We start from the raw sequence: 72,089 nt of genomic DNA on the forward strand, positions 1-72,089 counted from the left end.
GTTTTTTTCCCTCCTATCAGATACCAAGCGTAATACTTACAGAAATTGGATACGGCTGGATAAATACGAAGTAATTTTTTTTGTAAATATATTTTTCATCGTCTTTCATCTTGCTGTGTATGAATTTGAGTTAATGTTCTTAACAGGATTTTAAGCTTTCGTGACTGCAGGAATCCATACTCTTTGGTTATTTCGGTAAAGTCACGTAGTTAGAAATAAAATGAAAATTAAACAAATCACGACGTTTCGATCGCAACAGAAGCGGTCATCATCAGCGCTTGTGTTGCGATCGAAACGTCGTGATTTGTTTTATTTTTATTGTATTTCTAATTACGTGACTTTACCGAAAGAACCAAAGAGTATGTTCTTAACAGGGTTTAGAAAGAGCAGCATTATGATATTATGGCGACATTTTTTTCCGTACAAAGTCAGTCTTCAACTATTTTCACTATATATATGTACAAATCGGCTCGCGTGCAGGTGCCAGACAATTACATCCAATTGGGCATATAAAGAATAAACATAAAGACAAAGATGCCCCATGTATCCTTTAAAAAAACTGTGGGGGAAAGTGCTATTGGCGAGCACCTATTAAGGCCGGCACGGCGCACGAGTGGGTGGTGTCACCATGACCAAGTCCGTCTGACTTTGTCTCCCGAATGACAATGTTTATACATTGCACCAGATACTCATTTGAGGCTGAGTCGACCTAGGGGAGGCCCAGAACCGATTCAGAAAATCACCAATGGCGTTGACTGTGACTGGGAATCGAAATCTCTTGGCAGGCTTCATACCACAGCGCTGCTAAACACTGCACCACAGCAGTGGTTAGAATATTAATACAACAGACAAAAATCCCCCGCCCGTATGGCCTGAACAGACTGTTGGGGCAAGTGCTGTTAGCGAGCACCTATGAAGGCCGGCACGGCACACGAGGGTGTGGGTGGCCAGCACCACGCCAGGTAGCCTGTGTCTCCCCAGTCGCGATGTTTACACACTGCTCCAGATACTGATTTCAGGCTGAGTTGACCTAGGGAAGGCACAGAACCGGTTCAGATATTAGTCACTGATTGTTGGCTGTGAGCGGGAATCGAACTCGGAGGGTGGGGGGGGTCAATGCGTGACGTCAGAAGGCACACTGCGTGACGCTTCAGCATACGGGTCACATGACAGATGTGACGTCACAGCTCACTTGCCGTGCAAAACATATGCATTATTGCGCCCCCCCCCCCCCCCAAAAAAAAATACTAAAGTCTATTTTTATAATTTTTGCATTGTGTACAGTCTGGAAAGTACCCACATGGCAAATTTCAAGTGTGTTGCATGTCGGGAAGTACGCTAAACATTTTGAACAGACACACATTCACAAATATCCTTTTTATATATAGAGATTCCCTTTTATTCCCTTTTATATATATATAGATATACACAGACGCAAGTATTGATTGTGCATTCCCCTGTTCTCCAAACGTTAACACTGCATCACAAAAGCCAGCAGCACTCTTGCTCTTTATTTCCATTCTTTAAGGGATGTTACACTTTCACCAATTTCCATTAATCCACGTATATTAGAACTGCTGAAGCAGCAATGATTTATACTGCTATGGATTTCTGTCTCTTCACGGCTAAAATACACAGTAGCAACGCAGAAACTTTCGCCGAGAAATTTTCAAACGCCACTTTAGACTTTTTTCCCCCCCCAAAAAAATTACATCTTTTCAACTTCAAAAAAAATGTCTTCTTTCAAAGTAAAAAAAAATTATTCCAGCAAACTGTCAACATGTCACAAAGACAACATGTGGGATTTTTGGCTCAACCTTTAAAAAAAAAAAGTGCATCGTATCGCAAAGGATACGGCCAAGAAAAGAACTCCGTTTCAAAAGCTACTGACAATACATTAAGACCGCCACTTCATTTCAGGGTGCCGAGCAATATGTGAATTTACATTTAGCAATATATCTGCTTCTATTTTTACCCGACTTGTTATGCACATGATATGCAGTAATTGTCGTAACAAACAAGGTTTTTGCTGAAATTGAATTAAATAATAGTTACTGCGAGTTATTGCGAGCGTTTTTGGTTGCTCAACAGATGGAAAAAAAAGATATAATAACAAAAAATCCATTACAATAATCTTGCAAAAAATTTTTATTAAAAAAATGGCACAGGTCACCAAACACAAATCTCTGAATGCCAATTAAATGTACTTGTTTTAAATCCGACTTTAAAAGCACATTTTAACTTAATGAAAAGCAACATCATTTGCAGATTATAGCCCAACATTCTACAAAACATAAATTTTTACAAAAGTAATTGGGGCTTGACTTGTCATGCACATGATATGCAGTAATTGTCGTAACAAACAAGGTTTTTGCTGAAATTGAATTAAATAATAGTTACTGCCAGTTATTGCGAGCGTTTTTGGTTGCTCAACAGATGGAAAAAAAAGATATAATAACAAAAAATCCATTACAATAATCTTGCAAAAAATATTTTCTAAAAAAAATGACACAGGTCACCAAACACAAATCTCTGAATGCCAATTAAATGTACTTGTTTTAAATCCGACTTTAAAAGCACATTTTAATTTAATGAAAAGCAACATCATTTGCAGATTATAACCCAACATTCTACAAAACATTAATTTTTACGAAAGTAATTGGGGCTTGAATGAACAGTTCAGGAGTTTCACATCACACTACCACCTCATGATGCCTATTATATAAATGCACTGTCTGCCGAAAAGATGGAATTAAGGATGTTAAGACGATTAAGGTATGTCAAGTGAGTGTCTGCATCATGGCACAATTATACGCTGCCTAATTATCTGTGCTTATGAGAATATTACTCTTGATGCTCACCGAGTCTCACTTCTTACTCGTGCTGCTGCTTCTCTCACCCTGTCTGACGCAAATTTCGATTTTAAGCTTTCGTGACTGCAGGGATTCATCTTCTTGGTTCTTTTGGTAAAGTCACGTAGAAGGAACATAATAAAATAATAAAAATAAAACATAATAAAATAATTCTCACGACGTTTCGGCCACAACGCAAGCAGCCGTCTTCAGGTGGAGAACAGGTCTGTCGAAAAGGCAGAGTCTGAAGACGGCTGCTTGCGTTGTGGCCGAAACGTCGTGAGAATTATTTTATTATGTTTTATTTTTTTATTTTATTATTTTCCTTCTACGTGACTTTACCGAAATAACCAAGAAGAAGCTGTCTGACGTAGTGAGAGAAGAACCACGCCGCTTTGAGCCTATTGATTAAAATTGCCTTAACATTCGCCTCCCCGTCTATCGCTACTGCCGTGGTTGCTGTTCCCGTGAGCGTCACCTCGTCGATTCCTTTACCCATATTGAGGACTTGGTCTCCAACAGACTCACTGTTTCATCTCATCGGTACAGTGTTCAACCACAACACTGCAGGTCACAACAACACCCTCACCTCACCCAGCCACCTACTCACTCGCCCACCACGTAATTCACTCACTCACCCACCCGCTCATTCATTCATTCACTCACTACACTGCAGGTCACAACAATACCCTCACCTCACCCATCCACCTACTCACTCGCCCACCCCGTCATTCACTCACCCACCCACCCGCTCATTCATTCATTCATTCACTCACCACACTGCAGGTAACAACACCGTCACCTTACCCACCTACTTACTCGCCCACCCCGTCATTCACTTACCCACCCGCTCATTCATTCATTCACTCACCACACTGCAGGTCACAACAACACCCTGACCTCACCCACCTACTCACTCGCCCACCCCGGCATTCAATCACCCACCCGCTCATTCATTCATTCACTCACCACACTGCAGGTCACAACAATACCCTCACCTCACCCACCTACTCACTCGCCCACCCCGTCATTCACTCACCCACCCACCCGCTCATTCATTCATTCACTCACCACACTGCAGGTAACAACACCCTCACCTCACCCACCTACTCACTCGCCCACCCCGTCATTCACTTACCCACCCGCTCATTCATTCATTCACTCACCACACTGCAGGTCACAACAACACCCTGACCTCACCCACCTACTCACTCGCCCACCCCGTCATTCAATCACCCACCCGCTCATTCATTCATTCATTCACTCACCACACTGCAGGTCACAACAATACCCTCACCTCACCCACCCACCTACTCACTCGCCCACCCCATCATTCAATCACCCACCCGCTCATTCATTCATTCACTCACCACACTGCAGGTCACAACAATACCCTCACCTCACCCACCTACTCACTCGCCCACCCCGTCATTCACTCACTCACCCGCTCATTCATTCATTCACTCACCACACTGCAGGTCACAACAACACCCTCACCTCACAACGTATCGAACCTCTGCGGTTTGAAAAAATACATCCCAACATGCCCCCCTTGTCATTCGAAATTAATATCACAATACATCTAATAGGACCAACTCCCAAAGTCAGACCCATGCTTTGCTGTTTGCCGCTGTTGCTAAAATGACAAAGTTGACCATTACTGCAGCAAAAATAACTTTGACAAAACAATAAACCCGACGACACAGAGTGAGCCACTTTCAAGTTTGACGTGAACACTTTATCGCTCACCTTTTTTCTGTTTATTGGCCATACATAGATTTTAGACGCGCGTGCATCTTTTTTTTGATTGAGTGTATCGATCATCTTGTTCTGAGGTGTATTGGGTAATGTTCAAAATAATTGAATTTGCAGCACCCTTACTTTCGAGAAATGCTTGCAATTTGACTTACAGATTAGTCACGAACGCGTGAATCACACTGCAAGGGAAATTGTTTGCTCGGACCAACTCAAACGCTGTCTGTGTAAACGATGAGTAATGTCCTTCAGAAACACGTGCGTTCCAGCGGGAAAGACGTTGCTTTGACTTAAAACTTTTGTGACTGCAAGAATTCACATTCTTGGTTCTTTCGGTAAAATCACGTAAATAGAAAATACAATTAAAATTGAAAATAAATAAAAAATAAAAGCAAAAAACCCACGACGTTACGATCGCAACACAAGCGATCTTCATCATTGATGGCAACACAAGCGTGGTGGTTTTTTTTTGCTTTTATTGCTTTTATTTTTAGTTTATATTTTAATTTTATTTTTAGTTTCTATCTACGTGATTTTATCGAAAGAACCAAGAATACAAAGACGTTGCTTGTGCTTCACTTAAAGTTAAATTTTTTTTACTATTTTTTGCAAACATGTGCACGCGTCTCAAATTAAACCAATTAAAGAAGGTGCCCTCCTCGAGGGTTGCCCTAAAGAGCCGCTCTGAGAACACGTGGGAGTACCCACACTTTACCCCACCACACGTGACCTACCCATCGACGAACTGTGGTGTACTTGTTTCTGCTGCTGCGGGGACACAGGCGAGAAAAGTGGGGGGCGGTTGTCCAAATTTCAATATTTCTTCAACTGCCGTCCGTACGTATGTCAGTTGAACTTCTTTCGCACCGTACGTAGCCAACAGTGCGAATCGGAGGTGCGGGGGAAGGACAACAAACTAAACAATGTATCAATCTTTGATTTGAAGCTTTCGTGACTGCAGGAATCCATACTCTTTGGTTCTTTCGGTAAAAATTATTTTATTTTCATACCTACGTGACTTTACCGATATAATTTTATTTTATTTTTTATAACAAATAAAATTATTTTATTTTTATAAAAAATAAATTATTTTATTTTATTTTTATAAAAATAAAATAATTTTATTTTATTAGAAATAAAATAAAAGTATTTTTATACCTACGTGAAAATAAAGTATTTTTTTTATACCTACGTGACTTTACCGAAAGAACCAAAGAGTATAAACAACGTATGTATGTTCAACTTTTTTCTCACCATACGTAGCCAACCGTGCGGGAAAAATTGCCGCACCGGGCCAGTGAACCGTGTTTCTCCCCATGACACCACGGCATCATCGCGACCAGAAATTACTGCCACAATCACTCCAAAAGCAGCGTGAACAAAACACTGAAATACATCACGTAAGGTAGAATGTCAAAGGTGAGGTCATAAATCCGGTGAGTTAGAAGGGTAAATAAATTGCACGTTCGTAGCTCGCAAATCACCACACACCAGGTAACCATTCCAGCCTATGTCATAAAATTCTGGCTTAAAGTCACAAAACTCCTTTACGTGACATCACCTCAACAGGAGTCGCGAGGCTATATAGTACTACCTCAAGCAATGCCTTGTTGCCCACGGTCTGCTGGGCAAATACTATGTGGCGTGGTCAGCTTGTACCAACCACACCCAGCAACCCTGAAGCCGCACTCCACAGCGATTTCATTACCGGGCACTCGCATCTCTTCCCTGAGTGTCACACCTCTTGGGAGACACTTGGGGAAAGATCTCTTGGACACAAAAAAACACACAAAAAAATCACATTTATGAGCCACTTTAGAGGCAGTCCCAGAACAAAAACTGCAGTGGAAATCAAGTCCGAACGGTTACATTTTAATTTATTGCAACTGCCACTAATGAACTCAATGAGAAGCCGTTTGGACAAAAAAAACACAAAAAAATCACATTTATGAGCCACTTTAGAGGCAATCCCAGAACAAAAACTGCAGTGGAAATCAAGTCCGAACGGTTACATTTTAATTTATTGCAACTGCCACTAATGAACTCAATGAGAAGCCGTTTGGACAAAAAAAAACACAAAAAAATCACATTTATGAGCCACTTTAGAGGCAATCCCAGAACAAAAACTGCAGTGGAAATCAAGTCCGAACGGTTACATTTTAATTTATTGCAACTGCCACTAATGAACTCAATGAGAAGCCGTTTGGACAAAAAAAAAACACAAAAAAATGACATTTATGAGCCACTTTAGAGGCAGTCCCAGAACAAAAACTGCAGTGGAAATCAAGTCCGAACGGTTACATTTTAATTTATTGCAACTGCCACTAATGAACTCAATGAGAAGCTGTTTGGACAAAAATAAAAACACAAAAAATCACATTTATGAGCCACTTTAGAGGCAGTCCCAGAACAAAACTGCAGTGGAAATCAAGTCCGAACGGTTACATTTTAATTTATTGCAACTGCCACTAATGAACTCAATGAGAAGCTGTTTGTTTGCATGAGTGCCACTAATCTGAACGGTGGCACAAGTGGTGAGCGGCGTCACGCTCTCTGAGGCCGGCATCTTGAGTGTGATTCTGGCCCGCGGCTAACCTCTCTGAACAGGTCCCGGGCGGCAGCACTCACATCGAACGGTACCGATCCTTCATTTACACACAAGGTGTTCGTCACAAATGAACCACAACACTAGATTTGAAGCTTTCGTGACTGCAAGGATTCATACTCTTAGTTCTTTCGGTAAAGTCACGTAGGTAAAAAATGAAATCAAAATTAATAAAAAATAAAAAACAATAAAATCACCACGTTTCAGAGGCAACACAAGCTTCCGTCTTCAGGTGAAACTGTCACAGCAAAATATCTGTATCAATTAATTAATCAATTATTAATTTTGATTTCATTTTTTACCTACGTGACTTTGCCGAAAGAACTAAGAGTATGAACCACAACACCTTGCTCATCTTTTTTAGGAGCATAAGCCATCGCGTCAACGGCGGTCATCCTCGCAGCGATGGCTTTTGGCGAACCATCGAACAAAGACGGTCACTTGTGCGCTTTCAAAAGCACTTCTGCGGCCGTCAGGAACGCTCTTCCTTCTGATATTAGCAAGCCACTGGAGCTATGCACCTTAAAACCTACGTTTAAAACTAATTTCTTTAGAAGTGCTTTGTGTGTTTAGCTTGTTGTCCTTCCCCCGCGATGAAGAGCTTTTTTTTTTACCTTAGTCAAGAATTACTGTGGGCCGATGAAAATCGCACCTCCGATTAACATGGTTGACTACGTACGGCGCGAAAGAAGTTCAACATGCATACGAAACCAGTGTAGTGAAGTACTTTCAATCAAGCCGCATGACCAACAAGGCATGGGGTAGCATTCATCCAGCAGTGGATTAAGCAAGGCCTACATATGGCTTTTCCTAGGAGAGAATTCAATGCCCTACAATGGAAAAGAAGAGAGCTGTCTCACAATCCTGTACTGCTTTTTCACGTAATATAATTCCAAAGTAATAAGTATTGTGAGTTTCATACATACTCAAGGAATTTAAGATTATTCTGGCGAACAAATGATATCATTAGGAGCACAACTTGTAAAGTTAAAACAGTTTCAAACAAAAGGTGTTAGTCTTCTGTGACCATTACAGGCGCCGCGGTGGCGAGATGTTAACTGCCCCACGTGGTATATCGGAGGTCGTGGGTTCAATCCTGACCCTTACGCCTATATACTTGGAATTTTAATTTTCTCCCTGTGGTCGTGTGGTTTTTTCTCCGGGTTCTCCGTCTTTTCCCTCCACGTAACAAGCCACTAATTTGAGCTATATTTTGTGACCAGGTCGCTCTTGAAAAAAAATCTCTTTAGCTCAGTGGGCCTTACCTGGTAACATAAAAAGAGTTTATTTTTTTGTTTTATTCGTCCCACCTCTTCGGTGCCGCTATCTATTATACGTCTTCCGCACCTCTCCCTCCGTGTCAAAATCAACTCAATGTTTATTTGTTGCACAGAAAAATCACCGTTTAGCCAGTTACCCAGCTATTTTCGGTGACAAACGGACCTTCACAGCCGCTAGCAACAGAGTTATCGTCGGGGTGGAGAGGAATCCAGCCAGCAGCCAGCCGGAGGGCTTGAGGCCTACACACAATGGGAATGCACACCGCTGGCTTTGTAGATGACCGCTTCTCCTACAAATGCTCACGTGAGCAGAGCAGCATTAGGAAAGATGCCCTGTGCCTGTGCCTTTAACATGCAGTGGCTGTGACCTGGTTAATGATTGCTAATGGAGATGCCAGTAATGTGTTAGTGTCCTCTCTGCAAGGGGCTTGTCCACCGTGCTCCATAAAGTCGTGTTGACAGCAACCGCAGAGTTATATGTACATATATATAAATACATATTTTACAGCTCTGTTTATTTGTTCGTTTGGTAACTGTGTGGACACACGGCTGAGTTCAGCTGAGGAGTAATCGGCTCGTTGTCACAGTCCACTGAGCAGTGACGGGAGGAGAGGCTCTTTAGATAGAGGGGGTGAGGTAACATTTCTCTCCTAGGTTGGTTGATTTTGGCTGTTTAAGTTTGTTGAATGCAAGTTACTGGCCACGCACTGCGACCACGAGAGAGAAAGCGCAGAACAACGGCGGCGTGGCGTACAAGGTGATAGTTGCTTTTGTGTGCTTCTGTGCGCGCCCCAATGAACAATAAAGGATGGGGAAAAAGAAGATGTCTACTTTTGGTAAGTTGTCCACCGACTGTCTTTATTCAATTACTCACCAATGTTCATCGCGCTGGGATGTATCGCATTGCTATTTAAACTAATTTCTTTCGAACTGCTTTTTTGTGTTTTGTTTGTTGTCCTTCGCCCGCACCTCCCGATCAGTACGGTTGGCTACGTACGGTGCGAAAGAAGTTCTATATAAATATGTAATTATAAACGTATCACTTATAACTCTCGCTTGTGGTGAGATGTTAACTACTGCACCCGGTATACAAGAGGTCGTGGGTTAGATCCCGACCCGAATGCCTCTATATTTGGAGTTTGGAAGTTCTCCCCGTTGTCGTGTGAATCTTTTTCCGAGTTCTCCAGTTTTTCACTCAATATTTAGAATCAACATTCGTTCATAGCATTTGGCTTCTATACATTTTCAAATGATGAGCCACTTCGTTGAGCTATCATTTGTGGCATGCAGGTCGCTTCTGAAAAAGAGCTGTATACCTCAGTGGGCGTTATATGGTTAAATAAAAAGAGTTTAGTTTTTAGTCTTAGCTTGTCAAAGCAAGATGCTTTCAGGTGTTAACGTTTTGTTTTTAACACTGGCTTAGCGAAATGTCTCCAATAGCAAGCGTCCAGCAACAAAGATCACTACGGAAGGTGCAATAGATACGAGTTGCAATACATGTCTTGAATTTGAGGAAAGCTATTATTGTTATTCTAAAAGTTTTGTTTTAACACTTGCTTAGCGAAATATCTCCAATAGCAAGCGTCCAGCAACAAAGATCACTACTGAAGGTGCAATAGATACGAGTTGCAATACATGTCTTGAATTTGAGGAAGGCTATTATTGTTATTGTAAAAGTTTTGAACAAGGTGACGATTGGAGGGAATTCCCAAGACGATCCGTGCGAGGGAAGTAGTCCAAGGAGGAGTTGTTTTGACCTGCATGTAACCACGATAGTAGTAGCGATTTAAGAGTGACAAGGAGGCGACTGTAAGTACAATATATGTACTTTATATGTACAGTACACATCTTCTTGGTTCTTTCGGTAAAGTCATGTAGAAGGGAAATAAAAAAATAATAAAAAAATAAAACAGAATAAAATAATTATCACGACGTTTCGGCCACAACGCAAGCAGCCGTTCTCAGGTGAAGAACAGGTCTGTCGGAAAGACAGCGTTTAACTTCTTACGCACTGTACATAGCCAATTGTGCTAGGGGGACGGACAACAATTAACACACAAAAAGCAGTTGTCAATAAATGATTGTTCAATCTAGATGATGATAATGATGATGATTATTTGAAAGTGCATAGCTCCACAGTGGCTTCCTCGTCGGAAGGAAAAGAGCGTTCCAGACGGCCACAGAAGCGCATCTTAAAGCGCGCGATGCGTTAGTCAGGAGCCGCTGCTGCTGCTGAGAGGGTGGCCGTGAAGTGGATTGTAATCAACGCAAAGTGGTGTCTGCAAAGCGCAACGTTGAGAAAAATCGCGTGTGCGGAATGCGTTCGAGGTAATCCATCGTGACCCATTGGACATCATTCAGCTTAAGTGGGTTTAGTACCCCGGGAACATTGCGTACATCTTACCGTACTTCGTGTGCATGGATATCGGCTGGTGCCATGGTAGGGTTGTGAAACCGCTCAGCCAGCGCTCGGGACCACGAGCAGAGTTGGACACCAGATGACATGGGTGGGCAGAAACTGTTCATGTTTGCTATCTGCTGGCCTGTATATGCATGTTTTGAGTGACGTTTGAAATGTCAAGCTTCACAGCGTGGTTCATTGTCGCTTATACTATGGTGGCCAATACGGCTTCATCCTATGCCTATATAGGATGCAGAGATGCGTTGCGTCTCTGTTTGCCCAATGTGTATGAAATGTATGCATTTTGCACTGAACACGTTGGCTTTGTGGGGGTTACTCTCCAACACACCGGTGTTGCTGTACTAGTAACGAATTGGCATGTTTTGTTTACGTGACAAACCTTACTAATAGGCTGTGTCGGGTGGTGGCGGGTTTAACGACACATTTATATTGACGCGATCTAACCCGAACAACTCTGTTATGCATGTTGCATTGAGACAAAGATGGGAATGCCGTGGGTAAATATTATTTAGTTGTTGAAGGTATAAATTGTAAAGGTGTATCCCTGCAGTTACTTTCTCATGCTGCTGCTGGCAGAAGGACCTCCAACAGAGGGAGCTCTAGAAGGTCCCTCTCGGGGGTGATTGGTTTTTATAAGAGGCGGAAGTACCCAAACTTTGCCCCATCGCACGTGACCTGCCAATTTACTTGCGGTGAACCGAGGTACACTGCTTGATTTAAGAACGTATTTTTTTTTACAAAATCCAGTGGTGTTTCATCATACTTCACCACCCTCTGGACCGGATCAGACGCTACTCGCCACTGGTCTGAGTGGTGGACGAGAATCCAACTCAGGTTTCCAGGTTCATAGTGCACTGGACATCACAGATTCATTTGTCACGCGCTATCTGTTCTGTAGCGAGTATTCGACATCATACATCACATTGAATGTGAATTTAACTACAAAATAAGGCCGCAATTTCCATTCATGACGGATTCATTACATCGTACCATGAGGCATGATAATTGTACGAATCATACATGATGATTATTATTAGCGCTAGCGTATCATACGCTCAATATTTGGGCTATAAAACACTGACATTTAGAAAATGCCTGAAATCTAATGTTGCGACACTGATATCTATCTGTCACGGAACAATGGCTTTCATTTTACGGAGCGGCTAAATTATCAAAAGATTAATGTGTTACCCGAACGAAAATATAGAGCGACGGCTTGATCGATTCCAGTGTCATTTTGTTAGATACGCGACATTTCTCGCATTTAACACGCGTGCCTGTGTCAAAAGAGCCGGCTTCAAAAATGGATCATGCTATTGATGTTGTACTCTGAAGCAAAAGCGGCCTACAATCGCAATCTGTTCGCACGGGCCGGCTGATGTAACTACTTTGGTCCACATGCGGGGCACATTGCAAAACCACAAGGTCATCAAATCATTGTTTCAGTGGGTACTCACTTCCCCTGCGTGTTTTTGAGGGGACATACTACAAATTATTATTGGTTCTTTCGGTAAAGTCACGTAGATAGGAAAAAAAATGGGGAATTTTTTTTTTTGGATTGAATATAAGAAAAAAAAACCCAACACGTTTCGATCACAACACAAGCGGTCTTCATCAGGCTGACAGACTGATGGTGCAAGCCTCCAAATGCAACTGCTTATCAGGGTTTCCAAAGTGAGTGGGCAGGGGACGAGAGCTGGGAGGAGGAGTAGGAGAGCTTGTGCAGCGCAAACAGCACGGGCGGGGTAGCCAGTGAGCCAATGCTGATGTAGGAGTAGACAATGGGGGGGCTGGGAGGAGAAGAGATGCACTATGCCCCCCTCCCCCCTCGTGTTCAGTCAGGTTTCCACTCCTTCTCCCTCCTGGCTCTCCTCCATTGGAATAAACTCCCACATCAAACGGGCAACTTCACTCACCATTTTCCATACTCTTTGGTTCTTTCGGTCACACAAGTGACCGTCTTTCAGACCATCTTCAGACGGTCACTTGTGTTGCGATCGAAACGTCGTGATCTATTATTTTTCCTACCTACATGACTTTACCGAAAGAACCAAAGAGTATGGATTCCTGCAGTCACGAAAGCTTCAAATCCAGATTTCACCATTTTCCGTTCCTCCCTTAAGACTCTTTTTTTTTCAATAACGTATTCCTCTACTACTTCCTGTTCCCGTCCTCAAAACCTTAACCATCCTTCCCCTTCCTAACCTCGGCCCTCCCTTCCACTATCATCACCCTTCCTTGCCATCTGTTCCCCTTCTCAACACTCAAATCCCATCCCTTTTCCCCATAAGCCAATAACTAATTTCGAATTTTTTTTTCTTGTTATAGCGCTTTCACAAAAGCACGATATACAATCCTAGATAAGAAAATATCTGCCAGCGTGCCAGTTAAAACAATGGTGCAAGTTTATTACAGTTTAAATATGAACTAAACTATTCACAACGCGCATCACGTAGAGATCTTGGAGTCCCATCTGTTTGCCAACGTCTTCATCGGTGGCATCATCTCAGGACGAATCGCACGTTAGCTTTCGCTGGTACTTAAGACAGAGTAGAATTGGAAGTGGTCATGTCGCTCAGAGGTCATGGTCCCGGCCGATTACCGCCGAGGTCCTGGGTTTGAATCCAGGCGACGGCTACCTGTCGTTAAACTGAGTTCTAAAGTGTACTGGTAGTGAGTTGATGCGCTCAGCCAGCTCACCAATAACTGCATCATTAAAACCATCGAGTTAAACTTGTTATTGACTTAAGTTGGCTACATTTCAATTCTGAGAATCGCCGTCATGCGATGGACTTTGCTGTCACGGGGATTGCCGTGCAGGCAAGAGGTGACTTCGAAATGATCTCAGAGGCGGCTCTGTGACATCCCCTTTTGTTGGGCCGTTCTCGAACACGAAGGTTGTGACTGCATTACGGGATATCCAAGTGGATACTTTGTCTCGTGATATGATGCAGAGAGCAAAACATATGTACAATGACAAAAACATGTACAACAACTTCTCTCGATGCTTGAACAGAGAGCTTCATACTCAACGATGGCTATGCTCTTTGTTTTTTTCGGTAAAGTCACGTGGGTTAAAAGAAAACAAATACATTACATCACGACGTTTCGGAGGCAACACAAGCTTCCGTCTTCAGGTGGAACCGTCACAGAAAAATTACTGTATTTGCTGTGAGGGTTCGACCTGAAGACGGAAGCTTGTGTTGCATCCGAAACGTCGTGATTTAATTTAGTTGTTTTCTTTTAACCTACGTGACTTTGCCGAACAAAGCAAAGAGTATGGATCCTTGCAGTCACGAAAACTTCAAATCTAGAATGGATGGCTATGTTCTACAGCAAATGTCTACTGTAATCAGTATATTTCAAACGATTGATGAAAGTAGATAACACAAAATATATAGGTATAGATTTTAATTGACAAAAAACCAAGCAACCATAGGAAACCTATTATGTTGCGATTTAATTTGCGGGTCATTTAATTTTGGGGGATTTTTAGCTGAATCATTGACATTTGGTGGCCTACCCTTGTGAACAAATTATATTGGTGTTAACCAAAAGTCTTACAGCATAGGGCATGCATTGGTAAACTCAGTGGACTTTGTGCAAAGTGGCTTAATGATGCACGTATTGACCACTGGATCGTCCATCCATCCATCCATCCTGCTCGCTTTAAAAAATAAAAGTGCAAAATAAGTGATCCAATCTAATGTTTTTAAACTTCTTCTAGATTGAAAGTTTTCGTGACTGCAAGGATCCATACTCTGGCTCTTTCGGTAAAGTCACGTCGGTGAAAAAAGAAAAAAAGAAAAAATAGAAATAAATAAATTAAATCACGACGTTTTGATTGCAACACAAGCAATCATCATCAAGTGTGACAACCACAGCAATAAATGTTACTGAAGTGCGAGAGATGCCGGAGTCAAGGGGTTTATACTGGGCAGGGTGGGGGGGAAGTGAGCCGGGCTGCAAGTAACATGATGCGGTGCCAAGAGGTGCGCGGAGGGGGAGAGGAGGGAGATCGACGCATCTACAACGATTGCCGCCAAAACAGATGATGGCACTCTCAACAAAATAGCCACACTGCTGAACTTAGTTTAAACTTAGTTTAAACTTAGTTTAAACTTAGTTTAAACTTAGTTTTAGTTCACGAGCCACAGTCGTAAAAAGTTCCCGCGCACAAGAGGTAATTTCAACCTTGGGACGACTTTGGTCTATGTTTATTTCTAGCTAGTTCAGGTGGGACAGCATTGTCCCGTGAGCATGTTTATTGTAGCGCCACTGTGACGAGATGTTAACTACCTCGCCTGGTATACAGGATGTCGTGGATTCAATCCCGACCCTGACGCCTGTGTGTTTGGAGTTTGCATGTTGTCCTCGTGCTCGCGTGGATTTATTTCTGGGTCCTCTGGTTTTTTTCTTTCCACAGATTAACATGTGTTTAGAGTTTTTGGCAGCTATAAAAAATAATTTGTGGCCAGATCGTTTCTGAAAAAGAGCTATATAGCTGAGTGGGTCGCTGCTGGTAAAATTTAATTTACTTAAAAAAATGATGTTTTCATTGTGTGGGCAAGGTGCAGGTGGCAAGGCGTCGAATGGAGCCAGCAAAACCGCATTTCTAACGGGGGAAGAACACGACAGCGACAATGAAGGTGACCTCGTGGTTTGACTCAATTAATCCGCAAAACGAGCCGTTTTCTCTCTTTGCGCGCGTGCGAAATCGCCGAGCCGTTGCGATCGCATTCTCGGTGGGCGCGTGCACTTCTCGTAGCCCTCCGCTGCACTTAGTCCGTGGACAGTCATCGACGACGCGCGATGAAGTTTGTACGGTGCCACAGCTGCAGTGTGGGTTGTCACGAAGAACCCAACGGTGGTGGAGGTTGGCCGTACAAAAGAACAATCTTGCCCGTTCAAGCCACTCAACGGTTTGTCAAATTATTCAGTATTTTCTTCATGCTACTCGGATGTGAAAACTTCTACTACATCCTTTAACAATCGTAATCATCAGCAGCCATGTTCAAACCACAGCTGGATGAAGGACTCCCCCAGCCATCGACGCCTCTAATGAGCTTGCGATCATGAGATTCGGTGGACTAGCAACCACACACGACCTGATTGTGTCCCTCCATTCCTCGGCTGCCACTCCGTGATAATTTCTGCGGCCGTCTGGAACGCTCTTCCTTCCCATATTAAGAAGCCATTGGAGGTGTGCATTTTTAAATATAAATAGCATTTTTGTTGTCCTCCCCTCGCGCCTCTGATTGGCATGGTTGGTTAATTACGGTGCGAAAGAAGTTCAGCATACATACATACATACACACATGCATACTTGGACAATCGTCCATCATCCCCTTTAGCGACGCGCGCTGCTCAAGCCTACTCAATTGTCTTAACAATATGACTGGTGTCATTACCTTGTATTCTCGAAACCACGTGTTCATATTTATGCCTGTCAATGTAATTCCAAGATATACGATTATATCCTCTATACCATGCTTTTAGGGCACCACAGTGGCGAGATGTTAACTACCTCGCCTGATGTACAGGAGGTCGTGGGTGTGATCCCGACCCTGATGCCTGCATATTTGGGGTTTGCATGTTCTCCCCGTGGTTCCGTGGAATTTTCTCCGGATCCTCTGGTTTTTCCCCTCCACATTTGGAAACATTCTTTAAAGAGTATTGGGTTGCTATACATTTCCACGTGATAAGCCACTTCGTGGAGCTATCATTTGTGGCCAGGATACGTGTATGGAGTGAGGGCACACTGACTTCCCCCACAAGGATTGTCCACCTCAGGGCCATCAACAAAGATTAGCAGTGCTACATGTGAGCATGGATTTTTTGTTAGCATTTATTTTGAGCCTTTTCACGAATGGCCTAATTTCATAAGCCATGTTATCTCACGTTTAATTCATGAATAATTCAGCATTTTCTAATTAGTGTTATTATATAGCTGTAATGCTATCAAATGTCATGAATGTATTATATGACCAATCCCTTTAGAAATGTATTGAGAGACTGCATCGCCCCATTTCCCAGATTTAATCAATTTCATAAACCATTTTCGTTGAGGCTAAGCCTATTGGTCAAAAACAAGTTAACATTACATCCAAATGGATTTCTTCTTTAATATCAGTAGATCGACATTTATTTATATTTTCCGATATCACGCCGTTAACATGACTTTTTTCCATATTGGATATCGACCAGCGTCTAGTCTATGATTAGAGAATTAATAAAGTTCATGAGTATTCGGCGTGATTTTTTTTATTACTGCTTTTTTGGAATCTTTATTTCGCACAATTACAAACAAATTTCCTCACGACTGCAGCTGCTGCATTACGGTTTAATTAGACCCGTAAAACAACACGTGGTATGCCCAAATAATCCACAAAACACGAGCAATGTTAATGAAGAAACACCTTCTCATGCGATAGCAGCTGGTGTAACAGCTGGTGCCCAAAACACGAGGTCATGAGTTCAAATCCCAGCCAAGGACAAACTCAGCTAAATGATGCGTAACCACGTGGACTGTGAGCTTCCGACCGTGGGCATTGGTCCTCAACCATTATTTATTCTGGTGTGGGGGCTCTCCCCATCAAGACCCCCCACGCTCCAACGCCCTCTCGAACGAGGTGACTAAGCCCACAACGGAGAGAGATCACGTGTCCACGCCCTCTCGTCACGCAGTGTTCAAGTTCATTTATTAGGTATAGCCCTGTGAGCCATTCGGCTCTTGAATCGGGTGCAACCGCAACAAACAAAAAACTAAAACATGAACAAAAAACATCTTAAAGTGAATATGTGACTGAGTGCAAACAGAAAATCCAAGAAAAGACAGCAAAATATTGCAGAAAAAACACCGTACACCAACGCTGTGTGCAAAAATTCCAGTGAGATGCAAGTCAAACAACCAACAACAACCCAAAGACAACTTAGATTAAGGCCATCAGTCTAACTCTGTACTACAGCAAACAAACATTGCTAAACCAATACACTTTTCGAAATCACCAAAATAAAGCCATGAAACCAATGAAACAGTGATCATAGGAACTGTGACGGAATTTTCACAATAAATGGCATAAACAACATGTACTACCAAAAACCCTGCAGCCATAGCTGGCTGCATGAGTCACTCCACAACAGCAGGAGCATCAATCGGAGTATTATAATTTTTCAATGCACCTTTAAGATCAGCTCGGCGTTTATTTTCGTGCTCCACCTCCGTGCGTTTAGTGACCGCAATGTGACGTTGACGTTGCCCGCGCGTGTTTAAAAAATGTTTGTCCCGGTTCACAGGTTGAGAACCACTCCATACAATGTGGAGGAAGCATCGATTATTAATTGGCATACTGGTGCCTGTCATAAAAATGGTGGAAATTATATCACAATTCCCAATGATGACATCGTTATCATTGTGGGTTTTTTTTTTGCACATGTCATAACAATTGTCTCAATGCACAACAGCGCTCGTTTATACACCAGCTGCTCTTTAACTGTGCTTTAAATGCTGTGATTCATCGCTCCTCACAAATAAGGGGGGTGGGGGGGGAAGGCAGCGATTCGGATTTTAAATTAAAAAAATTAAGGGCACACCTGCCCCAGGCCTACGCATTCACTCCATCGACCGTGGTTTATAAGGCAGTGTTAATGACTTCCGTTGCGTAATGGTTTTAGCACAATGCGCTTGCCATCCATAGGTCGCCGGTTTAATTAGATTTCCGTGGCTGCGGCAGTTGAATCATTGGTGCAAGAGGGTTACCGCACGGTTGGTCTATCGGCAGGTCGCGTGTGCGGTGGGGTAAAGCGTGGGGAACTCACACCTCTTCCAAGACATCGGGGACAGCATGGAAGAGTGGACCAAAGAAAGCAACTCTTGAAGGGGGCTCTCTAGAGCTTGCATGAGCAGTGGAGTTAGCCGCTTAGGGCGCCACGGTGGCGAGATGTTAACTACCTCGCCTGGGATGCAGGAGATCGTGGGTTCGATCGTGACCCTGAGGACTGCTGTATATTTGGAGTTTGCGTGTACTCCCCGTGGTCGTGTGTATTTTTCTCCGGGTCCTCCGGTTTTTCGCTCCACAATTAGAAACACGCGTTGATGATATTTGGCTGTTAGACATTTCCACGAGATAAGCCACTAAGTTGAGCTATCAATTTGTGGCCAGGTGGCTTATGAAAAAGAGCTATGAAGTCCAATAAAAAAAATAGTTTAGTAGTTTTTTTTGTGTGGAACAAAGGTCGTGGAATGTTTTTGGTTTTTTTTGTTCACCACTGCCCAAATGCGTGCAGCCCCTTAGCTTTGAATTGGCCGCACAGAGGTTAATGTTAACGGGCACTTGTTATTTTTCTGCACTGACACCATGTCCTACTGTGAGGCATCATCCAGTATATCACTGCCCCTATTCATTCACCAGGCTCGTAGAATTGGTGTACTGTGGAGACAGATCAAATTTTTTACACGCTTTTATTTAACTCACTCTGTATGTTGTTGTCGTTTTTGTTGTCGTTGTCGTTGTATCCTCAAATATTGTAACTCAATTTTAACCCACTTGCCAATGTGGTATCGACTGCGAACTTGGTATACTTATGTCATACTGATGACAATACTATATTCTATCATAAAAAGTAAAATAAAACATTTTAAACATTATTTTTTACATGTTATGTTTCGGCTTGGATCAAATTGCCCACGGTAAACTGACGTTGGCTGTAATTGACCACGATCCCTAACGTTATGGCAAGTTTTGGGGTCACTTCCTGGAGTCATAGAGTTCTTCCATTACTAGTACGGTAAATTTCATTAAAGCGGGTTTTAAAAAAAGTTTTTTTAAATGTTACTTATCTTCTCAAAGTATCTACACGTCTCCCACCAATCTCAATTTGCGTATTAAAGCTATTACCTCTCTCCTCTCTTTAAGATACAGAGCCACCGCATGCACAATATCCAATCAGTCATTGAGATAACACTAAGAGGGGCATTGAAATGCAGTGGTGGGTGTGGGTGGGGGGGTACCTGTAAACGGATCACCCTGCATTGCATTTGATTAAGTGTGCAATGACCCTAACATTATATGGGGAAAATTGGATCCAATTTACGACGATGGGGGTTTTTTTTTAAAGGAATGCATTGTGACCTCGTAAAAGCGGGGACCGCCTGTAAATGCTGATCTCTGCCGCCTACCACGGGAATTTGGAATAATCACGACCAGCTCAGCGGAAAGTACCGAGGTGCCTCACCATTGTTCCAACCTTTATTCACGTGAGCAAGGCGCGATGTTGTTTCGTTTGTTTAAGGCAACGTCTTGGCGAAGGGCAGTGCTGGGACGCTAACAGTTGTCCGTAAAGCACCCAAAAAAATCGCCCACGAAAAGCATCTCTATGCTGCTTCGTGCATAATCGTAGTTTGTTGAATAGTGAACAAAAGAACCACAAATATATATTTCGATTTAAAGCGTTCGTGACTGCAGGGATTCATCTTCTTGGTTCTTTCGGTAAAGTCACGTAGAAGGGAAATAATAAAATAAGAAAAATAAAACATAATAAAATACAATTATCACGACGTTTCGGCCACAATGACGGCTGCTTGCTTTGTGGCCGAAACATCCTGAGAATTGTATTTTATTATGTTTTATTTTTATTATTTTATTATTTCCCTTCTACGTGACTTTACCGAAAGAACCAAGAACAAAAATACATATTTTTTTAACGTGAACACCTTAACACTCACACGCGTATCGGGTTACTTATTGCCATTGTGTGCCATTCGCAGTCAATCTATGCTCTTTGCTTGCTCGCATGAAGGTAATTTCCACAACGTTGTTTTGGACACAGAAAGGGCTATGATTGGCAATCTAATAATGTGGCCCTATTCATGCGGTGAATGCCACGAGACGCACGAATCATCATCACCATCAGTTACGATTTGTGCACTGTTTGATGAAGGCTTCCCCAAGGTAGTCACGGTCTTATAATGCAACGATCCGCGTGAAGACGAAATGAATTGGATGTTATACCTCCGTTGGCTGCAACTTCTTCATTAGCCTTGACAACCAGCGATCATTCCTTTGAGCGAAATGACCTGCCAAAGCCAATATGTGTAATCACTCCCAGGGTTTCCATAAATGTCTTTGCTTGTTCTGAATGGACAATAACATAATCAGACGGGGTAAATCACAGACAAACCAGAAACACATTAATCCATGCGAGGCATGCTGTGTGCAGAACAATACTCTCCTGATGGAGACATCTCTGCATTCAAACAGTAAACAATTTCAGAAGCGTCTCCCGGCTCAAACGAATGCCGGTGCTTTGGCCATCCTGAGACCTGCAGTGGAAATTGTACATTTCTATGACGGGGCCAGGTTATTAAAAAAAGAAAGGCACTGTTCATTTGTCAAAATTATGATGATGACAATAATAATCATAATGATAATTTCAGGCTTTTGTCAATCCACTGCTGGATGAAGGCCTCCCTGCGCCTTGTCAATCATGTTGATCATTAAAAAAACATGGTAATTAACCAAAAAAAGAAGCAAATAACTAACATTAAATTGGCGTGCTATTTTTAACAGTTGTCATTTTTTTCAAACTAGTTTAATTCTATTAGGTGTCGGCATTTGTTCACACGTCTGTGTAAATTGATGCAAGTAAATTATTATACAAGTAACCAACAGCCTGGTCTATATGAGCATGGTTTCCGAAACTTTTGTTCGAGGTGATACACTATTTTATTTTACCTGGTAAGGCCCACTGAGCTATGTAGCTCTTTTTCAGAAGAGACCTGGCCACGAATGAAAGTTCAACGAAGTGGCTTATCGTATTTAAATTTATATCAGCCAAATACCCTAATCCCATGTTTCTAAATGTGGAGAAAAAAACTGAAGGACCTGGAGAAAAATCCACGTGACCACGGGGAGAACATGCAAACACCAAATATACAGCAGACATCAGGCTCGGGATTGAACCCACGACCGCCTCTGTAGCTCAGTGGGCCTTACCTGGTAAAATAAAAAAAAATGTGTTTTAGTTTAGAATTGTTTTTTTTTATACACGCATAATCATTTAGTTATTTTTATAAAACCGGAACAAGGTCTTTCCCGGTGTCAAAAAACGTGTTTGGTTTGGGTATTCTTATTCTTCTTCTTCTTTTCTCAGCAGAGACAGAGCTGAGGGCACTGAGACAGAGCAGGAGGGCGCTGGAAGGAGCGCACCGAAGTTACGCTCGCGACAGTGAAGTTGCGATCAGCAGGCAGCAGTGAGTATCATCGTTGCAAACAGCCAAGCGAAAGCTTAAGCAGTGTGCTTTCGCTAAGTTGTCCCCACCAGAAGAAGGACGCTTGTGTTTTGCCCCCGAAACGTCGTGATTTAATTTATTTAAATGTTTTACCTACAAGACTTTACCTAAAAAACCAAAGAAGACAAAAACTACACTGTGTGTGAAGTGACTGCCACTCATTATTGGAACATGGATCAGAGGTCGCAACCGAGTACCCGGTTGCGACCTCTGATACCCGTATCCTACCCGATACCCGGCTACCCCGTACCCGGCCGGGTATGGGTAGCCGTTTGCCACCCTGGTGCGGCCGGGTACGGGTACGGGTAGGCCGTGAGTCACTGGTGAGTAACCGTTTGTCACTCATTTCGGGTAGGGTACGGGTAGGGAACGGGTACCCGTACCCGGCCAGGTATGGGTACGGGTACCCATTTGCGACCCTGGTGCGGCCGGATACGGGTACGGAATCAAAACCCGTTTGCGACCTCTGACGTGGATGTTCCACCACTGAGTCGAGACCACCAATATTCCGCGTAAACAAATGCATTCCATTTATTATTTGAGCAGAGTCCTTTGTTGCTTGAATAGTTTTTTTGTGCAACATAAATGATTAATAGGTTGCCACGGAAGTAACCTTGGTAAATCTATCGTGAAAACAAAACTGAAACTGACATTCAGGCCTTTGTTAATCTCCTGCTGGATGAAGGCCTCCCCAATACTGTGTTGCCATGGTACCGTTCAGCCGAGCTTAATAGCTCATCGGATTCCTCCAGTAGAAATACATATTCTGATTCGAGTTCAAATACCACTCGCAAAAGACAGGTTCGTTGTGCATTGCATGTCACCATTCACTTTAATACGCCACTGTCTGGTTTCAGCTGTTATTGTACATTTCGATTTAAAGCTTTCGTGACTGCAGGGATTCATTTTCTTGTTTATTTCGGTAAAGTCACGTGACTTTACCGAAAGAACCAAGAAGATGTTATTGTACACTTTGCATCACGATGCAACTGAAGAAAAATTACGTAAAACAATAGGCCATCGTTGCCATTCATGATGGATGTATCACATCGTACCAGGAGCCTTGATAATTGTAGTTCAGAGTTCATCAGGAACTTAACTTAGGCCTTGGCCGCTAATCAAACTCATTTAGCCAACGCGTCAACACTACTCTCCGAAAAAGTGAAATAAAAAATAAAATGTATTTAGCGGATGCTGCTGTGGTGTTGTTATTATCAGACTGGACTCGAATCCCCGCGCCCCTCCCCGCCCGTCCTCTATACACCCAACAAAATAAAGTGGTTCCCCGAAAAGTGATGCCCATCTCATCAACTCCCGGAGCGATCATGAACTGAGGAGGCAACCCCTACCAAAGGAATTTGAATCCGGCAACCCTAAGATTGTCAGCCGCTCGCTGCACCACTATGCTGCGTGAGGTGGGGGGGGGGGGCACAATTAAAGGTACCTTGATATCATTTGAACCTCATTTGTAAAAAAAAGGTGTCAGTTTTGTTGTCAGATAGAAGGGTAAAAAAACAATTATCATATTTTTTACTGGCAAATGAGGTTCCAATGGTGTTAATGCTTACCCCGAGCTCTCATACTCTGATGGTGCATTGTCTTTGAGTTGTGCGCCTTTTGGCGTCATCTGGTCCAACCCATGTGAGACTAGGCTCTAAGGAAAGCTGTCTCGGGTGTGAACCAATCAACTTCAAGGACAGTGCATACATTATCAGAGTTGTGTTTTTTGTTTGCATTATGACTGCAGGTATTGTGGTCTATGAAAACATGACTCCTTGTAAAAAAGGTGTCAGTTTTGTTGCCAGATAAAAGGGCAAAAAACCAATTATCGTACCTTGATATGTTTAATGATCCCAACCAAGTGTGTGCGTGTGTGCTGTGCGCGTGGGTTTGCTAACGCTTACGCTTGACTCGTGCGCAGGCAGCAGATCAGGCAGCTCGAGTTGGAGAGAGAGAACCTGAAGTTGGCGCTGGGCGTCGCGGAAGGGAGACAGTCGAAGGACCGCGCCACGTCCCTGCGGCGTGTCTCGCTGCTCCGCAAACAAGAAGACACGGAGGCTCTCATCGCTCAGGAGAAGGCCAGGCAGCAGCAGATTGACCGCCAAGTGAGTGGCATGACCCGCGTCGTTTTTGCCGTGTTGCGCTGGTTTGTGCTCAGCCCTTCGGATTTTGGTAGCTGAGTAATTTTCCACTCGGACTGAAGAAGAAAAAAGTGAAAAACACGGCACCACCTTTCACCCAGGCAACTCGAGAGCACGTGCTTAGTGTTTCTAACCTAATATTAAAACTAAAAATTAGAGAAATGTATCAGTTATGAGACAAACAGCATATATGATATTAAAAATAATAATAAAAATCTCATCAATGGTCCACTTACTATTCGGGACACTGTTCCAGTGCCCAGCCAGGCTATTAATATTTAATTTAAAACTCCGTGAGCACCGACTGAACGCTATGATAAAAACATATTCGCCATTTAAAAGCAGCAATTGAACACCATCGATCTGGGTGAGAGTACGGATCCCAGCAGGTGCAATGTGCCCTTTGAAATGGGGAATTTTGCTTCCCAAAAGTAAATCCATTGATCGGTGTCAATCAATGGCTTCCGCTGGAGGTGAAAGACCTGTTGAGAGTAATTACCCTTTGCGTGGGAAACCTGTGTTATTAAATAACAAGGAAAAAAGTCTGCGTCCTCCATATGCAATCATCCAACAGGAAGTGCTCACCACAATTGGTGAGCCTTGAGCCAGAGGCGGACACTTTCCACATTCCCAAGATGGGATGACATTAGCCAATTTTATCCATAAATTGATGACCACTGTTGACTTGCCACAAAGGTGGGTACAGGGACACCTCTACTTACGAACATTCGACTTACAACTTTCAGAGATACGAACAAACCCGTCCGTATGTCAAGTTGCCTGTTCGGAACGAGAGTCGTAAGTTCAACCACCGCACAATAGATGGCGGTGGTGGCATCTATATCTGCAGAACGTGAAGAACCAGTGGCATCTATATCTGCAGAACGTGAAGAACCAGTGGCATCTATATCTGCAGAACGTGAAGAACCAGTGGCATCTACAGGAGATGATACAACTTTTAAAGCCATTCCCCGTGTTTAGTGTACACGCCGTACAACATATTCGGAATCAACAGGGGTAAAGTTGGACTTACGAACAAATCGACTTACGAACAGACCTCTGGAACCTAACTAATGTGTAAGTCGACGAGTCCCTGTACTTATTTGATCAGCTGCAGGGATATGATCGACCGAGTTGACCCCCCCCCCCCACCTGCCTCCCCCACTGAGTATTTGAGCTCACGACCTTCTGATTACATTATCGAACACAATTTTTGTTCCTGAGTAGTAAGTCTTATTTCCTAATTGCTTATGCCTAAAAAGTATAGAAAATGGATATTATCCCCAATTAAAAAACGACCTTCAGCCAAACGCTATTTTAATAAAACACGAATCCAGAAGGCTCAGAGACAATGGATAACATTTTATTTCAATCAGTCTTTCGACATACTCAATTTCCTACTTAACATGACAATATATTTGTTTAAAGCTGTACAAACAAAAGGGCTATTGAATTCAATGGCAGTGTTTTGCTTTTATTCACATTGTAGTTTTAGTCATAATAGATGGTTCAATTTGAATGTGCAATGTAATCGAATGATGGTGTGTTGGCTCGGTCTGGGACTGTTGTTGTTGTTGTTGTTGATTTTCTACCGTGCCCTAGCTTCCATGTGGTGTTGACAAATCGGCAGGAAGTTATGTACCTGTACAATTTGTACTCCATTACTTAAATCGTATTTATTTCTTAATTTTTAGTAACTTGCTCACCTTTTTTCTATCTCATCCAGGAGAAATCCGATGCGCTACAAAGCTATTTTAGGGGCAGGTCAGAAAGTTACAACAGCAAACAATACACAAAAACACGACGAGAAGTGCAAAGTCTAGGAAAGGTAAGGAGGTCACTAAAAATAACTAACTACATAAAATAGATCAAATATATAAGTTGGTCCGGAAAAGAAAGGGGGTGAAACGTCAGACACCTCTGCCGAACAAATACAATCCCCGCGGCACATCGGGAGGCGATTCGCGCTCGCCTACGAATGTCCACGTTACAGCAGACGGTCTGCGTCTTGGCAACGGCCTGCCAGTAATTGTTGCTTTAATTGTCATATTTGAATTCAGCACGTAAAAATCCACAATGAGCAGCACATTTCAACTCTGATTGCAGACGACGTCTAAAATATTGTAGACCAGCGTAATCGCCGCGCGTGGTCGAAATGGAACGGTCGAGTTTGCGAATTTGCGGTGGCGCAAGGTGACGCCATTAACAGTTATTTTACTTCTTGGTTCTTTCGGTAAAGTCACGTAGAAGGGAAGTAATACAATAATAAAAATAAAACATAATGAAATAATTCTCACGACGTTTCTATTATGTTTCTATTATGTTTTTATTATGTTTTATTTTTATTATTGTATTACTTCCCTTCTACGTGACTTTACCGAAAGAACCAAGAAGATGAATCCCTGCAGTCACGAAAGCTTTAAATCGAAAAATGAACAGTTATTGTCACTCTTAATTTGCAATGTTTTGCACGGAGAGCGTCCCAGGAGCACGACAGAAGTTTCATTGTTTAGTTGTTATTTCGTTAAGAGGGGTTTATTAACGTTGTTCTCCCCTGGGGACAGCACCGCCACTGCTGTTCCCTCACTGTTCGCACACACACGCCCAATTAGTGCACATCTGTGTCTATGTCTGATGTCTAGAGCGGTGGTGTAGCGGTTAGCGCACTGCGCTACGAACCTGGCGACCGAGGTGCGATTCCCGCTCACGGCCAACACCAGTGACGATTATCTGAACCAATCCTGGGCCTCCACTAGGTCGACTCAGCCTTAAATGAGTATCTGGTGCGGTGTATGAACATCACCACTGTGGATACAAAGGCGGCCGGGCATGGTGCTGGCCACCCCCTCGTCTGCCGAGCCGGCCTTCACAGGTGCTCGCTAACAGCAATTGCCCCAGCAATATGTTGAGGCTAAACGGGGGATCTTTGTCTTTGTCTACACGTCCATGCACAGCTCGTTTGTCAGTCCACTGCTGGATAAGGGCCTGCCCATGCTGCGCTGGTCATGGGGACGTTGTTTGACCATACTTCACCACGCTGGTTAGTGTGTGTTGCCGAATACAGAGAGCGTAGACCTGGGAGCCTACAAGTACAGTACAACAATTGTTTTGCTGCACTTCCTGCAAAGTAGCCCCACACAGCAGCCTATAGCACCTGTTTCATGAGATAGAAATAAAAACAATGTACACTTGTTGTGGTCACCCATCTAAGCACTGTACATGCTGATGTGTGTTAAATGTCGTTAAAATAGCATTGTCAGTGCATCGCTGATCAGCCGCTTGACCCTGTGGCAGGGCGATTGACTCATATCATTCATCGGGTTGTGTGGATCCAATCATTCATCCCAGGTCAATTAAACTGGGCACCACTCTTCTTCTTGGTTCTTTCGGTAAAGTCACGTAGAAGGGAAATAATAAAATAATAATAATTCAACATAATAAAATAATCCTCACGACGTTTCGGCCACAACGCAAGCAGCCGTCCTCAGGTGAAGAATGAAAGACCACCAAGCCTGGAGCGCATATTTAAGCTGGGTTGGAGGGGGAAGAAGAGCGCCTTGATAAAAGAATTTGCATATCAATATGAATTTAGCATATTTATGGGAAAATGCGTAGGAGGTGGGCGGGGGGGGTTCAAAGTCATATTATGCCCGTGCATTATGCAGGATTAGCGGCATCAAAGGGAGGGGATGGGGGTAGCATTAACAAAGGGAAGGAATGTTAATAGTATGTAGCTGCAGTTACTAAACAACCACGTAAAAAACTAAAGTATAAACTACATAGTATCATCAGTATACTAAATATACTCTCCAATAAGCTGAGCACCACTCTGTTTGGAAGTGGACGGTGGTTGTGCTGTGGAAGGGGCTGGCCGCCGCCGCAGTGGGAATGTGGAATTTCCGCCCCTGGGTAGAGACCACGAACGGAGACGACAGCTGCTCCGAGATGGCTCTCACGTGGCGAGGTGTAGAGTAATACATCCATAGTTGTATTATAATCATCATACTTACCGCTTATGCAGTGCCTTTAATCATAACATCTCAAGGCACTTTATATCAATGACAATGGGGGGGGGGGGGGTGATAGGTAAGAAGTGGAAATGCTTTCTGAATAAGGAATGGGTTATAGACCGTCACTTGAAGAGCTCAGCCGAACCGGAATCTCTCCAGACGGTCCTCGGCAGATAATTCGACTGTTCAGGTGCCACGGAAGCAAAGGCCCGATCGCCCATGACGGATCTGAGCTTCCTTCTGGAGATGGGAGAGGAGATCTAGGTGCGCAGACCTCAGCGTTCGTGTTGGAACATAAGGGCGGCAGCCTCAACTCTAGAATGTATCCCTCGCGAAGTTGAGCTTCTTTCGCACCGTACGTAGCCAGCCATGCTCATCGGATGTGTGGGGAAGGACAACAAACTAGTTCTAAAGAAATTCGTTTTCAATCTAGATTTGAAAATGAATAGCTCCAGCAGCTTCTGAATATCGGAAGGAAGAACGTTCCAGACGGCCGCAGAACCACATCTGAAAGCGCGCAATGCGAGAATGACCAGAGTTTACGCTGATGGTTTAAGCTCCTTGACGAGATCAACAAGTTTCGATTTAAAGCTTTCGTGACTGCAGGGATTCATCTTCTTGTTTCTTTCGGTAAAGTCACGTAGAAGGGAAATAATAAAATAATAAAAATAAAACATAATAAATGCAAGCAGCCGTCCTCAGGTCATTCAGATGCTGTCTTTCTGACAGCCCTGTTCTTCACCTGAGGACGGCTGCTTGCGTTGTGGCCGAAACGTCGTGAGAATTGTATTTTATAAGTTTAATTTTAATTATTTTATTATTTCCCTTCTACGTGACTTTACCGAAAGAACCAAGAAGATGAGATCAACAAGGTATTGTGGTTCATTTGCGGTGAGCACTTTGTGTGTAATGAGTGCAGAATATACGAGGGCGCGAGATCATGCGTGCTTCGTGCTTTAAAACGACAGCAACCTAATACCTTACCCGCAAATGTGTGCCCTCCTTTCTAGATTAAAACAACGATGGAAGAAGTGCGCAAAGTGCAAAGGCCCACCGATGAAGAGGAGGACATGCCAAAGAAAATGCAAACTCTCACCTCACAGGTGGAAAAGGTACCCCGGGAATGTTATCATCCATCGTTTAAACGTCGCACAATCTCCGCCTACAACACCGAGACTTATTTATTTTATTGCCCTTAATTTGCCGGAATTGGTTTCCCAAAATAGTCAATTGGCACATAACCTCCAACTAAATATGTAGGCACGATGCACACTCGTGCATATGTAGAGATGTTAATAGAGCCACTATTGCGTGTGCACCATCTAGGGTCACAAGCCTGTAACTGTGTGTGTTGTGCCTCTCTCTGGCACCAGCGTGGGTATGACAGGGAAGCGGGCCCTAGATGGCAGGGTCCCGTTGACGGGCTGAGAGAGGGCACGTGACCGGCACGGCGTAGCGAGGGGGCCCAAAGGGGGCTTGAGGGACACGTGATGCTGGCTCCAGATCCTTCTGGAGAGATCCAGAAGGGGGCGTGGCAGGAGGTGGATCAAGGCCACGCTCGGCAGCACAAGAGGGAATGGCCCGAGAGCAATCGTTGCTGTCTTCTGGAATCAACTCGCCGTGCTACGATTTTCGTCGTCGGTCTTCGGTCGTCGCGCTCGGCATCGTGGGTCAGGCAGACGTTGCTGACCTGACCCGGTTATGTAGTGACCCCATTGGGGTCTAGTTAGCAACGTTGTACGTTTAGGGAGTTACCCTGTTGAGGTTGTTAAATAAACGTGGTGCCTCCGAATTCAAGTGCGTGCCTCCGTGGAACCCACTACACATACAAAGACGGTCACTGCATTGCGTGCCTTCAGATGCACTTCTGCGGTGGTCTGGAACGCTCTTCCTTCCAATATTAGGAAGCCATTGGAGCTATGCCCTTTTAAATATAAATTGAAAACTAGTTTTAATAGAACTGCTTTTTTTTATTAATTTGTTGTATTTCCCCCACAACTAGAATTAGCGCGGTTGTGAAAGAAGTTCAACATACAGACAAGAAAAATATCGGACATGATGCCTAATAAACTGTAAACGCATCAGAGAGCTCTGCAGCAGCACAACCGTACATATATTCACTTGCACAATTCTGTAAGTGCATATTTCACGGAACTTTGAAAAGGACACTTACACTGACATGGAAAATGCTTCCAATTCAAATCAGAGTTAAGGTTGACTCAACCTATCAATCTGTTGGGGTTGATAATAACAAAAATAGTACCACTTCTTGTCTTTTGTATCAATTCACGTCTGTGGAATTTTCAATGCCTCTGTGACTCAGGTGGTTGTTTCTCCTGTGCAGGCGGAGGGTAAGTTCAGCTCCTTGCTGACACACATCGCAGAGAGCCGCAAGGAGATCGAAACGATGAGATGGGAGAGGGACAGGTTTCACAAGGTCCTCCAGAAGCTGCAGAAGGCAGGTTTTGTGCGCCACACAAATGCAGCATAATATTATTCCATCATGGCCATAATCATCATCATGACCATCGTCATTATTGTCTTTATCATTATCATGGCCATAATTGTCATTTACATGGCCGCCATTATCATAATCATCCAATATATGGCCAATTCACAACACATCTCAATGTGCAACCTGAAAATAAATGTTTTGTGGAAGAAATATGATGAGCTCGCAATTTGCTAATTCATGGAGTGAAAAAAAAAATACAGCAAAAAATGTATTAAATATTTTAAAACATTAAAATAAGGAAGGCTTTTGAGACGACAAGTTTATATTACTAGGTTTAAAACAAATGAAATGGTAAAAATTAGTGTATAAACAATGAAGAAGTATCAACATATAATACTTTTAAATCTGAAAAGAGAAAAATAAAATGAGAAATTGGGTATAAAAATTTAAAATTAATGTGACTCAAGAAATTAATTTGAAACCCATCCCTAGACCTCACCTCTTTCCACTCATTGCTTCTTTGACCATCGAGATATCTCAATAAATAATCGCCACTTTTCTTGGCGTCGGCAGCCGATGTCCCAAATTAACGTGGTTTCCCTACACCTCTGCTTCAGAGGGAAGAAGCAGTGGCCCACACAAATTTTGGCAGGGTTTGCATTTCTGTAAATTACATTTTCAGCTGAAATTATTTCAACTTATCTTTCTGCACTGTGAAGCAAAATAAATGAACGGGTTTCTGACTATTGGTAGAAGCTATTCAATATTTATTGTTATCTAAATTTAATGCGTAGCGCCAGGGGCTATTTAACGAATACATAATATGGAGATTGTAATAGCAAAATGTAATGCTGAGTATTATATCAGCCCACAAAATAAAATTCATACACTGCTGTACTTGATTTTTTTTTTATATATATAATTCGCGAAAATGCCTCCCTTGGAAATAATACTTGTATATTGTAGAGTGTGTAAAATTAATGTTACAAAAGGATTGTTACTGCTACGGTTGCTTCACAGGAATTGGATGGGTTGAAGAGAGAGACATCAGCAAGGATGGATGCTGGCAAAGAAGTTTTCCAATCATGGTTTGATTTCAATATTTTCTTGGATCACTGAAATAATGCCGCAATAAATATTGCACCCACACACACACACATTGCGTGCTGTGACACAGTCAAGGGCAGTCGAATGAATCGGTTTATTTTTCCACGTACAGTACTTCAGAACGGCACATCGCACTATTTGACCAACTACTCTGTTTATGAACTTCTCAGTTCATGAAGCTGCCAAGTAAACACGTGACTTAGATTTGATCTCACAACCCAAAGATTGTGTGAGTCAAGTGCTCCAGTCACCACGCACTATTTGACCAAATAGTGTGACTCACACAATCTTTCGGTTGTGAGATCAAATTTAAGTCACGTGTTTACTCGGCAGCTTCATGAACTGAGAAGTTCCTAAACAGAGTGGTTCCTGAAGAAGCTCCCATCACGTTGAAGAACCACAATACCTCGCTGATCTCGTCAAGGAGGATAAACCATCATGCGAACTCTGGTCTTCCTCGCAGTAGCTTTTGGCTGGCCAGCAAACAAAGGCGGTCACCGCATCGCGAGCTTTCAGATGCGCTCCTACGGCCGTCTGGAACGCTCTTCCGTCCGATATTAGGAAGCCACTGAAGCTTTGCACTTTAAAAATCTAGATTGAAAAACTCACTTCTTTAAAATAGATTTTATATTTAATTTGTTGCCCTACCCCGTGCCTTCAATGTAGCACTGGCGTGAATTGCATTGGTGAACAGTTGGCAACTTTTTTTTATTTTATCACAGACCCAAAGGACCAATATGCACTATTCTAAGGTGTAACAGATAAGAGTAAATACGTTTCTTGAATCGGGCGAGGTTATTAGTACTCGAGCAAGGAGATTATGAGAGATAATCCCAAGGTTGAGCCGTGCGAGGGAAGAAGAAGAGGCAGAATTATTGGCACATTCAGTTTGGTGAGTGAGTGAGCGAGTAGGTGAGTGAATGAGTGAGTGAGAGGGTGAGTGGGCGAGTGGGCGAGTGAGAGGGTGGGGACCGGCAGTGCAGCGGTTAGCGCACAGCGATACAAGGCCGGCGACCCGAGTTCAATTCCCGCTCACGGCCAACGCCAGTGACGATTATCTGAACCGGTTCTGCGCCTTCCCTAGGTCGACTCAGCCTCCAATGAGTACCCGGGGTGATGTGTTCACATCACCACCGGTGAGACAAAGGCGGCCGAGCGTTGTTGCTGGCCAATCACCCCCTCGTGTGCCGTGCCAGCCTCCATAGGTGCTCGCTAACAGCACTTGCCCCAAAACTCTGTTAAGGCGATGGGAAGATCTTTGTCTTTGAATGATTGAGTAAGTGAGTGAGTAGATGGGTGGGTGGGTGAGGTGTGTTGTCGTGACTTGCAGATCGGTGGTTGAAACAGTGTGGATGAAACAAAACAGTCAGTCTGGATGAATGATTCCTCACCATTTGGTAGGGAAATCAACGAGGTGAAGTTCATGGGAGCAGCAACAACATGGGCAGTGATAAACGAGCGATAAGGAAGCGTATGTAAACAGAGAGCGCAGATACGGCGTGGTGGTTAAACCGCGGTGCGGATGGGATGACACAGTGAGTCTGGTGGAGACCACGTCCTCAACATGTGTGGAGGATTCGACGAGGTGAAGTTCACGGGAATGGTAACCACGATAGCGGGAGGAGGAGCGAGGGTAATAGGGCGCCACGGTGGCGAGATGTTAACTCGCTCGCCTGGGTACGCGCCAGGTCATGATGGCTTCGATCCCGATCCTGACGCCTGTATATTTGGAGTTTCTACGTTCTCCCTGTGGTCGCGTGGATGTTTTTTCTCCGAGTCCTCCAGTTTTTCCCTCCACATTTTAGAATCAACATACGTTTAGAGTATGTGGCCGCTATATATTTCCACTTGATTAACCGCTTTGTTGAGCTGCGATTTGGGGCGACCCAGGTCGCTTCTGTAAAAGAAATACACAGCTCTCAGTCGGGGCTGTACCTGGTAAAATTAAAGTAAAAGTTGAATGTTTTTTTAATAGCTAGCAGCGATAGACGAGTGATAGGGATGGCGACTGCAAAAGCAGTGTGGCCGAAACAATCGGACCGTTCCGCCAAAACCTAGCGGGCGCCCACTTCGCACGTCCCGGTAGCAGCAGCAGCAGTAGCAACAGCCAGTGGTGACGCAGGGCGCTGTCGCCTTGTGCAGGCGGGAGGCGACGGAGGAGCTGGATCGGCGCCGTCGGAGCGCCGCCGTCGAGAGGGAGCGCCGGGAGGGGCAGCAGCGCGAGCAGAGCCGGGGAGCCGACGCCGCGAGCCGTCTCGACGCCTTCCTCCTGGACAAGAACAAGAGGCGGCAGGCGGACGAGCTGTGGCTGCGCGCGCGCAGCAAGCGAGGTGCCTCCAACGTCCCGATCACGGGGCGCCTAAGTAGCGAGATGTTAACTACCTTGTCGGGTATACAGGAGGTCCATAATATAGGTTTTTGGGTCAGATCGCGTTATTTATAAATGTGTCGTAACCCTCCACCACCCGACACGGCCAAACAGTAAAAAAAAGTGTTACTTTTTCAAAGGACAAAATAATTCACATCTTTAGCCCACCGGTGTGCTGAAGAGAGAATCAACAGCATTTTTAAATTTGAGCACGACGTTTCGCTGATAATTACAATCAGCTTCATCGGGTGGTGGAGGGTTATGACATTTATAAATAACGCGATCTGACCCAAAAACCTATATTATGAATAATATTGGTCGCGAAAGCCTACGTGTTATACAGGAGGTCGCGGGTTCGATGCTGACCCCTAACACCTGTTGTATATTTGGAGTTTGCATCTCTGCCTCTCTCTCTCTTTCCATGGTCGAGTGGATTTTTTCTCCGGGTCCTCCATTTTTTTTTCCCTCCACGTGCGTTTAGAGTATATGGTTGCTATAAATGTCGACACGATAAAGCCACTTCGTTGGCCTATAATCTGTGGTCCAGGTCGCTTCTGGGCCTTACCTGGTAAAATAGAAAAAAATGCACTTTAATAGAAAACACTCACGTTACTTGTGTAATGCGGGCGTAAATGGGCGGGGCGGATATGACGATCCGAGAGGGAGGAGTCAGGGTGACGTGGGGGAGAAGTTATAGCGGGGAGACAGGAAGCTATCTGGGTCAGTCGGGGGAGTGAAGGGTGGTGAACACGTTGGGTGGTCGCCGTGCCTCAGCCTGGTGGCTGAGGGGCTCATGACGGCGCCAGCCAGCGGGGTGGAAGAGAGAGTGGAGGATTGAGGTAGGAAATGGCGAGATAGCCATAGAGGCCACGAAGGGCTGACATTGGGAGGTGGCGAGATCGCCACGCACGGAGGAACAGGGAGCAGAGATGGAGCTGCTGGGGGAGCAGCCAGAGGGCTGTACCAAGAGCCTGCAGCGGAGCTGCAGGAGCGTGGAAGGCTACGGGAGCGAAGGCAGATGTGGGGCTGCCAGGGAGAGAGTCTCAGGAGGAGTGCCGTGTGGGAAGGAGAACGCGAACCCCAAATAAAGGACACGGAGTCAGTAAGAAGTGTCTAAGTCCTTTTATTACACTTGTGACAGGAGAAGCTTCTCTCCACCGCGACCCTACCTCGACACGCGGGAGCCATAGAAGCCGCGACGATTTCTATCGTCCACGTCCCTGTTCTCACAATTAGCCCACGATTATCCACGGGTTTATTTTTAAATCCTTTATATTAAGTTCACTTGCTTGCTTGCTTGCGCGCTTACGACCGTGCAAATCTTTCGGTCGTTTTTAACCCACTTCCCGTGATTCAATCGAGCTGACATTTTGCACACATACTCGTTGTGCGTGACAATGTATTTTCCAAAATGTTCAACATTTTAGGGAAAAAAAATAATATTTAATTACCAATTGCTTAATGGTGGCAGGCAATCATCTGACCCATAGGTGGCAGCCATCTCAAGCCAGAGGACGAGAGGACTATAGCCGCCCGAAAACCGATGCCACGCATATAAAGGATTTATAGCGAAAAACTTTGTTTTTACGGGTTAATTTTTTGTTGCTTCTCTCTGGCTCTCTCCGTCAGATACGATGGAATAACCCCGTGGGTAATGAATGAGGCTTGCGAATACGCGCCTCTCCTGTACAAATAACACGCCAAGGGGGCAGCAGCGTGCGTGGATTGGAGTGGGCCGCTGATTCCTGTTTGCAGCCCAGCCTGGGGTCAACGTCGGCAGTTGAACAATCGTACTCGTAACGAAAACACGTCGCAAGTCTAGCTCGCAAAAAGCGACGTGTATCAATGAAGGGCATCATCCGGCCAATGAATGCAAGTGTGTATGTTTGTGTGTTGAACTTCTTTCGCACCGTACGTATCCAACCGTGCTCATCGGAGGTGCTGAGGAAGGGGAGCAAACTTGACACAAAATCAGTTCTCAAGAAATTAGTTTTCGAATGACGATTCTGTGAATAGGAACAAAGCAGAACTGATCATGTAACATCACGAGATGCCACCCACTTTCTCCGATCACTTTGTTTTACTTCTACTGCTCCGTAAGATGTTCCTCGTCATGCTGCGAATCTCTCCGCAGCGCGTGTTGTTCAGGACGCCGTCCGACGTTTCGCCGCCGTGTACCAGGAGCCTCCTTCAGGAACCGAATCATTCGGTCCTGGGGGAGCGAAACGTCGGGTTGTCTGTACCGAAAGGACACGTGATCACGACCCCGAGCACGAACGCGTTCCGATAACTGCCTGGGGTTGTTCATTTCCTTCGCTCGCAGAGAGCTCGCTGCAAAGGCAAAGGGCCGAGGGCTTCGAGACGCTGTGCGAGTACGAGGCGGCGGTGGCACAAGTCGGCAAAATCATCGCGGAGAGAGAGGCCCACGAGGACGTCGCAAAAACAGGTGGTGAGGCCAACGTGAAACTGGCCGGTGTGTCCGTGGACAAGCCGAGGGACGGCCCGTTTCCAGGTACGCGCACGTCGAAGCCGACCGCTAGGGAGTCGCAAGTGTTTTATGGCGCGCATGTGTCGGATAATTGCCACTGAGCTATCCAGCTCTTATTCAGAAGCGACCTGGCCATGAATAATAGCTCAATGAAATGGCTTATCGTGTGGAAATGTATAGCAGCCATGTACTTTAAACGCACGTTTCTAAATGTGGAGGGGAAAACCGGAGGACCCGGAGAAAAATCCATGTAACCACGGTAGAGAGAAAGGCAAACTCCAAATGAACAGCAGGCATCAGGGTCGGGATCGAACCCATGACCCTCCTGTACACCAGGCGAGATGGTTAACATCTCGCCACCGCGGCGCCGCAACACATCGCTGCTGCGCGTACACATCGCAGCCATTCCGCGCAAGGCAACGACAGCTCGCGAAGATGGAAAGGCGATCGCGCTTGTGCTCGACTCGTGGCCTGGGGCTGGGAAACCCACGCTGGGCCCTCGCAGACGGGGAGGATGCCTTCACGCGGAGCGTTGTTGCGTTGCGTCACGGTCGGTCTGCTTGCGACCGTCGGTCCCAGGCGGCGTCGCCGTCCGTCGTCGCGGCAGCGTGGCGCCGGTCCACGGTGGCCCCACGCCGGTTCGCCGCCGCGCCAGCGTCATGCTGACGGAGCCGGCCCAGGGCTCGACCCCGCTCAGCCTGGGCGAGGAAGCAAGAGGGCCCCCGGCGCGTGCCAGGCACCACCGCAATGGCAGGGCCTCCTGGAGCAACGATCTCCGCCTGAACGCGGACTTCATCCACGACACCTACGTGGACAGTAAGAGGCCCGCTTGCAGTGCTGGTTGTTATGCGTTTGTGTTTTTTTTTTCCACTGGTACAACCGAGCCGTGCTGGGGCCGTTCAGAGCCAGCCTGGTGTGGTTCAGGAGTCGCCAGGCTCGTGGTGAGTTTGTGGGAACGGAAGTGAGACACGGGGTAATTTGCAACTCTTTTGGAGTAGTCGAATTCCACAACGGGCGTTGGGATTGTAGTCATGGGTTATGAGTCGCTACCGCGTTCCACGACACAAACACTGCGATTGCATTGTCTGGTTTCACAAGTGTTAAAGACTCAATGCTGAATCAATAAAGTTTTAATTAGAAATCCTTCGTCTGCAAATGTTAAACTGCAATCCTGTATCTTTAGCCATTATTCCCTGGATGCCCGTTCTGTTTAGTGCCGCGTTCATCAAAATGTTTTTTTTCTTTCAGGAGAGAATGCCAACTTCGCTCTCTTCAACTACGTGACAGAACAGGAATGTGAAATTCGAAAACTTAAGGATGACATTGAAAAGGTTTGTATGGGAGAGGTTAAATATATATTATTAACACTAGCAAATTCTTAAGATTAAATACTCAGAATAACTGGCTTTAAAAGCTACTAAAATACTTTTTAAAACAAAATAACATGCTGTTTAATTAGCAATGTAGAAATGGATTTGTAATAAATAAAAATTGTCTACGATCATGATATACCTTCATCTATTTCATAAATATATAATTCTGTCATCCAAATAAATATTTGATTTCTAAGTATTGTTAACACTCTCTTAATACAGTTTAAAAGTGCAGAGTTTGGGTTTTATTTGGACGCAATTGCATAGTTCAGTTTGTGAGCGTAATTCAATTCTGAACTAAATTTGATTCCTTGAAACTGATTTGGGATGGCCATTCCACCTGATTCGTATAGATAAACATGCAACCCTGCAATTGCTCAATAACGGTGGACATTTGTGACGATGTGTGACGAGGGGAAGGGGGGGGGGGGTTTGAGAAAGGTGACGTCACATCAAAATGGGCAACTTTAAATAAATATAGATTTGTTATAACAACACTCCTACAACATCAGAGTGCAGCGCCACATTAAATACAATAGTTTAAAGCGATTTGAAGCATGTTTTATTTTCAAAATGGAAATATGTTTTAGGGGGGGGCAGAGCTTTGTGACGTCATATTTAAGGGGAGGTCTGACTTTTTGTGACGTCGTGTGACGAGGGGGGGGGGGAGGTCAAAAATCCCAAATCGCGTGACGTCATTTATGGACGGCCCCTCAACGTCACGCGTTTAGACTAGTTGGTTGCTCTAAATATCCGCGTCATAAGCCACTTCGTTGAGCTATCATTCGTGTGCAGGTCGCTTTTGGAAAAGAGCTGTATAGCTCAGTGGGCCTTACCTGGTAAAATAAAAACATCGTTTCGTTTTAGTTTAGTATCAGGAGATCAATTTGGCGACCTCCGACATGTCAGTCGTGTGCACAACCACAGCAGCATGGCAGCAGATGGGGGCCTACAATTGAATTACGCAAAGCCGCATCGGAACAAAGTTTATCAGCTACAGATTAACCGAGTTTATCATTATTACTAACACATTTACCTTCAATATGTGTAACCCATCTACTGATAATATGTATATCATATTTGTATTATTTGTCACAAACTACTACTTCTGCTCCATTAACTTCCATATGCGGGATCTTATTCGAGAAGTCTCTTGAAATAATGAAATATAATGGTAAATCAGGGGTGTGTGCTGAGCTATGAATCCAGCCACCTGAGTTCTATTTCCAGCTATGGCTAGCATCGGTGGTGAGTGAGATCAGAATTGGTCGTTCCCTGCCATCGTCCTCACGAACCTGTACTCACCAGTGTGGTGAAGTATGGTCAAAGACATTCGCGTGGATGGCCCAGCATGAGGAGGACATTTCTATCGGTGGATTGGGAATGGCTGGAATTTATTTCCAGTGCTATGTCGGCTCCTCCGATTAGCGCGGTTGACAAAGTACGGTGCGAAAGAAGTTCAACATTCATACAAAATTCGTATCCTAAATCTATCTCCGACTTCTTTTTCATGTATATACCAGATCGAAAAGCTGCAAAGAACCATTTAGCAGAAGATAAAGTGACATTACGCACACTTTGAATGCTCGTGCAGCAACCGTAATTATTATTCCACACAGGACTACACATTTCAGTCCACCATATCGACGGGCAGCTTCACACAGAGCACGCGGTACTGAAGAGTTCACCGCACACACCTATGCATTCACACCTCAATTGGCTCGCGGCTTGTAATTACTCGTGCTGGTAGGCAAGGCGTGCTGTGGGACGTTTGTTTTCCCAAACCCCGATCCCTCTCCTGCTGTTTCTCTGCATTCCTTGCTTCTCGTAGCCTGCCAAACCCATGCATTGGCATTCTATGCCATCCTCATTGCACCGCGTTTACAAGCGTGGCGACAGTGAAGCATTCAACGTGCAGTAATTAGGTTCCTAAATTGACGTATTAAATCAATCTTCATTTGAAGCTTTCGTGACTGCAGAAATCCATACTCGTTGCTTCTTTGGGTAAAGTCACGGAGGTAGAAAATAAAATAAAAATAATGTCGCTGGATTTTTTTGCCGTTATATATTTTTTGTAACTTTCAAGATGTGTATAAATGTTTCTCTGCGTGGATTTTTTTGCCGTTATATATTTTTTGTAACTTTCTAGATGTGTATAAATGTTTCTCTGCGTGGATTTATTTTCGCGGTTGTGCTGCTGGTGGAGCTCTCCGACGTGCTGCCTGCGAGTTGTACGATGTCGGACGTTTCACTCCACATGCTGGAACTGTCTTCCGGGCATCGTGGCAAACAACGCACGCAATGCACCGGAGCTATGAGAATGTTTTTATTTTATTGTTAACCCATGAGAAGTTCTAGAATGTTTCAAGAGGGTCCTCTATTAGAATGTTTTGCCAGTATTTACAATACATATGAATACACTTCGTTGATCTATGAAAGCCTCAGTTAACCGTGAAGACTCATTTTAAGGAGGATGTTGCGCTGGGATTTTGGAGATGAAACAATTCCATTTCGAGTTTTGGATATCAGGATATAATCACGCAAAGCTCCACACAGGTAGATCGATACTACTTGCTCAACTGCCATTTTCCCAAGGCACGTCAGCCCGGCGGGTTTGGGAGCTCCACAAATGTGTCTGATCCGCGAACCGTCGCCTCCGAAGCGCTCGACGCACGACGGGGCCTGGAGAAATCCCACACATATGAGAGCTTTTATAGCGGACAAAGAGATTCGCAACGTACATCTGCAATCTCTTCGATTGCAAGTAAAAAAAGAACAAAGTGGGTGATTGACGGTGCCATCTCTTTGTCATCAACAATTGCTTTTAGTTACTTGGTTGTACGCACGCATCAACGCCGCTCTGTAGCGTTGTGGGGGTCTGGCGGGAGCTGAGACCCCCCCCCCCCACCCCCCCAACATTCTAAACTCTTATGATCAAAGAGGGGGGCTCACATTATGAGTACAATATTTTTTCAATGTTTTCACGCAATTACAATTGATCCTACTCTTTGGTTATTTCGGTAAAGTCACGTATAAAGATAAAATAATAGATTAAATAATAGCATATGACGTTTCGATTGCAAAACAAGCAATCATCATCAGGTATAAATGAAATAGCAACAAAAATCTAACCAGAAAACTATAGACAGACATATAAGCAGACATATCACCAAGATACATAGAGAGAGAGTAACACAGACACAGAGAGGGAGATCGTCTCTGTGGCGAAGCCTTAAATAGACAGAGGGGGGGGGGCGGGGGCGGAGAGAGGGAGGGGTTAGAGAAAAACAATTTACATGTCAATGAGTGCGGCGACGCGTGGTCAATTACGCAAGCTTGAACATTAGGAAAGAGGGAGAAAGAACACACTAAATTAAATAACCTCGCAAAATATCTAAATGTTATGTAATACAACACAGAGAGTACAATTGATCTGCCACAGTGCCCTTCGTCTAGTTTGCGAGCTTCATGATGGTGATGTATGTGTAGTGCTCGACTTGACACGACAGCTTCTTGTCTTTCCTCTTTCACTTTATTTCGCGCATACCGATCAACACTCCTTCAGCTAACACCCATTAACATTTCTCCTCCGCGCTCTCCGCTCGCTCGCCGCGTTCCGCCGGCCTCACTCGCTCCCCATCACTCCTCCGTCGACTCTCCTCTCCGCTCTCTCCGCCGCAGTTCAGTCGCTCTTTATCGGCTCCACCGTCACACTCTGTCGTAACTACATCAGCTTCTCTTCCCACACTCCAGCCGCTTTCTACTGGCTTCGTCGTCTCACTGCTACCCTACACTTCTCCACTGCTACCCTACACTTCTCCACTGCTACCCTACACTTCTCCACTGCTACCCTACACTTCTCCACTGCTACCCTACACTTCTCCACTGCGACCCTACACTTCTCCACTGCTACCCTACACTTCTCCACTGCTACCTTACGCTTCTCCACTGCTACCCTACACTTCTCCACTGCTACCCTACACTTCTCCACTGCTACCCTACACTTCTCCACTGCTACCTTACGCTTCTCCACTGCTACCTTACGCTTCTCCACTGCTACCCTACACTTTTCCATTGCTACCCTACACTTCTCCACTGCTACCCTACACTTCTCCACTGCTACCTTACACTTCTCCACTGCTACCCTACACTTCTCCACTGCTACCCTACACTTCTCCACTGCTACCCTACACTTCTCCACTGCTACCCTACACTTCTCCACTGCTACCTTACGCTTCTCCACTGCTACCTTACGCTTCTCCACTGCTACCCTACACTTCTCCACTGCGACCCTACACTCTCCACTGCTACCCTACACTTCTCCACTGCTACCCTACACTTCTCCACTGCTACCCTACACTTCTCCACTGCGACCCTACACTTCTCCACTGCGACCCTACACTCTCCACTGCTACCCTACACTTCTCCACTGCGACCCTACACTTCTCCACTGCTACCCTACACTTCTCCACTGCTACCCTACACTTCTCCACTGCGACCCTACACTCTCCACTGCTACCCTACACTTCTCCACTGCGACCCTACACTTCTCCACTGCTACCCTACACTTCTCCACTGCTACCCTACACTTCTCCACTGCGACCCTACACTCTCCACTGCTACCCTACACTTTTCCATTGCTACCCTACACTTCTCCACTGCTACCCTACACTTCTCCACTGCGACCCTACACTCTCCACTGCTACCCTACACTTCTCCACTGCTACCCTACACTTCTCCACTGCTACCCTACACTTCTCCACTGCGACCCTACACTTCTCCACTGCGACCCTACACTCTCCACTGCTACCCTACACTTTTCCATTGCTACCCTACACTTCTCCACTGCTACCCTACGCTTCTCCACTGCGACCCTACACTCTCCACTGCTACCCTACACTTCTCCACTGCTACCCTACACTTCTCCACTGCGACCCTACACTCTCCACTGCTACCCTACACTTCTCCACTGCTACCCTACACTTCTCCACTGCTACCCTACACTTCTCCACTGCGACCCTACACTTCTCCACTGCGACCCTACACTCTCCACTGCTACCCTACACTTTTCCATTGCTACCCTACACTTCTCCACTGCGACCCTACACTCTCCACTGCTACCCTACACTTCTCCACTGCTACCCTACACTTCTCCACTGCTACCCTACACTTCTCCACTGCGACCCTACACTTCTCCACTGCGACCCTACACTCTCCACTGCTACCCTACACTTTTCCATTGCTACCCTACACTTCTCCACTGCTACCCTACACTTCTCCACTGCTACCCTACGCTTCTCCACTGCTACCCTACGCTTCTCCACTGCTACCCTACGCTTCTCCACTGCGACCCTACACTCTCCACTGCTACCCTACACTTCTCCACTGCTACCCTACACTTCTCCACTGCGACCCTACACTCTCCACTGCTACCCTACACTTCTCCACTGCTACCCTACACTTCTCCACTGCTACCCTACACTTCTCCACTGCGACCCTACACTTCTCCACTGCGACCCTACACTCTCCACTGCTACCCTACACTTTTCCATTGCTACCCTACACTTCTCCACTGCTACCCTACACTTCTCCACTGCTACCCTACACTTCTCCACTGCTACCCTACGCTTCTCCACTGCTACCCTACGCTTCTCCACTGCTACCCTACGCTTCTCCACTGCTACCCTACGCTTCTCCACTGCTACCCTACACTTCTCCACTGCTACCCTACACTTCTCCACTGCTACCCTACACTTCTCCACTGCTACCCTACGCTTCTCCACTGCTACCTTACGCTTCTCCACTGCTACCTTACGCTTCTCCACTGCTACCCTACACTTCTCCACTGCTACCCTACACTTCTCCACTGCTACCTTACGCTTCTCCACTGCTACCCTACACTTCTCCACTGCTACCCTACACTTCTCCACTGCTACCCTACACTTCTCCACTGCTACCCTACACTTCTCCACTGCTACCTTACGCTTCTCCACTGCTACCTTACGCTTCTCCACTGCTACCCTACACTTCTCCACTGCGACCCTACACTTCTCCACTGCTACCCTACACTTCTCCACTGCTACCCTACACTCCTCCACTGCTACCCTACACTTCTCCACTGCTACCCTACACTCCTCCACTGCTACCCTACACTTCTCCACTGCTACCTTACACTTCTCCACTGCTACCCTACACTTCTCCACTGCTACCCTACACTTCTCCACTGCTACCCTACACTTCTCCACTGCTACCCTACACTTCTCCACTGCTACCCTACACTTCTCCGCTGCTACCCTACACTTCTCCGCTGCTACCATAAACTTCTCCACTGCTACCCTACACTTCTCCACTGCTACCCTACACTTCTCCGCTGCTACCATAAACTTCTCCACTGCTACCCTACACTCTCCACTGCTACCCTACACTTCTCCACTGCTACCCTACACTTCTCCACTGCTACCCTACACTTCTCCACTGCTACCCTACACTTCTCCACTGCTACCATAAACTTCTCCACTGCTACCCTACACTCTCCACTGCTACCCTACACTTCTCCACTGCTACCCTACACTTCTCCACTGCTACCCTACACTTCTCCACTGCTACCCTACACTTCTCCACTGCTACCCTACACTCTCCACTGCTACCCTACACTTCTCCACTGCTACCCTACACTTCTCCACTGCTACCCTACACTCTCCACTGCTACCCTACACTCTCCACTGCTACCCTACACTTCTTTACTGCTATTAGCTCTGCTGCTTCGACTCCTACATCCTCTGTCTCCTCCCGGGCGCGAACTCCCGTCTCCTCCAAAAACCCCTCTCTTTATCCCCGAGCCAATTCATCTTCAATTCATCTTCAATTCATCTGGGGCATCCCACGCAACGCCACTCGCCCCCAGCCCGGGCTGGCACCTGACACGTTTTTTCCGACAATGCGGCGCCACTCAGCGACAACAACAACCTCTCGGCCAATCAGCGCCCTGCGTCCTTAATTACTCCCTGCCACCTGCTACCGTCGCGCGGCCCCACATCTCGACAACAACAACAACCAGCCAATCAGCGCCCCGTGTCCTTATTTGCTCCCTACTCGTCTCCAGCCCTCTTCTCACGCCAAGCAACAGCAACACCTCGATCTCGTCTGCTCCCACTGTACTCCCTGCGCGCGTACACCGACTTCAGCATGTGACGCGTACTTTCAGGCACTACATATGTGGTGTGTGTGTGTGGAACTTCTTTCGCACCGTACGTAGGCAACCGTGCAAATGGCAGGTACGGAGAGGTGGCGCCAAAGATAAAACAATTGAATTAAAGCTTTCGTGACTGCAGCTGTCTCCCCGACAGACCTGGTCTTTACCTGAGGACGGCTGCTTGCGTTGTGGCCGAAACGTCGTGAGAATTATTTTATTATGTTTTATTTTTTTTATTACTTCCCTTCTACGTGACTTTACCGAAAGAAACAAGAAGATAAAACAATTGATTGACAGTCGAAAATGTGTGAGTTATAATCATCGTTGAGGTTTGCTTTGACGCGACTATCTAGCACGGTGATGATGATGATGATCGACAAAGTGTCTGTGGAGAGGGGGCTTGGACAAAATGCAACATTTGGTACAATTGAGCGATGGGCATTTGAGCCTTGGCCTCACGTACACAGGGAGAGGGCGAGAGCCAGACTAGAAAGCACGGCAGACGGATTGTTACCCGTTTTTTTATTTAGCGGTTAACATTGATTGGTTTGAAGTTTGTTTAATATCGACAGTGCCATGCCCCACCCCCCACCCTCCAGCCACTCTGAGTTTATGTCTGCCATCCTCTTTAAAACAAGATCACGCCATGGGCTGGCACCAACTTACACTCGTAGTTAAAATATCAAGAAATTCACTCCCCGACAAACAAACAAAAATAACCCCAATCTGTCCAATAAATGAAAAGTAGGAGCTGTATTTATTTATTCCACTGCTATAGATAAAATATGAGTTGTCCGCTTAGGAATTTGACTGGCTCATATGCTCGATAGGGTGCGTGTGGGGAAATTAAACGTAATTGGCTTCCAAGTATTTTGATGTACATATAAAAAAGTGCTCATGCAGCAATTGCAAACATCTCCGGTTGCCTATTCATCACCCCCAGACGGGTGTTCTCATTTATTTTGTGGCTTTGAAAACTGGCGGCGATCGCTGTGTGGGGTGCAGAGGGTGGCGGATCTCCAATTAACTCGCGTTGCACAACGAAGCGCACCTCCAAAGGAGCACGTTTCACTACGTATGGTAAAGTTCAACATACGTACATGCAAGCGTCCGGAGCTCTGCCGAACTTACGATTGTGCCAATGTGCCCGCGTGTGTTTCAGCTCAGCGCTGACATGGAGCCACGCGGGGGTGGTCCAGAGGGGACCTCTGACGAAAGGGAGAAATCCGTGCGGGTGAACATTTGCAAGGTCACCTCTGAGAAGGAGATGAGCGAGAAGAAGCGGGCAGACGCCGAGAGAACGCTCGGCAAACTAAAGGAAGGTGAGACCTGCATTGGCGCTGTGCAGAGATGTTAACTGCCTCGCCAGGTATGCGGGAGGTCGTGGGTTCGATTCCAACCCTGACTCTATATTTGGAGTTTGCGTGTTTTTCTCCCTGAGATCACGTAGATTTTTCTCCGGGTCCTCCTGTTTTTACCTCCACGTTCAGAATCAACATGCGTTTAAAGTATTTGGCTGCTATAAATTCCCACGTGAACGGCCACTTAGTTGAGCTATCATTTGTGGCAAGGTCCCTTTTTAAAAAATAGCTATATAGCTCAGTGGCTCTTACCTGGTAAAATAAAAAAAGTTGATTAAGTCTAGTCTCGACATTCTCACCTCGAGTTTGTTCACAAGCTACAGATACAGCACAACACCTGCCAAATACGCTATTTGATTACCTGATGAGCAATTAGATAAAGATTCCAATGCAGCGCCCACTTGAAAAAAGGGTTCTTGAAACTCAATCAACATTTTCTGGATACATTTTTGACGTTATTTATAATGTGTCAATTGGGGTGAAACGTTTCGCGCACTTCACTACGGACTTGGTGACCCAATTTCAATTCCCAGCAGCAGTGGCAAGTGGTGTCTGGAACAGTCCTTGGTCCTCCCTTCACCAAGCTACACTGCCCAGCTTGGTGAAGTGAGGTCAAACAACTCCCAAAGACAGCATGGGGAGGCCTTCATGCAGCCGTTGATTGACAAAGGGCTGGCAATTTCTATTTCTACGAACATATATTTTGTAATTCACCTGGGCGGCACTTTAGTTAGAGCCATTGACTCATGATGGGAATTGTGTGAGTGAAAATGTCAATCAGCTTTTGACTCAACCCATCACCTCCCTGGGGAGATGATGGCTTGAGTCAATATATACCGGTCTCTGAGAAGTCAACCACATATCTCCTGTTGAGTGATTGACCTCTATTATTATTGGAATGTTCAAGTTACACCACTTGCTCAATACGACCGCCGAGACGACTGCAGCAACTCGCGTGAGAATTGGAAATATTTTAAAGTTTTAACTTTCTTTTTTAACACGTGGAACTCACTTAACTGACAGCGAGCGAGTCACCACCAGGAGGTTTCTTAAATATGTTCCCTAAAATAACGTTGAGGTGTGTCCATGCGTGCTGTGACCCACAATGGCCCGCAACAACACGTAATGAACGTGGACACCACATTGCCTTTTTGCCGTTGGCCAAGTCCCCATCATTAAATGGAGCACCCTTGTCAATAACATTTGATAATGCAGCAGTGCTCGTTTAACAAGCCTGCCGCATGCTGAACTGTCCCAGAAGGTGGAAACTAGTCCATAGTTTGCGTGCTTAAACAAACGCTGCTTGATCATATTTCCCTGTGAAGCTTATAGGTCAATGACTAAAAGTAATGTGTAATGTTTAGGTGGAGACGTCGAATGGAGGCCTTGATACGTATACATTGGTAAATTGCAGGATCGTTTTAGTGAGTGTGCGTGTTTGTTCTGTAGGAGTGTGGAATTTGCTCATGAAAATGGACTGCAACTTGGAAGAGCTCAAGCAAGGCTTGGCTTGGAAGGAAGGAGTCACAGACCAAAACATTGCCGCCTATCTTATCCTGATCAAGCAAGAAGCCTCGCGGCTTCTCTCTGCCCGTGATTACCTGCAGTCAAAGGTTGAAATTTTCCACCCGGAACGCGATTCTCTTCTTGCATGTAGCAATTCGTTCAGGAGCTAAATGCCAATATCGAGGTCTGCTCGCCACGAGATGGCTTCAGGAGAGAGTTCGTATAGTTTCGTGCTATTCATCAGACTACAATGGTTCCCTCTGCGGTCCATAGTTTGTGTTTCGTGGCCACAGTCGCACAGCTGTGGCTTGTCTCTAATGCTCAATTTATGAAGGAGATGTGCACATCGGCTCGTTCATGATGTTCTGATGCGGTTGATGTTAACCCAACTGTCTTTGAGGAATGTCAAAATAAGGAGGTGCGATGTTGGGATGTGGAATGAGGTTTTATTTTGGACGCCTGCCTTTCTCTACGCGCTTCATCAGCATTCTTCTGTATCTGGATGACGACCTGCGGTTTACCCATTTCTACTGCTGAGTGGACAGTGGCAGCGAGGGAGGGGGTGGGATTAGGCGAATAAAATAAAATAAAATAGTTGCCCAGTGTCTCCACTGCCGTGCTAGGAGATTGAACCTGCAACTTCTCGATTAAACTGAAAAAGTGTGTTTAGTTGTGCTGTCCTTCCCCCGCACCTCCGATCAGCATGATTGGCCACGTGCCGAGAGGTTTAACCTACATAAGCACGTACATAAAGTGGCACGAAGCTATTTGATTAGACCATCCAATGTGCTTTAAGCAACGAGAGGTGGAGTCAGCAGTGCTCGCAATGAAAATGATTCCACACGGTCATGAGTATTCATTCCAGCGTAGACAGCTAACGTTGCTAATTCGCCCGTAAAAGACGCATGGGGAAGCTGTTGAATTTGAACCGTCAGCTCGTGAAAGAAAAAAAGAAACTCGTGAAAAAAAGTACAGGCTACCCAGCACTTTCATGAAATGTTAGGTCCTAATTATGATGAGTGGCAATTAATTCATCATCACGGCTGGCACAATTGTGAATATTTGCACAACTTGGCTTGTGATGTCTGGCTGGGTGGTGCTGTGGTTGGAGCACCCAAATCACACTCAGGAGGATACACATTTATACTGTAGGCTTTCACGATAATTATATGTTTTTATATATATATATAAAACTTTGACGGCTGTTTTTGATGATGAATGTGTTCAGTTTTCTGTTCATTGTTATTGTGCACTAATTCCAACGCAGCAGTATTACCACAAGGCATTTCATTATTAATAAGAACGATACAAGATCATATTCAAGTTAGGCATCAGCTCAGTCCATAATCTCCCCAGGGTAATTAAAATAAGTACCAATTAGTTATCCTTGAGAAGGACACCTTGGAAATTTGGAATCCCCACACTCAGCCACAAATTAAGATGAATGGCATCATTTCGATTTAAAGCTTTCGTGACTGCAGGGATTCATCTTCTTGGTTCTTTCTGTGAAGTCACGTAGAATTGAAATAATAAAATAATAAAAATAAAACATAATAAAATAATTCTCACGACGTGTCGGCCACAACGCAAGCAACCGTCGTCAGGTGAAGAACAGGTCTGTCGATAAGACTTCAGACTCTGTCGTGAGAATTATTTTATTATGTTTTATTTTTTATTATTTTATTATTTCAATTCTACGTGACTTTACCGAAAGAACCAAGAAGATGAATGGCATCATATTGCGCTGATCATGAGCTATGCTATAAACTACTTTTATTTTACCAGGTAAGGCCCACTGAGCTGTATAGCTCTTTTTCTGAAGCGACCTGGCCACAAATTATAACTCAACGAAGTGGTTTATCACGTGTAAATGTATAGCAGCCAAATATTCTAAATGCGTGTTGATTATAAACGTGGAGGGAAAGACCAGAGGACCCAGAAAAATCCACACAGGGAGAGAGAGACATGCAAACTCTAAATATACAAACGTTAGGGTCGGTACCAGAACGCACGACCTCCTGTTGCCAGGCGAAGTAGTTAACATTTCGCCACCGTGGCGCCCATAAACGCACATCGTAGCTGAGTCAGGATTTACACGTCCCACTGAGTTAAAGCCAGGTTCGTAAGTAAGGGGATGTCACCACGGTGTTGAAACAATAGTGCAAGTTTCTTAAAACCAGCTGCGTCCTTCCACCAAGAAGTGCAAATGTGTGCGCCACTGTTAGTGAATCCGGCAGGCTGTGTGTGTTGGGGTAAATTGTGCGTCCTCCCACCCCTTCCGAGATGACTGATAATTCTGGAAGAGAAGGCCAAATACCCTCTGTAGAAGATTTATAGCGCTCCCTCTAGTGGTTGTCCTTCTGCCAGCAGGGACGTGAGTAAGGAATTGCAGGCTGCACCTGTACGTGCCATTTTTTTTTTACCTTACAAAAAACCACGTGGGGTAGGGGCCTTTAAATCGCCGTCAAAACATTTAGGTACAAAGCCCGGCCATCGATTTACGCGGCGGCTCATCATCCCTGCGAGATTGGTTACGAAAAAAAACAACAACAGAAAAACACTCGTCAAAAGTATTAGACAAACATGCCAATGCAGGCCCCTCTGGCCAGAGTGATAGTGAAGGACAAAAATACACTCTAAATAAGGGCTCGAGAGAGCTTTCTAAAACTCTCTCTAGTGGAGGCCCTTCCACCAGCAGTCGTGCGAGCAAACAATTGCAGGGTTGCACCAAGACCTTTGCCTGGTGTAGGTTATGGCTGAATGTGCGGCCTATTCAGAACAGAAATCCCCAGCAGCGTTCGGGCACCTAATCACGTTAATGCGGCGCTCCTCGGGGGAATGACTGTGGACGCGTCTGTTAAGCGACGTGGATTTGAAAGCGGCATCCTTGAGATGTTGGTTTTTAAGGTCACTATTGACATCGGTGCTCTTTTCAATTCGCCACGGAAAATACTGCTGTCGTCTTAACCGAACGTCCGCGCAGATAAAGGCAACGGAACCTTTGGGAAAATTGGACACAGACAACGCCAGGCCAGTCAAGAATTCGCTCTTGGATGTGTACACAATGGAACTCCCGAGCACAACGTAAGTGCATGATTGCCACACTCTGGGTTGATGTTACGCGTGGGTGGCAATTGCTCAAAATCCATCGGAAATTTCGCTCGAATTATTTTCCTTCTGCTTCTTTTCCCCATCTATCTCGTATACTGACCGAGTAATGTACTTTTTGTCAGCTCGGTATTGCAACAACAGAAATCCCCTTGTGATGTCGAGCCCCCAATACCTGTTCTGTGTCGTAATTGGTGAGGAGTCGGCCGTATGGCGAAGCCGGCTGATGCCCTTGGTCAGAGCACAGAGCCGGCAACCACTCAGATGTGGGTTTCAAACTCTGACAGCAGCCGGCTGTGATCGTGAAAACTGGGTTTTAAAGGGGCAAGTGATCTGATTGTTGTCAGTCGAATCGCCAATTACTGATCCTAATGGCGGTACCCCAGGGTACCAAATCATACAATATGGCCGAGGCAATGAAATATTTTATGGCTGGGACACTTTTTTTCCTAGGGGTGTACTTAAACTCCACGACTGGGGTACCAATCAATCCGAAATCGGTGCCACTCCGCGATGTCGAAACGCAGCGAGGACGATTGCGCCGAACCCCTGAACGCTCGCGGTACGCACCGTAGTGGTGGTGCATCGTGTACAGCTCGTCGAGATGAGTCGATTGCCGCGTCGCCGACCATCAACAGACTCAAATTGACTGCATCACGGACATTATGCGAGAGCCGGGGTACCGCCATGAGGTTCAACTATAGAATAATAAGCAACTATTATTCCAGTCTCTGTGGGCAAAAAGAAATATATCGAGACAATTCTAGATTTGAAGCTTTCGTGACTGCAATGATTCATATTCTTAGGTTTTTTCGGTAAAGTCACGTAGGTAAAAATCATTAAACGTCGTGATTTTTATTTTTATTTTATTTTACTTTTTAATGTTTTTTACCTACGTGACTTTATACCGAAAAAACCTAAGAATATATCGAGACAATTCAAGCTCGGAGAATCCTGATCAATTGTTACACGTTTAGTGGTCATGCTATCTGGACATTTATTGACAAGTTGTGGGACTTCGCTGACCGAAGGATTTGTTAAAGATTGCTCTCTGATGTGGCTTTTTTTTTTGGGGGGGGGGAGTCAAGGGGGGGGGAATAAAATGGTGATAAAAAATTGTACCGTGTCTCTTTTTACCAATTCATCCTCTAGCAAGTCATCACTGCGATGCAATCCTGTTAGACCGTTGCGAATCAGTTTGTGGCAGGTCTACGTGTTGTCAGCACTCTGAAGCATTTCCTGTATATTACACTGCCGCCTCTGTGATTCGATGAGCACTGGGATATGCACGGATATGTGAAAATAGTTCGGTATGTGAACTGGGGAGGGCAGGGGGGGAGAGCTTCAGGGCGGGGGGGGAGGCACATGGCAATATCTATACATACTGACAAACTAACGCCATTTCTTTAGAACATTTTTTTACGGTTAGTTTGCTGTCCTTCCCCAGCACCGCCGATGAGCACGGTTGGACACTACGGTGGGAAATAAGTTAAAAGTCAACGTAGATACGTGGACAAATAACTGCACTGGGTGTGGTCGATGTATTGGTCCGGGCGGATATGTGGCAGTCGGATATGCGATATTGTACAGTTTTTTTTGCACGCAAACACTCCGGTAACATGTGATTCATTCAGTATTCTTCTCTCCCCTCGGTTGCAGACTGGACTGGGACAGTGGGGAATCCAGTGAGGAAGGCTCAGATCTCAAGCCGCTTGAAGTAACGAAGCAATGATGATGCGTTTGCGTCATGTCCCAGCTCTCAAGATTCACAAGACATCACGGCGAATCGCATCCATGCCAACACAAATCTCTATAACTCACTTTGTCCAAATCCGTAAACTGTTGACAGCTGAACTCCAAAGTAATCTTTCGTGATGTTCCGCAGCCAGGAGGTGAACCTCTGTCACCCTCTACAGAGAGCCCTCCAGAGGCTCTTCTCGTGGGGACCCTTCTGCCAGCAGTGGCGTGAGAAAGCAGTTTCAGTGCAGCACCTTTTTACTTATCTTCGTAAAAAACCTCATCGAACCTGAAGACTTTTAATTTTTTGCAGAGGTGCCCACTTTGGGTGATATTTTATCCGAATCAGTTCAGCTGCGACTTATTAAACGGGGAGTGCAGAATGCAGAGAACACCGTTGCGTGGGAGGTAATACTACTGAAAGTCAGTCCAGTCGTCATTTGGACATCTCACCAGACACGATAAAATATGCATGGCCCAGTAACCTCACCACCACAATTGCTGGATTGCAGGCATGCGCCACCGTGCCACAGATATGCTGTGGATTTTGTGGAACACCCCGCCCCCCCGCCCTGCTAATAAATGATGATTCCACACGAGGCAGAGGATGACCAAGAAACAGATGAACCGATGGAGTGAAGCAGGACGCACGAAACGTCGTGATTTTTATTTTGTTTTATTTTACTTTTATTAATTTAATTTTTTTACCTACGTGACTTTACCGAAAAAACCTAAATCCTTGCAGTCACGAAAGCTTCAAATCTAGAATGAATGACATCGGTATGTGAGCGACGGATGGGACTTGATAATAATGATGACGATGATCATCACCATGTTTGCTGATCATCATCATGGACATATGCCCGCCGCTGCAAGAAGTTTCGTGGACATGATAGCCTCTGTAAATTGTCATAACGTGAAATATAACAATAGGCAGTACAGCAAGCAGGGTTCTAACCAATCACGACAGAGACTTAGGGGATCACCTCTTTGTAAATGTCGATTAGCTGTTCGAATTATGGGGCTTTTTTTTGTTTCGGGCGAGCTGTGAACATGATTTAGTCCAACAATGCTTAGCAGTCTTCTTGGTTCTTTCGGTAAAGTCACCAAGATGAATCCCTGCAGTCACGAAAGCTTTAAATAGAGACGATAATGTGTTTTTGTATACTGGATATATATTAGTATAAAACACGCACACGATGGTTTAAATGCACCTGTCAATTCACTGCTTGAGGCGCCACGGAGGCAAGATGTTAGCTACCTCGCCTGGTATGCAGGAGGTCCTGGGTTCGATCCCAGCCCTGACGCTTGCTGTATATTTGGAGGTTGCATGTTCTGCCCGTGGTCGCGTGGATATTTTCTTCCAGGTCCTCAGATTTCCGCTCCACGTTTATAAATGTTCACATGATGAGCCCCTTCATTGAGCTATCATTTGTGACGAGGTCGCGTCTGAAAAAGAGCACGGTTGGCTACGTACGGTGCGAAAGAAGTTCTACATACATATAGCTCAGTGGGAGCCTTACCTGGTAAAATAAAAATTAGTACATCGTAAAAATTAAATTAACATTGGGGCAATATGGGAGGGAGGGGGGTAAGCGTTGAGAGGATTGTTTATTTAATTACAGCCGAGCTCAGGCAATCAATCACTCCTGCAATCCATCACCACCCCACCTCGAGACACAAAGTGCTGACGCCAGTCCCAGCGCGCCCTGCGCGGCAGCTTGGCGTTCCCGCACGCGCGGGGAGGCAGCGTGTTGGCCACGTGGAGACCGTTGGTCCCGTAAGAGCCGATAGGTGAATAACTATAACGTAGAAGGGAAATAATAAAATAATAAAATAGTTATATTATGTTATTTTATAATGTTTTATTTTTATTACTTCCCTTCTACGTGACTTTACCGAAAGAACCAAGAAGATGAATCCCTGCAGTCACGAAAGCTTTAAATCGAAACTACAACGTAGTTTAATGTTGAGGTACGTGTGTGTGTCTTGTGTGTCGTGTTACCACCGTGATCTATGGTAGTGCGTAAATAGATTGCAAAAGTAAAAAAAAACATCGATTTAAAGCTTTCGTGACTGCAGGGATTAATCTTCTTGGTTCTTTCGGTAAAGTCACGTAGAATGGAAACAATAAAAATAATAAAATAAAACAATAAAATTATTCTCACGACGTTTCGGCCACAACGCAAGCAGCCGTCATCAGGTGAAGACCAGGTCTGTCTCCCCGACAGACCTGGTCTTCCCCGACAGACCTGGTCTTCACCTGATGACGGCTGCTTGCGTTGTGGCCGAAACGTCGTGAGAATAATTTTATTATGTTTTATTTTATTATTTTTTTGTTTCCATTCTCCGTGACTTTACCGAAAGAACCAAGAAGATAAAAAACATCGACACGAACATTTAAATTCGAGGATTCAATTCTCCAACACGACCACCTCCACAACCAACCACCATGTCCAATGTTCACGTTGTCTCAAAGTCCAGAATGAACGTCTACCCGTGCTGTTGATGCAGATGCGATCACAATTCAATTCATTCTCATAGATTGGTTGCAAGTGTGTTCATTTTTTTTAACAACAACATTTCTGATGCAGGAATATGTTTCTTCTTCTTCGTAAGGCTGATGTTGGTGTCGAGCCACAATTATACATTTACACTGAGGTGGTTGAGCCAGGTGATTGCGTCATGAGTAGCAGAGTGCATCGGTGTGATGATGCATCATTTGTATTCGCGCCTGCTGGTTATATATTCCACGATCTGCTCTGGGTGACCACAGACGCACACTGACCGGAGTGTTAATTAATGATCTATAATGAATGAGTACATTTGGATAATCGGTTCGGCCCCTCCCTCCCCACTACGTACTGTGGCCACCTGCGGAAAACACAAATTAAATTTCCCTTCGTATTACGATGAAATTTCCACCTAAGTTGTATTATGCAACCAAGCCCCGGCGCATCGAGTCTGAAGGCTGGAAGGTGATGGGGGTCTGTGGCCACGTGTGTGTGTGCGCTTGCTTGCTTGCTTGTGCGTCTGAGCGTATCCTCGTGTGTCGTGTGCGCATTTGTGTGTGAGATCATGCACGCAGAGGGGCCCTCTGTGACCGATATATCCCTGTTCACGGGTGAAATGATTCCGTCCTGGGTGAATTGACGATGCGTTACGCTCCACATATGTTGTGATTAAATTGCGGCACGGGTATTTTTTTTTTCAGTTCAAATTGCTTAAAAATATATAGCGGCTAAAAATGAGTACGTTTAAGTGAAATTCTTCTGCTTTAAAATAACGTCGTGTTTTATTTAAACATTTTCTTTGGTGGTAAATATAATCCAACACGTGGTGTGACTTTTTTATATAAATAAGATGTATTCATCCTTTAAATCGTCAGCTCCTTCGGCTTGTTTCGCGTTTAGAGAGAAAAACAACAACGTGGCTACAATTGAATTTATTTTATGAATAATAACAATTAAAATTAATAATGCACATTCTATCTTAGGATCCCAATGCGCAAGCCATTCCGTGGCATTCAGGATGGCAGCTGAGTCGAGCACTCCACTTGTTCCACCAGTATTGGGAAGCCATCCGAGATATGCGACCCGTTGGTTCACAGCAGAGGTCGCAACCGGGTACCCGATACCCGTACCCTACCCGATACCCGGCTACCCGTACCCGGCCGGGTACGGGTACCCGTTTGCGACCCTGGTGCGGCTGGGTACGGGTAGACCGTGAGTCACCGGTGAGTAACCGTTTGTCACTCATTTCCCAACGTCTTGTCTCTTCTCACAATTCAAGTTCCTAGAATCAACCCACCCACGCCTGCAACATGGCTTCATCCCAGAGGTCGCAATCAGGTACTCGATACCCGTACTCTACCCGTACCCGGCCGGGTACGGGTAGGGTACGGGTACGGCCGGGTACGGGTACCCGTTTGCGACCCTGGTGCGGCCGGGTACGGGTAAGGAATCAAAACCCGTTTGCGACCTCTGGTTCACAGTTTTGACGAGTCCTCGATCTACCATTCGTGGAGGAAAGAAATCCCCAGCACCTCCTCGGTCGTTCCCTGTGTTGCTGGCGCACGGTTGAGAGCGGTCCCCGCTGCCATCGGGGTGGCAGAGAGAAACCAGGGGGCTTCGGTGAGGTCCTTGTTTCGGGCGTCGCTGTTGACCTCACATATTCGCATCCTCGTCGACGTATATTCAATTTCAACACATTTGTTGAGCCGATGAATTGCGTGCTCAATTTTGTCAAGCAACAACTGAGTGACTACTGTGTGACGAACGGAGTTGTTTAGAAATGATTTTATCAATCGTGAAATGTGTACGGCGTTTTAATAGTCCTGTGTGTAATTTACGTCGGTCGAAAATAATCTAAATTCAAATGAACGTATTGTATTTCAAATCGGTGTTGAATAAACCAATCGGAAATCAAAGTGTCTCCCTCATCATATAAGAAGTGTGGCAGTGCTCATAGAGTCAATGGTGGAAATTGAATATTGCCATTACGGGGCAAGTATATCCAAAGGATGGGCAATTTATTATTATTACACGCTTTTTATTAACTCACTCTGTTGTTGTTGTTGTATCCTCATGTTGTAACTCAATTTTAACCCACTTCCCAATGTGGCATCGACTGCAAACTTGGTATACTCATGTCATACTGATGACAATACCATATTCTATCACTACAATTTTAATAAATATATTTTTTTACATTCTTTTTCATATGTTATGTTTCGGCTTGGGTCTAATTGTCCACGCTCAACTGACGTTGGCTGTAAATCACCACGGCCCCTTACGTTATGGCAAGCTTCGGGGCCACTTCCTGGAGTCGTGAAGTTCTTCCATTACTAGTACGGTACATTTCATTAAAGCGTGTTTTAAAAAAGTTTTTTTAAAACATTACTTATTTTATATGTATAGAGCGCCTTAGCTCAAGGCGCTTTACATAGTTTGAAAAGCAGAAACAACAATCGAGTGATGTCGATGGCAGAGGCGTGGAATGGCCTAGGAATGAATGACCGGAGCAGAGGGCACACGAGGATCACTAAAGAGCTCTATGGGAGCGACAGGGAGGAGTGGAGGGGCGAGGGGAGGGAAGAGGAAGAGCCGAAGAGGATATGGTAAACTAAATACGTGAATCTTCTTGGTTCTTTCGGTAAAGTCACGTAGAATGGAAATAATAAAATAATAAAAATTAAACATAATAAAATAATTCTCACGACTCTGTCTCCTCGACAGACCTGTTCTCCACCTGAGGACGGCTGCTTGCGTTGTGGCCGAAACGTCGTGAGAATTGTATTTTATTATGTTTTATTTTTATTATTTTATTATTTCCATTCTACGTGACTTTACCGAAAGAACCAAGAAGATGAATCCCTGCAGTCACGAAAGCTTTAAATGTCTTACTCATGCCAAGACTGGTGGAACAGCCTCCACGAGTGGGAAATGTAAAGAGCCCGTCCAGAGGGCATTTTATTATTTTGCAGAGACTCACTTCCTACTCGTAAGCTGGTTTTCCACACCATTGGAGCCTCCTTTGCCGGTAGCAAAATATGATTATTGTTTTTTAGCCTTTTATCTGGCAACACAACTGACACCTTTTTAAAATGCTTACCCCGAGCTCGCATACTCTGATGGTGCATTGTCTTTGAGTAGTGCGCCTTTTGCGTCATCTGGTCCAACATCATGTGAGACTAGGCTCTAAGAAAAGCTGTCTCAATCAATTTCAAGGACAGTGCATGCATTATCAGAGTTGTGTTTTTTGTTTTCATTCCGACTGCAGGTATTGTGGTCAATGCAAACATGACTCCTTGTAAAAAAAAGGTGTCAGTTTTGTTGCCAGATAAAATGGTTTTCCACAACAAATACAAAATGCCACTACTACTAATGTTCTCAAACTCATAATTAAAAGATTGGTTATGAAACGAATGCATTCAAACAAAGCCCATCGCTGTCCTATTCAAACGTGTACGGAGAAATACTCCTCATCTCCATCCGAGCCGTGAGGAGTGGTGGTGGCTCTCGGCATAAGAAGACTAAGCAAAAGTTGTGGGGCCCCAAGTAGAAGCAAGGAGCCCCCAGGATTCATGAAATAATGAGTTTACAAGAAATAAGCTGTCGCATTTAAATTGTAATAAATATATAATGATTTCAGGAGTGTTAAATCATTCTCGTCACAATAACAATAGCAAAAGTTATTGTTAATTAATTAATGCATTATCTTCATTATAATAATTATTATTATTTAGCCACAAACGTGATTTCCCAGCATAAATTTCTGTTGAGGGGTCTGTCTGGGCTAGCAACAACCACTTGCCCCCGAGCCAGCAGCGGCAATTTCCACATTCCTATGGTATATGCGAGTCTCTGCATAAAATGATGACGACCCGTGGCTTTCCAACAATGCATTGCATAGGCATCCGTGGTGATGATGATATTAATTTGATTCCCAGCTGTGAAGTAAACTTTCAAATTGAAAGCCAAAGCTTTAACTCAGAATCAGATTCTTTCAGAATCAGAATATTTATTGAGACTGCAGGAGAAATCCGAAGAGCTATGAAGCTCTTTTTGTTCGCAGATGTCCAGTACGGACGGGTAAGCTAGTTACAAAATGCACCATGACCACCATCCAGCAGGATGGACTACGATGCTTTAATTAGAGCGTTTAAACCTCCACAAGGGAGAGGCACAGAGGCTTCATAAATCCCGTCAACTTTCTCCAGTAAATTAATTTACACACAGAAATATTGTCGAAAAATGTACACCGTTCAGGAGGCATGTACAACTGCTTTGTATATATGTATGTTAAACTTCTTTCGCACCGTACGTAGCGAACCATGCTAATCAGAGGTGCGGGGGAAGCACAACAAACAAAATACAAAAAGCAGTTCTAAATAACTTAGTGTTAAATGTCGTTGCAAAAGTGCATAGCTCCGGTGGCTTCCTAATATCGGAAGGAGGAGCGTTCCAGACGGCCGCAGAAGTGCATCTGAAGGTACAATGGGTAGCCAAAAGCCGGTGCGAGGATGACGCGGATTTCGCGTGATGGTTCACGCTCCTTGACGTGATCGGCAAGCTCTAGTGTTTCATTTGTGGCAAAGCCCTTTGTGTGTATCGAGTGCTTTCTCGGTTAAAGTGAGATGGTAAAGGCAACTGCCCCCCCCCCCCCCCCCGTATCATGGAGTCGGTGCTCCGGGTTCAATTTAAGGTAAAGGTGCAGCCGTGAAATCGCTTCCTTGCGCCGCTGCTGTCGGAAGGGCTTCCCACCAGAGGGCGCTTGAGGGAGCCCCTTGAGAGCAGTGCTCTTCACTCGTTTTCAGAGGGGGACACTTTTTGCCGATATAAGACACGGTCAGTGCGAGGGCCGCCACGCAGCCTGTCCGGGGTCTTTTAACTATTTGTGTATTGGGAGTGTGGAGGGGTGGTTATTTGCATCTGTGGTTAAATCATGAGCCTGCGTGCTTATGAATTGCGTGAGTTATTTACTTACTTGCCTTTAGCTCTGTGCAGCGCCTTGCGACCTCTGGGTGAAAAGCGCTTTTATACGTGTAAATTATTAGCAGTGGCCCGCACGACGGAGGCCGCACGTAAGACCACCAGGGGCCGCCTGTAGCCCGCGGGCCACGCAATGAAGAACGCCGCTGTCTCTCTCTCGAGGGGGTATTTGGTGGGCAACATTTGCAAGCTGGCAAGATTTTATTGGAGGAGAGGTGGTGAGTAGCCACGCTTTACCCCACCACGAGTGAGCCGCTCGTCAACTGCTAACTCGTACACCCAATAGTGCTGCTCGGTGGACAGAGGCCGTGGGGTTTAAGAAACCAGGACCACTGTTACAGCCCAGAAAGCTGTGGATTGCAAGTCCAATGTGCGAACAGCATCCCCCCCCGGCCCCCTTCCCCGCATGCTGTCGGCGCATTTACACATTCCATTTAAATCAAATAAAAAGTGTCTCACGCTCAATCGTGCGTGGGGCAAGTGCGCTTTCCACCCATTGGCAGCTCTGAACAAGTGCCGGAAAATTCCACATTCCGATGGGAGCCAGTCTCTATAAAAAATGGTCATCTGCTAATATTCCATTTTTTATATATATATAAAACTACAAACGTTGGCCACCATGTGACGAACGTATGTATACATTCCTACACACGCACACAAAAATAAAACATCGACTGGACTTGCAATCCAGATGTCGCTGGCTGAAACAATGGAGTTACGCTTCCTAACCATCCGGCCCCATCGTCTCTGTCCACCCAGCAGTGTGAATAGTTACGCCGCATCTACATCCTCTGGTCGAGCACCAATTGGGTCGAGGCTCAAAAGAAAGCCGTCCCTGGTGAGGACTAATAAGTTTCAAGGACAATGCCAATATATTATCATAATATGTTTATTGTTTGCATTTTGACTGCAAGTATTGTGGTTAATGCAGACATGAATCCTCGTAAAAAAAAAGTTTAAGTTTTGTTGCCAGAAATAAGGGGAAAAACCTTTTTATTAGTTACGCCGCAGTTAGACGATCGGCAGTTCGTGTGTGCTGGGATTCAGTGTGGCTACTCCCACCTCAACCAAGGCACCTGGAACAGCGGTCAAAGGATTGAGCGAAATACCTTCTTGGGTGGAGGCCCTTCTGGTCAGCTGTGGCGTGAGCAGGCAATTGCAGGGCTGCGCCTTCACCCTTTGCATTATAAAAAAAATCACCTTGAGAGAGAAAAAAAAAGCGAATCATGCTTCCTCCTTAAAATAGATTCCACTCTCAGAAGATGACAATAAACAGCCACGCTCATGGAAGGAGGAAACAAACCTCGTCACCTGTCCCTACATAAAGTGTCTTGACCATTTGAGAGAAGGGCAATTAAATCAATGGGACGTCGTTTGATCCCAAGGTGGCTCCTGCCAAGTTATACCTCGACGCAGCTATCAGTTGTTGGCTCTGATAATGGAATCAATGAATTATCTTTGTAACCTTTGCCAGAAGCGCAACTGTATAAACCATCAAGAGGAATACAATGTACATCAATAAAACCATCTAAACGTTTCCTAGGCCTTTTGTGTAATTATTTTTCAGCTTATTTTTTTCAGGATTCTCCTGCCAAGTTTTCGCAGTAGAGGGGGCGGGGCAATGTTGTGTAGTGGCCCAACTGTCCTTAGAGACTAGGCTCTAAGGAAAGCTGTCTCGGGTGTGGACCAATCAATTTCAAGGACAGTGCATGCATTATCAGAGTTGTGTTTTTTTTGTTTGCATTCCGACTGAAGGTATTGTGATCAATGCAAAACATGACTCCTTGTAAAAAAAGGTGTCAGTTTTGTTGCCAGATAAAAGGGTAAAAAAACATTTATCATATTTTGCTACTGGCAAAGGAGATTCCAATGGTGTAAATGCTTACCCCGAGCTCTCATACTCTGATGGTGCATTGTCTTTGAGTTGTGCGCCTTTTGGCGTCATCTGGTCCAACACCATGTGAGACTCGGCTCTAAGGAAAGCTGTCTCGGGTATGGACCAATCAATTTCAAGGACAGTGCATGCATTATCAGAGTTGTGTTTTTTGTTTGCATTCCGACTGCAGGTATTTTGGTCAATGCAAACAGGACTCCTTATAAAAAAAAGTGTCAGTTTTGTTGCCAGATGAAAGGGAAAAAAACAATAATCATATTTTGCTACTGGCAAAGGAGGTGCCAAAAATCAGGGTTGTTTTGTTATGAGGTACAGATTGCAACCGCCGCGCCCTTGAAAGACAAAGTCAGAGCGACAACGTTGCCCTCGAATGTGCCAGTGTCACGAAGGTCCGAGATACAACAATTTGTGTGTGTGGCAGTGCATATCGGTCGGGTGCTAATGCAGACCATTAAGGCGTTGCAAACTCATGTTTATCTTTGAAATGTCACCAATTAAATAAAGCAGCACAAACTGGTAATTATGTGGGTCTTACGTGCAATTAAACATGACCTCTACCTTAGAGCTTAGAAATTAAACTTCGAAAATCGGTGGCCACAATTTGAATGAAGCTCATTACCAAATGTGCGTCCAAAGCCCTACAAATTATTGTAATCCTTAATTAAACTTTTCTTAACATTTACCAAAGCGGAATCTCTTAAGCCTCGACATATCTTTTCTCTTTGGTTGTTAATCTGGCGGCTAAATGCATCAGATTTTCCCACACACTCGATAATCCTAGTCTGCAAATGAGAACAATGAAAACATATCTACAACAAAGGGCTTTCTGTGATCACAGACGTTATGAAGTTACGACTTTCCAACTGCCACATGTATGGGAATAACTTGCGCATCTCCAGCTGAACTATCTGGCTTTTTTAGCGTGCGTGCGTGCGTGATGTTGTTCACACGAATGCCAAGAAATGCTTGATGGAATTCAAATTGACACGAAAAAACTCAACGCATTTCCGGACAATGGCTCTTCTTCATAGCACAATTGCCCCAGAAACATTGACCGTCATGTGCTTTCCTTTTGAACTGTGTTATTGACAAATGTTTTCAGTTAGTTTTTATTTTGTTATTTGTGCTTGAACACCACTTGCCAATGCAGCAGCAGCAGCAGGGGCGCCAAATAATCTCTTGAATTGAAATTGCGATGGAACGTAGCCCCGCGTGAGCTCCCTCCCTGAGCTGTACAAAGAAAGCAGCTTCGGCTGTGATGGGAAGTGCGCTTCATCTTCCCAGACGCAGTGTGACCAAATAACGAGAGTAGAGATAAAAAATAAATCCCCAACTGTTACAACGGCGGGGAAAGGAGACGCCCCCCACCAACCAACACAGTGGCTATGAGATGCTAACTACCTCGCCTTGTATACAGGAGGTCGTGGGTTCGATCCCGACCCTGACATCTGTATATTTTGAGTTTGTATATTCTCCCCGTGGTCACGTGGATTTATCTCCGGGTCCTCCGGGTTTTCTCTCCAAATTTAGAATCAACATGCGTTTAGGTCGCTTCTGAAAAAGAGCGATAGAGCTCAGAGGATCTTACTTGGTAAAATAAAATAAAATAGTTTCTAGTTTATACCCACCATGCAGAAGCAGTTATAAACGAGTTTATCCGTGGGTTGGTGATGGTGGTCTACAGGGTGACCCAAAAAAACGGGCCCCGTGCACACGGGGCCTATTAGAGTTGGAGCCCGTTTTTTTGGGTCACCCTGTATAACCCAGCTCTGTGGAAGCAGCAAGCTTCGAGGGACCGCACAAATATTGCCAAACTCCCCGTGAGTGTTGAGGTGGTGGGTATCATGGTTTACCGAAAGAACCAAAGAATAAGTCTACATTATAGACTGCCATTACGTTCACTCAGTTTAATAGCTATTGCTACGGTCTACATTATAGACTGCCAGTACACTCACCAAATTTAATAACCAGGCTACAGTCTACATTACAGACTGCCAGTACACTCACCCACATTAATAACCATTTCTACAGTCTACATTATAGACTGCTAGTATGCTCACTCAGTTTAATAACCAGGCTACAGTCTACATTATAGACTGCCAGTACACTCACCCACATTAATAACCATTGCTACAGTCTACATTATAGACTGCCAATACGCTCACCAGCTTAAAAACATTGACTACAGTCTACATTATAGACTGCCAGTATGCTCACCGAGGTTAAGAACCAGGCTACAGTCTACATTATAGACTGCCAGTACACTCACTTAGATTAAGAACCAGGCTACAGTCTACATGAGTGTTTTTTTAAATTAAAATTTGTATTCACTTTATTTTTATTTTAAAAAAATTCTATCTTTACCGAATGAACCAAAAAAATGGTTTCCATGGTGTAGTGGTTTTTCGTGCTGCGCTACGAACCTGGCCATCCAAGTTCGATTCCCCCTCACGACCAGTGACCATTGTCTGTACCGGTCTTGGACCTCCCCTAGGTCGACTCAGCCTCCAATGAGTACCTGGTGCGGTGTGTAAACATCGCTACTGGGGAAACAAAGGCTATCGTGTGCCGTGCCAGGCTCCATACGTGTCCACTAACAGCAATTGCCCCAACAGTCTGTTAAGGCTATACGGGGAATCTTTGTGTTCGTTTTTAGTACCAGAAAACAATACAGTAACAATGCGGACTTGAACAATTCTGTCTGTTTGTGGTAAAGTGTTTCCCCCTCGCACGCGTGGGTTTTCTCCTGGTGCCGAGGTTTCCTCCCACGTGTAAACACTGACGAATAACGACATCCATATGTAGAGGACTGCAGAACTCGGGCAATTGTTGTTTGCTGGCTAATCACGTGTCTGTTGTTTCCTCGCGCCTCTCGTGCCGTTCTCTCTCTACGAGAGTGAGCGAATACTCTGCGCGTTACACGTTCAAATTATGCATGCAATGTATAATAATCAACAACACTTTGTCAAGCCACTGCTAGATAAAGACCCCCCCCCCCCCACCGTGACGTTGCTTGTCCCGGGGGTTCATTGTCAATAACCTCATTATAAGGCCTACCTTGGCTCCTCCCACCCTCAACCAGTATATATACAAGGATTGTTTTCTTGGAATTTCTCTCACTTGATACAGCTATCGTGCTGTGACGGTTCCACATGAAGACGGAAGCTTGTGTTGCCTCCGAAACGTCGTGATTTTTATTTTTAGTTTATTTTTATTTTACTTTTATTAATTTTAATTTTTTACCTACGTGACTTTACCGAATAAACCTAAGAATATGAATCCTTGCAGTCACGAAAGCTTCAAATCTAGAACTCATGCTGGACGGTTGTTTTGGCTGGTGATGGGTGAGTGGGACTGGTTCAAATCACTCACCAGTAGGGTTGCTCACTCCATGGTCCAAATTAGTTTACGCAGAGTCCATCAACAGCCCACCCAGATAACACAATCTGTGTGCAAATAAACGCTCTTCTCACAACCCACTGTATAATGGAAATTGCTAGTTGATACACAAAGTATCCTCTCTATCCCCCATATTTTTCACCTATTTCTGACACCTGGTATCGTAGATTGCAGTGTAACGGGTGGCATTGTTTTCAGCATGTTTACTTGGAAGAAAAAAATCTAATTATTAATATCAGACAAGTTAAATTGACCTTCATGTGTTTGGAACATCACTGTCACGATTTTCTCTCTCTCTGTATGAGCCGTGTCCTCTCTCAAATACATCATGGCCTTGCTTCCATTAAGCTCTGGCCATGATATGTACTCAAGAACGTTGCATTCAATGCTCCCTCCCAGCTGCATCCAATTGTTAAAATTGTTGATTGTGTAATGCGGGCGTAAATGGGCGAGGCGGATATGATGATCCGAGGGGGAGGAGTCAGGGTCACGTGGGGGAGAAGTTATAGCGGGGAGACAGGAAGCTATCTGGGTCAGTCGGGGGAGTGAAGGGTGGTGAACACGTTGGGTGGTCGCCGTGCCTCAGCCTGGTGGCTGAGGGGCTCATGACGGCGCCAGCCAGCGGGGTGGAAGAGAGAGTGGAGGATTGAGGTAGGAAGTGGCGAGATAGCCACAGAGGCCACGAAGGGCTGAGGTAGGAAGTGGCGAGATAGCCACAGAGGCCACGAAGGGCTGAGGTAGGAGATGGCGAGATAGCCACAGAGGCCACGAAGGGCTGACGTTGGGAGGTGGCGAGATCGCCACGCACGGAGGGACAGGGTGCAGCGATGGAGCTGCTGTGAGAGCAGCCAGAGGGCTGCACCAAGAGCCTGCAGCGGAGCTGCAGGAGCGCGGAAGGCTACGGGAGCGAAGGCAGATGTGGAGCTGCCAGGCAGAGAGTCTCAGGAGGAGTGCCGTGAGGGAAGGAGAACGCGAACCCCAAATAAAGGACACGGAGTCAGAGAGAAGCGTCTGAGTCCTTTTATTACAATTGTACCAAATTGGCTGTATTCCCCACAGTCTTATACCTATAATTTTCCCAAAGCGCATTCATATGCAGCCTCATTTTCACTTTAGATTTGAAGCTTTTGTGACTGCAAGGATTCATACTCTTAGATTTTTTTTCGGTAAAGTCACGTAGGTGAAAATAAATAATAAAAATAAATAATAAAAATGAATAATACAAATAATAATAGAAATAAAATACGAAATCACGACGTTTTGGATGCAACACAAGTCTCTGTCATCAGATGGGACCGTCACAGCTAAATTTACTGTATCAAGTGAGGCAAAATTCCAAGAGACAAGCTCTTAAATACAAGTTAAGGGGGGAGGAAGGGGGAGGGGGTTATCTAAATGTGGAAGCCAATGAATGGAACGTGTTGGGGGGGGTGAGCGGGGCTAAAACAGAACAATAGGTGCACATGTTGATGTTTTACCCGGTGTTGGTAAACAATTCAAATACATTTCACGTCCGATAAATCCAACCGACCTGTTTCTAATTGTTATTATTCACGTTCTTGCCGTGTACTCTCCGCAATAAATATTTTGCACCGTGCCACCGGAATAAACTTCCCCTGTGCATACTCTTAGGTTTTTTCGGTAAAGTCACGTAGGTAAAAAATAAAATTAAAAGTTAATCAAAGTAATGATGGAAATTAAATAAAATAATAAATCACGACGTTTCGGAGGCAACACAAGTCTCCGTCATCAGGTGGGACCGTCACAGCTAAAATTACTGCATCACGTGACGGTCCCACCTGATGACGGAGACTTGTGTTGCCATCCGAAACGTCGTGATTTATTATTTTATTTCCATTATTACTTTTAATTACCTTTTAATTTTATTTTTTACCTACGTGACTTTACCGAAAAAACCTAAGAGTATGAATCCTTGCAGTCACGAAAGCTTCACATCTAGAATTAATTCCCCTGTGCATTAAACAGTCTCCCTCCTTAACCACCCCTCTTAAAGCCTCACCACTTCTCCATTGTCCATGTCCTTCTGCTTCCCCTCGCCCCTCCACTCCATCCCATCCCTCCCCGATAGCCCTTTTGTGACCCCCACGTGACCCTCTGTCACGGTCACTCATTCCCTGACCTTTGCAATGCCCCTTGTCATCTGAATCAATCCATGTTTGTGTTGCCGCTTTTCAACTACGTAAAGTGTCTTGAGCTAAGTTTGAGCTAAGGTGCCCTGTAAATATAAAGTAAGATCTTGTGTCTGTCCGTGAAATGTTTAACATCCTTCTTAAAAAATAAAATAGAACACACGTTGCTGTTACTTCTTGAGTCGAGTTTGAGTGGTCTATGTAATCGCACAGATTTTAAATCCTTACAGAATAGGATCATATGTAACACATGATTATAAAGGACACGAAACCGGGTATGCGGAATTCACCCGAATGCGTAATTAAGACAGCATGCTACAGTATCGATGCACTCCGAATCCTTTATTATTGTACAAGTCAATTCACATGCAAGATCCAGAGTTGTCACACACCCGGGTCTAACAGACGGACGCTGACGCATGTGGATTACTATTGAAAAGCAAACAGTACATTAAACAATAAACCTTCTCAAGACACCGAACACATTTCAAAATAATGACTACGGGTTTTGTCTAGTTTTTTTCCCCCCATTAGGGGTTGCCACGATGTAACGATGATACGATACTAAACTAAAAACGAAACTATTTTTTATTTTACCAGGTAAAGCCCACTGAGCTGTATAGCTCTCTTTCAGAAGCAATCTGACAACAAGTAATAGCTCAACGAAGTGGCTTATCACGTGGACATTTATAGCAGCCATATCCTGTAAACGAGTGTTTATACGTGGAGGGAAATATAACGGAAGACCATGCAACCACGGGGAGAACATGCAGACTTCAAATAGATAGCAGGCGTCAGGATTCGGGATCGAAACGACGACCTCCTGCTTACCAGGCAAGGGAGATGACATCTCCCTACTGCGGCATCCCAGATGATACATCGTGTGATATAAAATCCGCGATAATTGTGCTGTCCGATTTGCTCTCGGTTTACGGGTCGACCCACGTTGCCACCCTCGCCGAAGGTCACGAACTTTGGATAATAACCGGAAGGATGAGATCGTGGGTACAAGCGGCCGAGATTTCTCCGCAGGGTTGCCGGGCTCATCACTCTCCGAGATCGTGGGAAGAGATCGGTAACCCAGGAGAGCCTCAGAGTGGAGCCGCTGCTCCTCCGGATCGAGAGGAGCCAGTTGAGGTGGATCGGGCACCTGGCGAGGATGGGGCCCCCGGTAGACTCCCCCTGGAACTCTACCGGGCGGCAGCAGCAGCATCAGCAGCAGCATCAGCAGCAGCACCAGCAGCAGCAGCACCAGCACCACCAGCAGCAGCAGCATCAGCAGCAGCATCAGCAGCAGCATCAGCAGCAGCAGCAGCGTCCCACTGGGCAAAGACCCCGGGGCCGGCCCAGGACCACGCTGCTGCTGCTGCTGGCGGGACGATGTCGCTCGGCAGGCCTGGGAACGCCTGGGAGTACCCCAGGAAGAGCTAGAGTCTGTGCATTGTGTAGTGTATTGTAGTGTATAGTGTGGTGTATAGTACTGTATAGCGTAGTGTATTGTAGTGTATAGTGTAGTGTATTGTAGTGTATATTGTAGTGTATAGTGTAGTGTATAGTGTAGTGCATTGTAGTGTATAGTGTAGTGTATTGTAGTTTATAGTATAGTAGTGCATAGTGTTCTATATAGTAGTGTATAGTATAGTAGTGTATAGTGTAGTGTATAGTAGTGGAAAGTATAGTATATAGTAGTGTATAGTAGTGTATAGTGCAGTGTATTGTGTTGTGTATAGTAGTGTATAGTGTAGTATTTAGCAGTGTATAGTGTACTGTATACTAGTGTATAGTGTAGTGTTTAGTATAGTAGTGTATAGTGTAGTGTATAGCGTAGTGTATAGTATTGTAGTGTATAGTATAATGTCTAGTATTCTAGTGGATAGTGTAATGTATAGTATAGTAGTGTATAGTGTAATGTATAGTATAGTAGTGTATAGTGTAATGTATAGTATAGTAGTGCATAGTGTAATGTATAGTAATGTAGTGCTAGAGTCTGTCGCTAGGGAAAGGGAGGTCTGGACCACCCGACTCAACACGCTGTCGCCGTGACCCTCACCAGGACAAGCGGATTAAGATTCGAACGAACGGCCAGTTCACATATCACCAAGTTGCGAGCGAGTCGGATAGGGGCCGTCCATAAATGACGTCACGCAGCTAGGGGGGGGGTCAGACATTTGTGACGTGGGGGGGGTGAGAAATGTGACGTCACATCAAAATGCCCAACTTTAAATAAATATAGAATTGTTATAACAACACTAATTGTTATAACAACACTCCTACAACATCAGAGTGCAGCGCCACATTAAATACGCACTACAATGACAATCGTTTTGAAGCATGTTTTATTTTCAAAATAAAAATATGGTTTTCGGGGGGGGGGGGGCAGAGCTTTGTGACGTCATATTTGAGGGGGGGGGGGTCTGACTTTTTGTGACGCCGTGTGACGAGGGGGGGGGGGTCAAAAATCGTAAAAAATCGCGTGACGTCATTTATGGACGGCCCCAAATGCCGTATTGTACTCCACGTTAAAGAGAAGCAGCAGGGCGCTTGTATAATTAGCGTGAAATCTCAATCTCTCACGTGCATTGCAACCCCATTGTGATGACCAATCTACGAGCCCAGGCAACGCGACTACGATCGCTTCAACGTATTTACATTTCATCACAGGGGGACTCAGAAGTTGAAATCGTCCCCCTACTTAAATAAACGGAGGCAGGGGCTCATTGCATTTGGCAGTGACTCATTGATATTTCATGAATGATGGGCAGAGTCAACCCCCACCTAAGTGGAATTCCCCTCAATGCTACCATGGGTAATGGTTAGCAATCTGTGACTTGCAATCAATAGGTCACTGTTTTTGACCTTCCAACATGGCGTTCGAAACGATGGGACTAGTTTTCTAGAGCCCGCTCACTGCTGTTTACCCAGCCGGGTGACTGGCTAAGTCCAGCGTTGGTGGTGTAAGGGGGTGGGTTTCTCCCATTTCCTTTAAGGCGTCTGGCCAGCGTCAAAGAGTAGGTGATATACCTTTGAGAGGATCTCTATTGATATCCTCATAGTGGAGGCTCTTCCCCAAGCAGGGATGTGGGCAAGCAATTGCAGGGCTGCGCAATTCAACTTGTTTCAAGTATGAAGCCCAATCAACCGCTCTGCAAAAGTCGTAACCAGGGACTGCATCTGTGTTTCATTTGCATTCAGGATAAACCCCACAACAACAACAACAACAACAATCACAAATATCAACATTTAGACCGGAAATGCACACTCGCAGCTGGTGAACACGATGCTACAACGAGCAACTCGGTGTGGGAAGGCCATCATCCAGCAGTGGATTGAGAAAGACTGACGGAGGTGAGTGCCACGTGACGCTGCGGGTTCGAGCGCTTGACCCACGTGCGACAGGAAGGCATTGGGGGTCAACTCGGCCCACCAGTCCCCTCGGGGTGAATCACAATTAGTGGCGCTTTGTCAGCACTCAACGCTGGAAATGGTCCTCCATTGGTGGAGAATTGAATGCTGCAGCGGCCCTTGGAAATGCGGGAACTGTTGCCACGAGGTTCAGCAGCGCCGGATGAAGAGGAGCGACCGCCTCACAGCAGCGGTCCCCAACCCCTGGGTCACGGACCGGTCCGTAGCCTGTTAGGAACCGGGCCTCATAGCAGGAGGTGAGCGGTGAGTCCGCGCGTGGCCCGCCAATTATTTTATTATTCACTACTTCCATCCACGCCTCTTTCCCGCACTGCGCGCTTGTCTCAGTCACGGTGTTGGTAAGCCCACAAGCTCTAACCCCTAGTAGCCAACATGAGTAAAAAACAAACGTCGCTGGAGAGCTTCTTTGAAAAGGGGGAAAGACCCAATGATGAACCCCCCGCCCCCCCCCCCCCCCCGGTCCGTGAAAAAAATTGTCTTCCACGAAACCGGTCCAAAGGTTATGGGGACCGCTGGTCAACAGCACTGCCCTGAAAGGGAGCAATCTCTGTGTAGTGAAGTGTTGTCGAGGGACTTGTCGAGTTTGTCCCACGTGAACTTGTGCACCGATTACAATGCTGGATCACGGGTGTATAGATACAGGCAGTGTGCGGTTTACAATGGTTCGATAAAGGATGATC

At 45.1% G+C, this 72,089-nt stretch overlaps 1 protein-coding gene across 3 annotated transcripts; it reads left to right on the forward strand.

Annotated features, from left to right (window-relative positions):
- Positions 1-9,057: 9,057 nt before the first annotated feature.
- LOC133360066 (kinesin heavy chain-like) lies at positions 9,058-55,096 on the forward strand. Of its 3 annotated transcripts, none has more exons than XM_061578657.1 (15): positions 9,058-9,328; positions 15,486-15,563; positions 22,066-22,165; positions 24,126-24,309; positions 29,366-29,467; positions 30,700-30,813; positions 31,831-31,898; positions 34,060-34,247; positions 36,609-36,797; positions 37,353-37,589; positions 38,022-38,104; positions 46,501-46,660; positions 48,149-48,312; positions 51,189-51,289; positions 52,973-55,096. In XM_061578657.1, exons 1-15 carry the CDS (start codon positions 9,301-9,303, stop codon positions 53,043-53,045), a joined length of 1,869 nt encoding a protein of 622 aa, XP_061434641.1. In that variant the 5' UTR covers positions 9,058-9,300; the 3' UTR covers positions 53,046-55,096. The 3 variants fall into 3 exon arrangements, with proteins under 3 accessions (XP_061434641.1, XP_061434648.1, XP_061434652.1); XM_061578664.1 differs by having other exon boundaries at positions 22,069-22,165; XM_061578668.1 differs by having other exon boundaries at positions 15,492-15,563.
- Positions 55,097-72,089: the final 16,993 nt, after the last annotated feature.

This window comes from Lethenteron reissneri, chromosome 8, assembly GCF_015708825.2.
Source record: "Lethenteron reissneri isolate LAM-NWPU_2019-01 chromosome 8, ASM1570882v1, whole genome shotgun sequence".
NCBI classification, from domain to species: domain Eukaryota; kingdom Metazoa; phylum Chordata; class Hyperoartia; order Petromyzontiformes; family Petromyzontidae; genus Lethenteron; species Lethenteron reissneri.

Coding starts and splice junctions, on each gene's coding strand:
- LOC133360066 (XM_061578657.1), top strand. CDS start 9,301: ATGGGGAAAAAGAAGATGTCTACTTTTG. Junction 24,310..29,365: donor AGCAGCAGATTGACCGCCAA/GTGAGTGGCATG, acceptor CCTCCTTTCTAG/ATTAAAACAACGATGGAAGA. Junction 30,814..31,830: donor TCCTCCAGAAGCTGCAGAAG/GCAGGTTTTGTG, acceptor GTTGCTTCACAG/GAATTGGATGGGTTGAAGAG.